The following is a 60948-nucleotide window of genomic DNA, read 5'->3' on the forward strand; positions in this document are numbered from 1 at the left end:
CCCATCATTTACACACTGAAGACAGAGGAGGTATTGGAGCAAATCAGAAGATTTCTAAGACGATTTTCGGTCAAGCCACTAGGTTGAAACTTGTACAATAATTATTCTGTAAAACCTCTTTGGCTGTAATATTACCCTGAACATGGAATTAAATTGAATGAGAAATATGAGTAATAACAGTAATAACAAAAAAGTTTACAAAAAGAGAGAGCATAGGATTATAACATATCAGATAAAATACTTCTTCCATTTGTTAACCTGGTGTTTTATAATTGTTTCTCTTTATACAATTTCCCCCCCTCCGGCCTTACGCCCTGTGTTGCCGGGTAGGCTCCGGTTCCCTGCGACCCCGTATGGGACAAGCGGTTCAGAAAGTGTGTGTGTGTGTGTGTGTATACAATTTCCTAAATTGTTTTGGAAAATATTTCCTATATTAATGGATCTGTATTATTTATAAAAAGCTAAAATTGTGTAGGACATTGAAATAAGCCTGTTGTGTACACCTTATTTTGGTGGCTATAACTTTCATGTTAATTCTGGGGATATACATCATGTTATGGAATTATATCACAATCGATGTTAATACCCAAATCCTGAATACATATATGTCAGCAGCATCTCAGAAGAACTTAAAACTTCTATGTTAAAACTTCTGTGGTGAAACATAGACAGGGATATTTTATAAAATCTTATAGGACTTGATGCTCAACCAGAATTGTCCTAATGATAAAAAAGAGATGTAAGACAGGTTCTAGGAAATATTGGTTAAATTTTACCAAAGAATGAAATCCTGTGATCAGCAATTTTACTGAGCTTTTGTATTTTGATTAGGCAAAGAGGTACTGTTTCACAATTGAACAAAGATCACTACTATAAATAGTTTTTTTATTACTTATACAAATGAGACTTCATGAAAAAAAGATTGCGTAAGTGAAATTATTACATTACATTTACATTTATTCATTTAGCAGATGCTCTTCTTCAAAGCAACGTACATCTCTTATTAACTTAAAAACTGCTATAAATAATATAGCTACATAAATATAATTACCAGCAATTTAGAGCTTAGCAGTAGATTTTGTAGACTTATGAAATATTACCTTTGAATTATCTCGAATTATGGTTGCATCAGTACAAATCCAACTGTAAAATAATTTTCAGCTCTGTATTCTGCTCTAAGTAATAAATTAAAAATTAATGTTTGTAATGTCAAATATAACTAATTTATTCATATTCTATCTATTTAGATGATAAACATATATTGACACATTTGTAGGAGGACATAGCTTTAATTTTATTCATATTTGTAGCATTTTCTGAATATGACCTATTTAGCCCTAAGGATGGTGCATGTCCATGCATTTTAATTAGACAATAGAAATTCCTAAATTAAATTTTGAAATCGGATAAAACTGAACATCTTTTAAGAATGTGATTATTACTACAAATTATATTTAAATACACTTATGTACATTTGCTGATAATCCTTCAAAAATAATCATTTTATGACAACTCCAATCTGCCCAACATAAGCAGCTGATGAAAATGGAAAAAAATCACTGTTCTTTGTTCCATGGCATAAATCATTTCCATCTACCATTTCAAGCAGTGGATATCATACTGTTAAGGACATTGGCTTATAACCGGGAAAGTTTAGTTCAAGCCCACTGCTTCTATAGTGTTTTTAACCTAAATACTTACCTTTAACTCCTCCAGTACACATCAGGACGTATAAATATATTGTTTTTGATTATAGCGTCAGCTAAGCAACAAATGAATTCAGTCACACCTTAAGATATGCTCATTCCAGTTATGAGAAACTGATTTTGAACGAATTTTCATGTAATATCCCTGTTTTGTCTTATGAGGCATTTCTTTATATCTGCGAAGAGCAAATTTGGATTTCATACACCTCGTTGTTAATTCACCTATAACCTTGGTCCTGTGAACAGCTTTTCAGAATTAGTTCATGTCTTACGTTTGATTTATATTATCTCACTGAGACAAAATTACCAATAAAGTCAAGAACTTAGAGCAGAAAATTTTTATTAGTAAAGAATGTGATCTCATTATCAAATGTTCTCCTTGAGTAAATCTTAACAGCTCTTCCACTAAATACACAGCTGGGTAAAAGCCTTTGTGCAGGTTCAGTTGCATTGGTTTAATGTATATTCCTTCCTATATGTAGAACTGTGGCCGATGCAGAGGCAGCCATATGGGTAGGGCCAAGGCACGTAACAACAGGTTTTTTTTTTTTTTTTTTTGTTTTGGATTGGATTTACTCAAGCCCTGAGGGCATTCCATTTGCAGGTCCAACAAGCACATGCCATAGGAACAACTGAATCCTGCCTTTGAAAATAAATTTATTGTAAACCAGCCCTTCCAAGCAAATTCAATAACAAAAATCAAGCAGAACTCAAACATCTCCTTCTCCACGCCACCCTCCCAACCAGTTCTTCACCAACACTACCTCTGAAGTTTTCAGGCTAGTTGTTGTTATAGGCCTTCCATATGACCCTTAAGTGTGTGCAGCTGGCCTTCATCATTCACTTAGGACAGGAGTTCCTTGGGAGTTGTTTATCTTCTAGCTCCTACCTCCTGCCCTGGGCTGAATAGCCCACTAGTTCACAAACCATATAGATTTTATTTTTATCGATCTTTGTGGCATGTTTTTATATATATTGAAAATAATAAATCTGATGTTATGGATTTGTTCTCTCTCTGTATGTGTTTCAAATAAAAAAATATTTAATAATTTTAAGGAATGTATGCACAATTCTGCATCAATGTCAATTTTGTTTTTTCACACAGAATGCTGCTTCTTTTTGCCTTTGTTTTCCAAAAACTTCACGACATTGAAATTGCACAAACTGATACTAAAGACTCCCTGTTGCTAACCACTTGTCCAATTCAGGATCACTGTAGTCTAGAACCTATTTTGTAAAGCAGTCAAACATAGTAAAGGTATATCCTGGTTTATGGACTCCTGATTCAAAGATCTACAGTAAAATGGCCCTAGAAGAGTTCTTCCCATGTTTGGTATATGGACTGACTGCTCCTGGTATTAGATACTTTCTTCATGGTATTTGAAGCAGACTTTTCTCCATGATGAAGTTATGAGGCATTCGGGCACAGACTTTCCAAAATGTACAATAACCTCTTCTTAATTCTACGTTATTTTATTATTACAAGTTGTTTTATTACAATTTTGAGAAATGATTTCCTTTATTGGTAGGGGGTGCGGTGGCGCAGTGGGTTGGACCACAGTCCTGCTCTCTGGTGGGTCTAGGGTTCGAGTCCTGCTTGGGGTGCCTTGCAACGGACTGGCGTCCTGTCCTGGGTGTGTCCCCTCCCCCTCCGGCCTTACGCCCTGTGTTACCGGGTTGGCTCCGGTTCCCCGCGACCCCGTATGGGACAAGCAGTTCTGACAATGTGTGTGTGTGTGTGTGTGTGTGTGTGTGTGTGTGTGTGTGTGTGTGTGTGTGTGTGTGTGTGTGTGATTTCCTTTTTTTTGTCTTTTTTTTCACGTACCTCTCTACATTTAAAAGCAGTCTCAAGACTCGTATCTTTCTGACTCATGTCTCAGCTGATCTCCTAAGTGCTCATTAAATGTGTACATGTTTGTTATGTTTCATATTTTTTAACAATTTGTTTAATAATGGAAAAGCCTATATACAGCTACTCATGTAAATTTGTACTGGTTCATATAGTGGAATGCAACAAATTGACTATACTCAGGAATCATGCCTCTGCATCCAAATCTCTCTGTCTAGATTTTAATGCACATTTTGTAATGTTCTCTGAGATGTACATTGCTTTGGAGAAAAAATATCTGCTAAACCAACATATATAGATGTACTGTATGTGTCTTTCTTATATTTACGTGTACTTATTGCATAGCAGTTTAGTAAAAAAATTAAATTTCTGCTCTAATTTAGTCTTTGTTAATTTCCTTTTTGATTATATTTAATGTCATCACCCTAATGTTTTGATTTCCTGAGACAGTTTTTAAATATTTGGACTGTATTTGTGGAAATATTTGGGCATGTCTGTAAAGTCCGGGGAAAGGACCTCCCAATTTAGAAATGAATTGTCCCTATAATGGGGCATACCTTTACTCAAGTAAATGTACAGTCACTTCCAAAAAATAATTACTTGAGAAAAAGAACTTATCCAAAAATGTGAGTGAAATTGAAAAAGTACCAAGGAAAGAAACTACTCACGTTACAAAAGTTTTTTAATTTTATTAGTCCGTAATGTGCAAAGCATTATTATTAACTATAATTTAGCTGACCTTTTTGTCCAAAGTGGCTTGTCCAACATGTTGCAGGCATCAATTTCAGTATAAATGTATATCTTCAAAAATAAATGCAGTTGATGAGATCCATCCACCATCAACAACCGCTTGTCCCGAGCAGGGTCACGGTGAGCCAGAGCCTACGCTGCAACACAGGACGCAAGGCCAAAGAGAGAAGGGACACACTCTGGACAGGATACCAGTCCCTTGCAAGGCACCCCAAGCAGGGCTCAAACCCCAGACCCTCCACACAGCAGGCACTGGCCAAACCCACCATGCTATGCCATGCCACCACATCCCCCCTAGTGGATTAGGCAAAACATGAAATACCTTGTGTTTATACTGTCTTTGTTTGAACACAAGTCAAAGTAAATTTACAAATCACTCCTTTTTGTCTTTATTGACATTTGCGACCCCGTATGGGACAAGCGGTTCAGATGGTGTGTGTGTGTGTGTGTGTGTGTGTGTGTGTGTGTGTGTGAGAGACGTTTGCCCCAGTTGTAATTTTATTAACCATACTGTCCCAGCTTTTTTGGAATATGGGTTGTACAATGATTCACCCATTAATAAAACAGGGTAAATTTAATTAAACAATTCAGGGTAATTACCTCGATTCCGTGTACAGCAGAAACAAGAATTCAAACTCATCTCTTTTACAAGGTGATACTAGAGAAGTTCAGGATAAATGCCTCTTTCCAAAGCAATACAGCAGTGAGACAATTGTTATTTGAACAGATAGCCTTTAGGTTGTTAAACATTATCCCTAACTGTTACACTACTGACTGACCAATGATAAGAACACCCAGACAGAAAGAAACACTGTCCAAATTACACACACGGGCTGAAACTGCTTGTCCCAAGTAGGGTCACAGCTAACCGGAGCCTAACCCAGCAACACGTGGCATGAGGCTAAAAGGGGAGAGGGCACACCAAGGACAGGATGCCAGTCCATTGCAAGGCACCCCAAGCAGGACTTGAACCGTAGTCCCACCAGAGAGCAGGACCCGGCCAAACCTGCTGCACCACCGCACCCCTGTCTGTCCAAATTACAAACAAATGAAAAAGACCAGTATGTGCATGTGTGGCTACCCTGCAATGGGCTAGTGAACCCCTCCTAGCCTTGTGCCCAGTGATTCTGGGATAGGCTACATACTGCTACAAACCTAACCTGGGTAAGTAGGTAACAATGAGTGAGTGAGTCAACTGCTAGTCTGTTAACATTTACTTCTATTCATTTAGCTGACATTTTTTGCAAACGGCAATTTACAATGTTAATCTACTCACAATTATTTACCCATTTACATGGCTGGGTATTTCTTTACTGTTTATGGTAAGTATCTTGCTCAGCGTGAGGTAGGATTCTAAGATGGTTTTTTGAATGGAAAAGGAGCAACTGTAACTACTGCACTACCTTCTACATTGGAACGGTAATAATCTCACCTGAGATCACAGAATGTTTAAAATCATACTTATCATGATAGTTGCATTATCATTTATTTTACTTTGCTATAGAAAAAGCTGGGGGCGTGGTGGTGCAGTGGGTTGGACCAGGTCTTTCTCTCTGGTGGGTCTGGGGTTCGAGTCCTGCTTGGGGTGCCTTGCAACAGATTGGTGTCCTGTCCTGTCCTGGGTGTGTCCCCTCCAGCCTTATGCCCTGTGTTGCTGGGTTAGGCTCCAGCTCCCTGCGACCCTGTATGGGACAAGCGGTTCAGAAAGTGTGTGTGTAAAAAGCTGGGCAGCATGGTGGTGCAGCAGGTAGCATTGCTGCCTCATAGCACTGGAGCTGTTTATAAGTTTTCTCCTGCAGTCCAAAGACAGGCATTTCAAGTGAACTGCTGGCTTTAAAGAAAATTGCTTGTAGTGTGATGTATGGATGAATGACCCATTGTAAGTAGTGTGTCTAGCAGTGTAAATCACCTTGGTGAATAAGGTGTGTGGGCTGATAACACTACATAGTATCCATTCTAAGTCGCTTTGGAGAAAAGCGTTTGCTAAGCGAATAAATGTAAATGTAAATGTGTGTGAACATGTGAGTGGGTAGTGGTGTCCTCTCCAGGGTGTACAATATAAAAACAGATCCCATGTGTGCGAGTACCAGTAGCTGCTGTACACTTGCTTAATGATTGAAGACTGAAGGAGAGAGAACCAGGAGTAAGTCACAGCTACTACAGATATAACCAAGTGAACAGCTGAAGTTCATTTTTGGTGTGTTTGTTTTCCAAGCACAAGGGAAAATTTTATTAAAGGGAATGTTTCTGTGGAGCATAACGCAGTCTGTAGCTTTTCGTAATTTTCTAAAGTTTAAATTTTCTGTTCGTGATACATTAATGCCTGACAAACTTTGTCCTCTTTCATGTAAACTGTGTTTTCCCCATTAGCCAAAAATTCAAAAATATACTTCTAAATATACATCTAATACAGACATTTGCTGCGCTGTCCATATTAAAAACTGCAGTTTTTTGATTATCCTGTAGTCTGAGTGAAATCTGTTTTTTGAAATTTCATTCAACTCCAACCTGCAGAACAGATAATCTGTAGAATGTAATATAACATGTATATAAGTTCTCACAAAATAAATTTTCCAAAATTGTACTTTGCCTAGGGGGTGCGGTGGCGCAGTGGGTTGGACCACAGTCCTGCTCTCCAGTGGGTCTAGGGTTCGAATCCCGCTTGGGGTGCCTTGCGGCGGACTGGCGTCCCGTCCTGGGTGTGTCCCCTCCCCCTCCGGCCTTACGCCCTGTGTTGCCGGGTAGGCTCCGGTTCCCCGTGACCCCGTATGGGACAAGCGGTTCTGAAAATGTGTGTGTACTTTGCCTTTACAAATAAAATTCTCATCAGTTACTTTATTTTCATATGTACACATAGAGCAGCTATGCTTAAGAAATTGTAGAAAATATTATTGCATAGGACATCTGAAATATTGTATGTGGATCATTTGGAGCAAAATTTTATTATTTAGTGCACATCCTCACAAGGAAGCAACAGAATGGTGTTTAGCAGATTTTGTTCTCATTTGAGACTTAAGGGGAAAAAAACTATTCAGTCACATGAGTTTTGCTTAGCCACAAATTGCTTCAACTTTGCATTTCTGAATAAATGCATTATTTTGTTGAAACAATTTGTTTAAAATCCTTCTAATTTCTTTAGTTCTAAAGCAGTAAATCACTGGGTTTACCACTGGGGGCATCAGGCTGTAGAGCATTGTCAGTGCAATGCGAGAATCTATGTTGAGCTTAATGTTGGGTATGTAAGTTGTTAAGTACACAACAAAGCGTGGGATGTAATATATGCTGATGATGCAGATCTGGGTGACGCAAGTAGAGAAGGTCTTCAGGCGTGCCTGTGTGCTGCGGCTGCGGAGCACAGCAATGATGACATTAATATAAGATACTATGATGAGAAAAAACGGCAGCAGCAACACAAACATGGCTAGTGAAAATGACAGTCTCTCATACTGGCTGGTGTCAGTACATGCAAGGCGGTTTACTGAGATTGTGTCACAATAGCAATTGAGGATCAAGTTGGGACCACAGAATGGCAGTTGGGAGGACATTATGGTGGTAATGCCAGGGGAAATCATGGCTGTTGACCAGGCAAACCCAGTAAGTAGCCCCATGACCTTGTTGGTCATCAGCATTGGATATCTCAGTGGGAAGCATATAGCCACATAGCGGTCCAGAGCCATGATCAGCATGATGAGAGAGTTGAGAGTTCCAAAATAATGGATTAATTGCCTTTGAAAGAAACACAGATGAAAAGATATTGCTCCTGCATTAAACCAGTACCTAGATATAATCTTAGGTAAGGCTACAGTACAGAAGCCAATGTCACACAGCGCAAGGTTCACCATGATGAGGTACATGGGTTTCTGAAGGCTCTGCTCTATGACAAACAGTGTGAGGAAGACAGTATTTCCTGTCAAAGTTGCCACGTAGATTAAAAAAAATACAGTCCCAAGTAGGTCATAATATTTTGGCAGAAGCCCAGGAAAGCCCACAATAAAGAATTCTGTCACGGTGGAGGTCTGATTTCCTTGTGACATGCTGAAGAAAAACAGATTGAGAGACATTCAACAAAACGTTTGAGCAAAAGACTATCAAGAGATAATCTTGTGCTTATCAATTCATTCATCATTTTTCTTTCTCAGATTGAATCCTAAAATGTTACACTTCTTTTATAAAAAAATTTAAATGATCATGAACATAACTCTCAGGAACCACAGCTCTGTCTGAACTAAAACAGAAAAATTTTACACAGTGCTTTGGTCAGGATAGACATAAGCCACCCAGGGTGATAAATTGTTCTTGGTCATCATGCTACAAAAGAAGTACTTACAGTTATTAAAAAAAAGAAAAAAATGTAATGAACTGTATTTCTTTTTTCTGATAGCCTTACTTTTATTTGAAGATGATACTGTGTGACCATGAATATTTTGCAGTGAATTACATTGGGAAAAGCTACACTGCTTTTTAAACTGGTTGTAAACTGTATACAGAGACATACATACAGTAAAATCAGACATAATAATAACAACAACAACAATAATAATAATAATGTATATAGACATACATATAATAAAACAAGGCAGCATACAAACTTGTCACTTGGTGACATCTTACCTCACTGACAGTGCTCGGAATCAGATCTGCCTTTCTCTGTGCCACAAGCTTATATATAGACAAGATATGTACATATGTGTCATTTTCAGAGCCAACAGAGACCATGCCTTTACGTCAAATGATGTCCCTTTTTTAAAAAAACATGATGTCTGTTTTAATGTTTTTATGATAGCAGATCAACTCAAGAAAAATTTTATGTGATGCAAAACAGCAGTAGCATTACTTTAAATGCAACTTATACTGTATTTTGTTCTTAGATGTCAATTATTTTACAATTCCTGATGCTGATGAGAAATGTTTTTATTTGTAAATATAACTGTAATCTACTTTAATTGAACTTAAAGTATTTTTTTATTAAAATGCATATTGAAAAATTTCTATGAAGCATTTTGTGTAAATATGAAATGCTACAATAATGTTGTTATTTGAGACAGAGTGACAAAGTATGAAAGAAAAAAAGAGGCTTGGAATGTTCATGTTGTTAATTTTTTTTTTTCATTCTATTGGGAAATTAAAATTTAGACCAGAAAAATTGTCAACTTTAACTTCAAAACATGGCAAATTGCAACAAAAACAAAAGACCTTAATTCACATGACTGAAAATGTTTATGTTCCTTTATTTTAAAATTACTCTAGGTGTGTGTAGTCAACAAAATGCAAAATTACTTTTCCAGGGACAACAGTTTGCATGTATCTAACAACTGAACTAGTTCATTGGGAGAAGAGGATGTTGGCACAAAGATCCTCATTTAACTGTAATTTTATTTCAGATTGGGCGAGGTATCAAGGAGAAGGAAGTCAGAGCTTCAGGCAGAGATCTGAACTCTCAGACTGGGTTCCCTGGTCCTTCTGGTCCCACTCACTCCAAATGCCGCATCTACAGCTCAAATCACTGCATGCAGAAGGGGCTCAAATAGGGGAGTCATAGTAACATACTGTTAAACAATTATAGTCAATGGTGGTGAGACATGTCAGTGTTGCTCGTTAGCTGTTAGCTGCAACGAAGACAGGTTTCCAGGTGCAAGTGGGGTGATTCGCCATATTCATCACGTGGTGCTTTGTGTCAGTTTCAGTGTGTCAGGGTGTCAGGTTTGGCTGTGTGCCACACCCTTCCCCAGCCAGAAACAGGCAACGGATTACCAGGGTGAGCCTGGTCTAATGGGTGCCCCCATCAAGAGAGGAAGTTGAGGAGGTACCCAGCCTATCAATATAGTTATTATAATTATGGTTGTAATTATTGTTACTGCTTGGGCTGCATAGGGGGACACGGTGGTGAAGCGGGCTTGGCCAGGTCCTGCTCTCTGGTGGGTCTGGGGTTCGAGCCCTGCTTGGGGTGCCTTCGATGGACTGGTGTCCTGTCCAGGGTGTGTCCCCTCCCCCTCTAGCCCTATGCTCTGTGTTGCCGGGTTAGGCTCCAGTTTGCCATGGGGTTGCAGGGACAAGTGGCTTCAGACAGTGTGTGTGTGTGTGTGTGTGTGTGTGTGTGTGCACCTGCTCTTGGGCTGCTTCTGTGGGGTCTTCCACAAGTGAAAACAAAAGGTATTGTGACATTAATCAACAGACAAGAACTCCGGCTGCTTCTTGCTGTATTGAACTGTGGTGTTTTGAAATGAGGTGGTGAAGTGGAAGCTGAATCCTTGAGTGTTACTTTCAAAGTACTGGTTAAGCTATATTCCTAACACATTGAAATATTGAAAAATAGGCTTACTTGTAGAGTGAATTAACTCATGTTGAAAGGGTGAGGGGCTGAGCAATAAGGGAGGCCTATAGCCTTTGGAGAACTGGTACCCCTCCCCCAAATTGAGGGGATCCAGTTGATGTGGTTCAAGCATTTTAATGAGGATGTTCCCTGGATGCCTGCTGTATACCTTGCATACACTACCAGAAGGTGGAACGGGGGGGGGGGGGGGGGGGGCATTTGCCACATTAAGGAAGGTCTGGCCTGTACTGCATAGCCTGTTTTACTACAATCTTGACCAACACTTGTACTTTGGAAAATGGATGGAAAATGGATGAAAATTTATTCACTCATTCACTTTCATTAACTGCATGTCCTGTACCTGTCAAACATAACTATCAATTCAAAGGTTATTTGGATATGGGAAACATAACTTGCATTGACTTGAATGACCTTTTGCACATTAACCATTCTTGCCCGTTATATATATTCTCACTCACTGAATTTCCATAACTGCTTGACCAAATCAAGAGCATGGCCAAATCAAGAGCATATTCTGGAATGACTGTGTGCTAGGCTAGGAGGAGAACATAGGATGCACAAACCATTGCAGAATGAAAGTCATTCGTGCACAGATTCAGACATCCCGTCACAAGATATGGGCAATTTAGATTCATCAATTAACCTGAACCACATGTCTTTGGACTGTGGGAGGGAATTAGGACATGTGACAAAAACCCACGCAGGGTGGTGTAAAAACTTAATCCGAAATACAGATATCTGAATATGCTCTGGATCAAAAGGTAGTCAGCATTATGTTATTAGTGACTGCTGCAGGAGCAGTTTCTGGCTGAAACATGGTAGACAGAACTATGCCATGAAACTAATTAGTGGCCAGTCAGCCGACAGGTCTGAATTAATATCAAACAGATGATCATTGACACTGCACCAGCAATGTTTTGATCTATTGATGGATGTCATGACAGTGTGCAGTAGTTAATTTGCCAACATTAACTTTGATCAACAGGCTGCACATTACATAAAATTCCAATTTCTCACAATCATGTCTATTACATTTATTTATTTAGCAGTTGCTTTTCTCCAAAGCAACTTCCAATGAACTTTATATAGTGTTATCAGCCCACACACCTTATTCACCAAGGTGATTTACACTGCTAGATACACTACTTACACTGGGTCACTCATCCACACATCAGTGAACACACTCTCTGTCACTCACAAACTATGGGGGAACCTGAACAGCATGTTGTTGGGAGGAAACCTAAACAGACACAAGGAGAAGATACAAACTCCACACAGACTGAATGGGGCTCGAACCCGCATCCTCTCACACCACCCAGCCGCTGTGCCACCATACCACCCGATATTGACAGTGGTTTACTGATTTTAATATTCAAACAATTAATATGTTAACTACTCTTTTGTACCTTTACAATCCCTACTTCAGTTCTTTCATTAGAAACCTGCCATCCAGTTTTGCTCAGTCTTTCTCTTATTATTTAAATGAAACCATTATGCTACTTACAGTGATCTACTTAAGGTTATCTACTCAATAGAGCATTTTAACAAATCTTCATGCCCCATTCAGACAGATAACTGGATCTGAACCCACATCCAAACCACCACTCCAGTTTAAATGGAAAAGCCTGTAAAATGTAATAATCTTTGGCCCCAAGCCCTGAAAACCCCGGCCAAGAGACAGTACAGAATATTTTTTTCTGATGCTGTACCACAGGTACAGCACTATAGTATTGCACTATAGTATTTGCATTCCTCTCTCAGTGGCAGTGTTTGGTGCCTTGGGCCCCATTGCCTTTGAGCTCAGGTGTCACAGTGTTAATTGACCTGGTAATTAGTGTTGTTGCTGTTCTCGGCTGTTACAGCTAGACAACCCTTGAGAACATCGAGAACAAAACTGACAACACTCAGCTTGTTAGTGAGCTCATAGGTGATGACCAGTAATCCAGCTCTCTGTTAATTGACACGCAAAGCAGGCACACGTTTGCAGATGGCTGATGGCATTGCTATCCTGGGCTCAGATGAGCTAATCACGTTTGTTTTATTAACTAACCCCTATACTTAGGACTGCATCATTATGTTATTCCGGTTCCCCGCAACCCCGTATGGGACAAGCGGTTCTGAAAATGTGTGTGTGTGTGTGTGTGATATCAATACTGCAGAGTAGTACTTATTATTTGTTCGTGATTGTCAAAATGTTTGGTACTGCCATTGGCCACAAGCCTTGAAAACCATGGCCAAGAGACAACACGGAACAGTTTGGCTGATGCTGCACCTCAGCCATGGCACTGTAGTATCTGTGAAAAACACAAAAACAGTTTAAATTATGTGTTTACATGTAGTCACTGTTGTTGTGACCACATGTGCTTCTCTGTAATTTTAATATCTTTGATATCATCCATCCAGTGAACCAAACAGAACATCTAGTGAAACAGGCCTTCATTCAGCCTACATTTTGTGTGTCAAAACAAAATATTTACCTATAAAATTTATCTAATATATTTTCCACATTTTCCAGCATACCAGAGTATAAAAAATGCATTGACATGATTGTATCACAGAGGGAGTAACAGACTTGACTCAGGTTTATTTCAGTGTTTAAATACCCCAGGTTAACATCAGTTAAGTTGACCCTCATTGCAATATGTGCCTCACTAGCACAGGGACTTTTAATTTAATAAAACACCTACTAATACAGTCCTGTTCCCCAGAGTTTGTTATCTATACAGAGAAAATGTCCTCAATTATTAATTAGATGACAATGCAGAGCAGCGATTAGACCTTTGGACCCATGGATATTAGGACAGCTTTCATTTCTACCCCTGAGAGACACCACTCTACGCAAGGGGTATTTAATGGAAAATTCATTCATAAGACAACTTGTTAATTATCATTTTATGTAACATGATTTTTTTTTTTTACTGGAGCATGTCATTGTTTGTATGTTACTCAAGAGCTACACTACAGAAGGAACAAGAATTTGAATATATTATAAGACCACTGCCTAAACCAATACACTACTGATTGCTTTAGAGTCAACATTTAAAAAGATAATTTAGGGAGAATTTAAAGAAATTTAGCTTTGCAAAAGATTGTTTTAGAGTTTTCATGCTCTCTTCGTGTCTTTGTGGGTTTCCTCTAGGTGCTCCAGTTTTCTTCTACAATTCAAAGACATGCTGTTCAGGTAGATTGGTGGCTCTAAAATCACCTGTAGTGTGTGTGTGTATGTGTATGTATGTGTGTGTGTGTGTGTGTGTGTGTGTGTGTGTGTGTGTGTGTGTGTGTGTGTGTGTGTGTCTGAGTGTCAGAGAGAAAGTGTGTTTTACTGGTATAGTATATCTAGCATTACCACCTTGGGTGAATAAGGTGTGGGCTGATAACACTACAGGCAATCCCCGGGTTATGAACGTTCGACTTACATACAACCCATAGTCAGTCGGTCCATGTTGCTGTTACCAGTGGCTCGTGTGTTACTGTATTTGCCTTTAATTTTTTTGTTTTTACCCTCCTAACCATCCTACCAAAGCGTAAATGTGATGCAAGTGATGCATCCAAGAAAAGGAAAACGATCACGATTGAAACTAAAGTGGAAATAATAAAGCTATTGGAAAAAGGTGAGACGCCAACGAACATGATTGGAAACATTAAAGTTTCTTTAATGTTTTACATACACATGCACACTCTCTCTCTCTATTATAAATACTGTAGCTGTTACAGCTTCTCCCCCCACCTCAACCAGCAGCTTCAGTCGGAGCACTCGACTTTAAAAGACACTTCTCAACCTCTTCCCAGTTGAAGAATCTCACTCAACACAACCCCACCTCTGTGTTCTCAGACCTACCTCGCTTTGCTCTTTCAAGCCCTGTCCCTTATTGTTCCCCAGTCCCATTCCACATCTCTTTGGCAATGACCGCCTGCCTTGTCTGTCGACATGGAACGGTATGATATACAATATACTAAGACAAACATTTGACAAGCTGACGTTAGATACCCACCGTGCGACTTATGTCAAAATTCAACTTAAAGACAGACTGAGGACATGGAACTCATTCGTAATCCGGCGACTGCCTGTACTTAATGTTCACATGAAGTTGTTTTGGGGAAAAGTGTCTGATAAATGAATAAATGGAAGTAGAAATGGAAAAAATGAGAGCTAAATTAAATAAAGGCAGCACAGTCACATGAACAAAATGTCAGTTTGTGTCTAGTATATCAGGCCCTGTTTGACCTTCACTATTATTGGAAATGGAATATTACAGTAAGTTGTAATTAATAAAGCCCATGGAATGACAGCATCTGAGACTGTTTTCTCCAGTGACATCACTGATATTTTACAATAACAAGCTGAAGGATGGTAATATCAACATCTGCCTTTTCCTACAGTGCTTCTCCGGCACCCTACAAAATCACTTAGAACCGTCTGAACAAAGACAAAACCTCATCATTATCAACTCAATTAAAACTACAGTCCCCTAGCTTAGGGAGTGTAACTTAGAAAACAAACACCTAGCAAGCTTAGTGAAGAGTTGCAAGACTTGCAGTTGAAAAATGACAAGATATAAAGTATCACTTGCTATTCATTTTTAAAATAAATAAAATCCCCATGACTAGAACATCTATATTTCATGTTAACAGATTATAAAAATAAGTAGATAATGATTACAAGTTTTAGCACTGAAAAGAAACTTCAGAATTTATTTTTTTATGATATGCTTAACATATATTTGTATACATTCCATATGCACAGTTGATCATTTCATTTTTACACAGATAAATATGTTAAGAAAACAAGTTGCTTGAGGGCCCTTTTGTTCACAACTCACTCCACTTTTCCATTACAGTCCATGTTGCTCAACTACAGCTGTTTAAGCACCGGATTACTTGGTGCACAAAATTGTACAGAAATTTGAACAGAAGGCAGTGTAAAGCAACTTTTGGGGAGAGACTTTATTTAATTTACTAATCAAATCTATAGGCAAACATCACAAAAGTCTTTAAACTGTACTGTAATTTCTGCAGTCTGGGTGTTGCAGAAAGTATAGCTTTACTTTCTTTTGGAAAAACATTGGCTTAAAAATGGTGTGATTCAAGAAGTTCAGGTTTCCTTCTGCATTAGAAGAAGCATTCATACAGGGTATTGTTTTCACCATGACTCAGGACACATAAACAAGCATCTAAAAAATAGTCCATTCGTAGACATCATGGTATCAGTCCATCTATTTGCATTAATTGCTTTTTCTGAGCAGGCTCGTTGCAGTCTGGAGCCTATATTGGAAACAGTAGGCACAAGGCTGACAGGGGGTACAGCCTGACAGGACGCCAGTCATGCTTTTTAAAACATTTTAAAAAAGTATGCCGTGAATTGTAATCATGCTTTACATCCGTGTTGGTGCAATACTGATTAATATGACAAATGTGTCTCTTACTGTAGACACAGATGATTTCTGATTTACTCCGAGTTACAGAGAAAATTGCTTTTTTATTTTACACTCATTGTTATTGAACACAGCGGAATGAAAAAAATGCAAACAATGTGTCACTTCATTGCTTTCACACTGTTTCTTCTGAGTATTTGAATTAGCCTGCTTCTAATCTCCTTTGTCCTGAAAAAATAAACGACTGGATTCATAAGCGATGGTAACAGTGTTGACGCTGTTAGTAATGCATTTCTCTCTGTCAGATTCAGAGTGACACCTACCCTTGTCAACAACACCAAAATTAATTTGGGGAAATAGAAGCAGAATACAACAATGGCATGGCTTAGACATGTGCTGAGCATCTGCTTGCGGCCTGCAGTGTTAGTCAGTCTCGCCACAGTGTAGATGATCTTCACATATGTTGCCAGGATGAGTGGGAAGTGTCCACCCAGCAGCCACATGGCCAGAATGGTGGTAAACATAAAATATGGTTCTGGATCAACACAGGCAGCTCTCACCAAAGCAGCATAATCACAGAAGCTATATTTGATGATGGGCTGGCAGTAAGGAAGCCTGTCAGTGATTCCTGCCAGTACACCTGCAGCTGTAAGGGCCACCAGCCAGGACAGGGCAAGTAGGGCAAATGTCCGTGAATTGGTGAGAATGCTGTGGTACCGCAGTGGATTACTGATGGCAATCACGCGGTCAAATGCCATCAAGGTCAGGGCAAAACAAAGACAGATGTCACCCAAGTTGTACACAAACATGCGAGAAATACATGAGTGATATGAAATGTTTCGGACCCCAGCAAGCAGCAGAGCGATCAGAGTTGTGCTAGCACTGGTTGTGAACATGATATCAATAACAGCCAGGTTACAAATGAATATGTACATTGGCCTGTGCAGGAGTCGGTCTGATGTAATGATACATATATTGATACTGCAGCCCAGCAATATAAGGGAATATGTGATGAGGATTAGGAGTCCCAGAATCATTTGGTTTGACAGCTGATCTGAGCCAGTAAGTATAAACTCTGTAACCTGTAGTCCTGTAAAATTTTTGTCTGACATTTCTGAGCATACCTGAAAATAATAACCAAATAAAAACAATATCATTTTAAAATAACTTTTTATAAAGCAAATTATAAACTTTAACAAGCGTTTTGATATTTCATCTTATTCTTTATGTAACTGGTAATAAGAAAGAAATTTATCCTTGAAAAATAACTAACGTGCATTTTACACAGTATAACAGTTACTTACAGTGTGACATAGAAGGAGTTCACTCTGAGACTTCTTAACAATCTAGCAGTAGCTTAGTAAACTGTGTAACTATTGTGTTTTTATAAGTGACTTTCTCACAGGAACCATATCTGATGACACAGGGGAGTGCTGCTGTAACCAAGACGATTGCAGGTGTCATTCTATTGAGGAATGGGGACATGAAAATTTTCCATTTGCCATTTTTTTACTCAGTGCTGCCCTCTTTACGGTAGCCACATTTTACATTCAGTGAGGGAAAGGAACTCACCTGTAATAACTCTCTCTAGACCCTTTCTGTAATGTTTTGACAGAAGTAACAAGCAAGGGGTATGGCAAAAGTAATTCCTTCTCCTCCTGCTCACGCTGTAGCCTTCCTGGCTGGGCAAAGGCAACAGATGTGCCATTAGATCCAATTTAGACAATATAAATTAAAGGATCTTTGGACAGCAGAAGAAACTGCACTACCTCAGAATGGGGCAAAAGGCTGCAGTGGCAAGTGTCAAAACTGATTAAAGCAACTCCCCTTCTGTCCAGATAATTGACAGCCCCTGTGGTTTTGAGACTGTGCCCACCTTTAGGTCTGACCCCTGGTGAATGGAAAGGTAACATAAGGGAGACAAAGAAAGGGAATGGACAGATGCTTGTTCTGCTGACGATTGCCCCTGAAAATATAGGCAGACCAAGAGCAGTGTCTCCTGCATCTCTCATATACAGGGGTATGTCTGACATGTCCTGTGAATCCTATATACCCAGGCAAACATGATATTCTACTGCAGCAAATTATGTATAAACTGTGTTCCTCAGGCTCTGGAGATCATGGTCAAGGTGAACATTGTTGTTGAACTGAGCATTTTTACTTTTTCATCCAAAAAGGAGGAACAGAGTTTATGCAGGAGGTGTATGGTGCTTGCAATGAACTGAAGCTCCATTAGGAGAACTGTGTCTTGCCAAGTGAGTGTCAGAGGAGTCTGTGAGACCTAATGGGGCCTGTATTCTGTGACTACTTTGTTACCACTGCTTATCAATGATAAATCAGCTATTTTTTTCTGTTTCGTAAGGATATTGGTGAATGTATAGAGATATAATAGAATTGATCTTTCAGCTTGTGTAGAGAAACAAAAATTATTACAATTAATTTCTAGGATGAAATCCCTAACCCTGCTATTGACTGGAGTTCTGTGCAAGGTATACACTCGCTTACCCTTGTACAACTGCCAGTCTCCCTGGTTGCTTTCGTCCAAACCAAAAACATTGCTCTTTGACGGCAAATTTTATCATTCTAATTAGTGTGTTGCTGTAATTCTTAATAGACAGCACCATAGCCTCTTTCCTTGTTTACTTGTCATTCCAGGGGCTAAGGATGTGGCCCAGGCTGCTGCCTAAAAGAAATTTTTATCCAGGAGTCTTATGTAAAGACACACCCACACACATTTTCAGAACTGCTTGTCCCATATGGGGTCACAGGGAACTGGAGCCTACCCAGTAACACAGGGCAGAAGGCCAGAGGGGGAGGGGACACACCCAGGACAGGATGCCAGTCTGTCACAAAGCACCCCAAGCGGGACTTGAACCCCAGACCCACCAGAGAGCAAGACTGTGGTCCCACCCACTGCGCCACCACACCCCTTATCTTATGTAAAGACTTTCTTATAATAGTCAAAGAAAAAAATTTCTTCAGATCAAGGGTGTGGATTTTTCAGTTTTTTCTTGTTTCTAGAAATATTATATAGTGTATAATATTTCTTTTGAAAAGCAATAGTATATGTACAATAAAATTGGACTGATTGACCGGAAACTGCATCATGGCACTTGACCTGAATTGTTTGTGGAAACATCAAACTGTTTTGATTGGTTATACATCTTGCTCAAAAATACAACATTTCCTCCTCTGAGAAATAAATCTCCCATCTCTTAGTCACGTTGTTTAAAATACCTGTAACACAACAATTACAGAACTGCTCTTTAAATACACTTAGAAAAAAAACTATATTATCATGAAGAGATTCAAAATTCTTCTTTTAAAATCAATTAAAACATTAAAAAACCCAACTATTTTTGTTTCATTTTTATTAACTACGTTAAAAACACACGGTCAGTGAATTTACCAGAATATCAGTTTTGTTAGATGAGCCAGTTTTATTAATGGACTGTGGAAGTAGGAAAATAAAAAGCACAACATATAACACAAGCAGTAAAACTCTAAAAGAAATTTTCTAAGAGATAATTCTGAAATTTAAAGTACAAAACTACCAATGAAAAATGCTCTATTGAATTATTGTAGAATTTCCATGAATGAATATGAATATATTCCATTGTAAAGGCTTTGGAATTTTTACTATGCTGGTAATAACTGATATCTGTTTTAACAAAGTAATTACTGACCAGAATAACAAGAAAACTCTGGGAATTTTCTGGGAGGTGTTTTTCACTTTTTAGAGTGACAAATGCTCCATTTTTTTTGACATGCATAAAGAAACCTTTTTTTATTTAAAAATGGAAACACAGATGAAATGTTACTTTACAGCAAATACACGATTCCTTTTCAGTATTTGAATCAGCCTGCTCCTGATCTCTTTTGTCCTGAAACAATAAACAGTTGGATTCATAAGTGAGGGTACAAGAGTTGAGATGATCTTTAGTGCATTCCTCTCTGTCAAATCCAGAGTGACACCAACTCTTGTTAACAATCCCGAAACTAATTTAGGAGCATAGTAACAGAACACAGCAACAGCGTGACTCAGACACGTGCTGATCATCTGCTTGCGACCCTCGGTGTCAGCCAGTCTCACCACAGTGTAGATGATCTTCACATATGTTGCCAGGATGAGTGGGAAGTGTCCACCCAGAAACCACATAAGCAGAATGGTGGAGGGCACAAAATATGGTTCTGGGTCAACGCAGGCAGCCCTCACCAGAGCAGCATAATCACAGAAGCTATATTTGAGGAGGGGCTGGCAGTAGGCAAGTCTGTCAACAATTCCTGCCAGCACTCCTATGGCTGCTACACCAATCATCCAGGACAGGGCAATTAGTGCAAACGTTCGCGAATTGGTGAGGATGCTGTGGTACCGCAGTGGATTACTGATGGCAATCATGCGGTCAAATGCCATCAAGGTCAGGGCAAAACAAAGACAGATGTCACCCAAGTTGTACACAAACATGCGAGAAATACATGAGTGATATGAAATGTTTCGGACCCCAGCAAGCAGCAGAGCGATCAGAGTTGTGCTAGCACTGGTTGTGAACATGATGTCAATAACAGCCAGGTTACAAATGAATATGTACATTGGCCTGTGCAGGTGCCTATCTGATGCAATGATACATATGTTAGCACTGCTACCGAGCAGTATAAGGGAATATGTGATCAATATTAGAAGCCCAACAATCTTCTTATTGGGCAGGTGGTCTAAGCCTGTGATGATGAACTCTGTAATGCGCTCTGTTGTGATGTTTGATTCCAGCATTTCTCAGCAAGTCTGCAAAAATTACAGAAGGGTAGAAATTACTTTTACTAAAAAATTTACTTGGAAGATTATTTAAGCAACAACTTGCCATTAAATTTTGTTCTACTGTCAAAAATGTTTACGTTTAAATTCATTCCAGTTACAAAAAGATTTGAAATTCCAGACAGTAGCAGAACTACTTACTTACTAGAGGTTCAGGCTAAAACCTCTTAAAAGCCCAGTAGTCGTCTTCCGAACTGGGAGACTATACAGGCTTTTTATAGCTGACTTCCTCGCAGGGGCTGTACCTGGTGATGCAGGGGAATTCTGCAGTAACCAAGATAATTGCTGGCGTTTTTCTCTTGAGGGATGGTATCCAGACCCTCCAGAATTTATTACTTGTTATGTAAAGCAAATGTACATTTCCTTGGCAAGTTTGTAACAGTAACCAGTCTATTTACCATAACATTACTAAAAAAAGAATTTGGGTTGTGATTTAACAAGAAAACACGCACACACACACTGAAACCACTTGTTGAGCAGGGTCATGGCAAACCAGAGCCTAACCCGGCAACACAGGCCACAAGGCTGGAGGGTACACACAGGACAGGGCACCAGTCCACCACAAGGCACCCTAAGCAGGACTTGAACCCCAGACCCACCAGGGAATGGGACCTGGCCAAGCCTGCCACGCCATTGCGCCTCCCTAACAAGAAAAAACACACACACACACACACACACACACACACACACACACACACACACACACACACACACACACACACACACACACACAAACTGTCAGAACCGCCTATCCCCATACGGGGTCACAGGGAACCGGAGCCTACCCAGTAACACAGGGCGTGAGGCCGGAGGGGGAGGGGACGCACCCAGGACAGGACGCCAGTCCTTCGCAAGGCACCCCAAGCAGGACTCAAACCCCAGACCCACTGGAGAGCAAGACCACAGTCCAACCCACTGCGCCACTGCACCCCCTCACCACAAGAAAACACACAGAGACAAATCAAACTTTTTGTAACAGATTTTCTGAATGGTTGTGTGAACTCTGTTCTTGTGCATTTAAATCTTATGGAATTCCTGGAATAATTGTGAAAAGGCTTGGAGAGGCTTTGCATTTAAAGCACAACTGAGATGCCTCCAGGAGCACAAAGTTTGTGCAAACAGCTAGTACCTGAGGAAGATGAAATGGGCAAAATGACAGCCACCTCAAACCACTTGAAATAGGAATACAATGAGGAAAGTCTCTCCCTGGAGTGGTCCTACTAAATCAACAGAAATTCTGGACCAGGAGTTGACTGGCAATATCCAGGAGTACAGGCTGCCCTTGGTGGCGCATAGAGGAACTGCTTGTATTTATTACAAATCTTTGCAGTCTCCTCCATGTGTTAATCTATTTCTGGTCAACACACATAACTTCTGGCAAGGGCCTTCATGTGGACACTTGTAAGATGGTAGTCCTGAAGCAACTACATGACATCTGCATAAACCAGAACCTTTTCTTGGAGACAGCTAATGACAGCAATTAATGTAGTGTTTGAATGCTCCATATTGCATTTCAGAAGGCCAACCATGTAGCAGCCAGCATGTCACATAGGACAGAACTGGGTCCTTCTGAGTGAAAGGAGTGATTCAGTTAGCATGCACAAGTGCTTCAGGCAGTGACTGTAGAAGTAGACCAATCCAATGGCGAACGAGTTTCAGCAGGAGGCAATGTTGCTGGTAGGCAGCTCATTGCATGCAGAACTGGCAGCTGTTTTCCTCGTCCGTAATAAAGTTCATAATCGTAAGCCGCAAATATCAAATTCCAGTCTTGCATACAGGGTGACAGAATATGTTCCATGGATTTGGCATAATGATCTCCCAGTCATGGGAAAGCATGGTGTCTGCAATGATCAACCGGTACACCCCTGCCAGGCCCCTTCGCTCATCTACTTCTGCTCGCTTGGTGGTCTTGCGCACGAAAGGCAAAGCTTGGAGGTTCTCGGTTCTGGGTCCGTTGTGGTGGAATGACCTTCCCCTGTCACTCAGAACTTGCAGAAACTCTGTCTGTTTTCAAGAAGGGTCTGAAAACCCACCTTTTCCAGATCCAGTTTGCCCAAGATCTCTTCAGATCATCTATGGTGTAACTGTTCACGCATCGTAACTCCAGAAGCATTCCCAGATACAACCTTTATTCAGCCATTACTCTGGTATTGTACTGCTCATTTGTGTATCTTCTAATATTTAATAAAAAAATTAAAAAAAAAAAAATTGGTGTGGGTATCGGGATTTGTCTGTGTCTTATGCACCTACTTGAACGATGAACCTCGGTGTAGCAAGTGGTAAGGAACAAACTAGGCTCGCTTGAGACTTTCATGTCGGCAGCTATTTCTCCTTCTCTCAATGTAATGCATAAATTGTACTTTCGCTGAGATGTACATCGCTTTGGACAAAAGCGTCTGCTAAATGAATAAATGTAAATGTAAATGTAAATGCAATGAGGACCATTTGAAGGCACCCATCACTGAGGCTTGTGCAAGAATCTAACTAGAAGTATTTTAGTGTGTTCAAACTGCCTAGGAGCAACATCTTCTGCTGTGTCTTGCTCAAAATGGGCAGCATGTTAAATTCAGTTCATGCGTGTATTACTCTTAGCATGGTTGCTCAGCCGGATGAGTGAATAAACACAAAAACTGGACTGGAGATGATTAAAAAAACACTGAATGTGTCATGCTGGAATAATGGAAGCTGGGCTGAAGGTGAGTAGGACCCAGTTCCGGGTTCTGTTTATTAATGAACGGAGCCAAGGAGCAAGACGAAGAGCAGTAGTTGGGGACAGGCGTGGGTCAGGCGATGAGCATTCAGGGTTTCTTGGGGCAGACAAGGGATGTAAAAGATGAGACAAAGTGAAGGCTGGTAGCCAGGAGATCAGGAATTTCGAAAAGACAGGAATCATTGGATACACAGGGTAGCGGTTGCTCGAGTGAGGTTCCGCAAACAGGCGTGGAATCCTGGTCCCTTTTATCCCGTGCCACCTTGGTGAGAGGCAGCTGTGGGCGAGGTATGCGTGACAGAATATCTTTCATACATAATTCACAGATTCAACCACTGCTGTAATGCAAAATGGTATTGGCTACATCAATCCAACATTAAGCATCTTAAATGTATTTGGGTGGTTCTAGACATTTAATTCACCTGTATATTAATAATTATGTTATGCTGGGTTGTATAATTTCCTCAGGACTGAAGACCAGAGACCATTCAAGCACTTGACCTGACATCAGTGTCGTGGTTATGTATCTTCATGATTGACTTGGGCACAAAAGCCATCAGAGTGACCCAAACCCTTATTGTGTGACAGCTAACTGTCAAGGGGCCCTAACAGGTAATGTTTAATGTCTTCAGTTCCCCAGAAGCTATGGGCAATTTTGCATTGCTATTTCATCTGGGGGGGGGGGACGATGGCGCAGTGGTGCAGTGGGTTGGACCGGCTCCTGGGGCTCGAGTCCCGCTTGGGGTTCCTTGCGACAGACTGGCATCCTGTCCTGGGTGTGTCCCCTCCCCCTCCAGCCTTATGCCCTGAGTTGCCAGGTTAGGCTCTGGCTCCCCGCGACCCCGAATGGGACAAGCGGTTCAGAAAATGTGTGTGTGTGTGTGTATTTCATCTGAACTGCATGTCTTTGGACTGTGGGAGGAAACTGAAGTAGAAGGAGGAAACCTGAGCAAACGTGCAAGCCCCATATGGACAGAGCAGGAGTGTGCCTATATTTCAGGCCCTGTGAGGCAGCTGTTCTACTTGCTGTACTGCTTGTTAAAAAATACAATTACTTATTATAACATCTGGGGGACGCGCAGGCGCAACGGGCTTGACCGGGACCTGCTCTCTGGCGAGTCTGGGGTTCGAGTCCTGCGTGGGGTGCCTTCTGACAGACTGGCGTCCTGTCTTGGGTGTGTCCCCTCCCCCTCCAGCTTTGTGCCCTGTGTTGCCGGGTTAAGCTCTACCTTGCTGTAACCCCTACCTGGGACAAGCGGTTTCAGACAGTGTGTGTATTATAACAATGACTACATTCTATTAAAAGAATATACATTTTCTTTAATCATACAATAATACAGTTGTATACACATTTGAGCACACAGAGCACAATGGAGCACACTGGCTGGTGTCAGGATGGCAGATGGTGGGCCTGTTGCCAGTTGTCACTGACTGAGCTCACAGCTTTGCGTGTTGTTCAGCTGCAGCTTTGTGATCCTTAAGTGGCGTCATGTCCGTCTTGTGCAGGTTTTTGTATGCTGTCATTATGACTAAACTCTTTAACAGTGAATTTGTTTCTAACCTGAATAAATGTTCTGATGAAAGCAAAACAAAGTGAGGTGGATGAAACTGCACTTCCTCACTGAACTGAGGAACAAGCCACTGTCATTTTCAGTTAAATGGTTCTAGAGCTTAAGGAACATAATGTTAAAAGACACTATCACACAAAGCATTCATCTGCATTTCACAAACTCCAAGGCCAATTTGATAAAGTCAAGGTCTCCAGACTAAAATGTAAACTTTTGTCACAGCAATAGCTTTTTAGTGCATATGCTCCCAGCTGACATCACTTTTCAAAGTGACCCGTGCAACATCTGAAATTATTGCTATGGAAGAAAAACCCTTTTCCGGACACCAGATTTGTGTGAAAGCATGTTTTGAACCGTGTTCATAATGTCACTGTTTTGGCAGCACATATTAATGTAACAAATGTTCATCAGGATGAAGTATGGAAAGAGGTGATGAGACCGCAGAACATGGACAGTCGTTTTGTTCTGTGTTACAACATGGTCCATCATGTGTGACACTGAAAGTCTTGCTCATGAGATGCAGCTCAACATCTCAGACTGACGTGTTGTTATCTGGAATGCAAAGTTTCTATAATCATATAAAGTACACACACACACACACACACACACACACACACACACACATTTTCGGAACCACTAGTCCCATATGGGGTTGCGGGGAACCGGAGCCTACCCGGTAACACAGGGTGTAAGACCGGGGCGGGGGAGGGGACACACCCAGGACAGGACGCCAGTCCATCGCACGGCACCCCAAGCGGGACTCGAACCCCAGACCTACTGGAGAGCAGGACCCGGTTCAACCCACTGCGCCCCCCCCCCCAAATAAAGTACTTCCTTTTTAAATTAATCATCTTATTATATTTTATTCAAGCAGTCAATGCAATTAATACTTTTGCATTATACAACAAAATAATTTCTCAATTTAGGGGGTTAAGACTCAGCATGTGGACCTACTACAATTTTTACAAGGGCAGCCATGAGCAGTACATGATAAATATTCTGGTCTTTGGCTGAAAAAGGCTGGGCAGCCCTGATTCTAGGTGTGACTTTTAATAATAGTACGTCTCTTGTTTCATTAATTGTATGTTAGCATTTTCGCTACTTTGTAAATCGGAAGAACCTGGAGAATTCAATATGGGACACAATAGTTAATTTGTTGACTCACGCAGAGAAATTAACTCAAACAAAATTAATTCTTTGGATGAAGTTCCCAAATATAGCAGAGCAGGGTTATCTTATTTACTTTCAATCCTGCATTTTTAAGCACTGCAGCACACAGCGGAAAGTAATCAGGATTTGTCTGTTCTGAGTGTTATGCACATATTCGTGTGAGGAACATCAGTGCATATAGTGGATAGAAACAAACTATATTTATTTAAGAATCACGTGTCTGCAATTATGTCTCTTTTTCCCCTAATGTAATGCACAAACTGTATTCTCTGAGATGTACGTCGCTTTGGAGAAAAGCATCTGTAAAATGATATAGATATTGTGGGAATCCAAGCTGCAGACCATCTTGCTACTCCTTTGAGGCCCTCACACACTGCTGCCAGTAGACCTACACTCTTTTCATTAAAAACTGAAGACCTTCTTCCTTTTACCAGTAATTGAACTAAACTTAACAAAAATCTAATGTAAAAAAACATAAACAAGTACTTGATCATTTCACCTCAATGGGGAAAAAAATACATTTTTGGATCTAATGAAAATATAAATCAGAATATATAAATGAAAACACAGTTCTAAACTCTCTGGTCCCTTTTCTTGTATGTAAAAATCTCACTGTAGATTAAAATTTTGCAATTCTGTTTCGTATGTTGTATAATTCTTAAAGGGTGGACCTCAACCTCTTGTTAACTTGTTATTTAAAGAGCTCAGGGTGGGGCCTACATTACTGCCAACAAATTTTTATCCAGACCTCTTACACAACCTTCTTAGAGGAGTCTAAGAATACATTTCCTCCACACTGGTAATGTGGATTTTGATGTTTTTCCTTCATTCTGGAAAATGTCCTATATATTGACTGAAAGCTTAAAGCACAGCTCTCCATCTGAATTGTTTTTGTGTGAACGTCATACTGTTTCAGTGGGTTAAGTAGCTTGCTCAACAATACACTGAAGACATAAACTTCCTACCTGTTAGTACATATTGTTTAAATTACTTGCTGCACAACAAGTAAAAGAAGTGTTCGGGTAAATACACTTAAAAACTGCATTGTCATCCAGAGATTTAAATCTCGACATTTTGTGGACATTAAAAAATAAGAAATCCTGCTTTAGTCAGTTAGGCAAACTGAAGCATACATGTATGAATTTTTTAGAAGACCAGTTTTATTAAAATAATCTTAACTGATGGCTTCCTGATACAAGACAACAAAAGTACTATTCATGAAACAAAGTCTATAATATTTCTTTCTCTTCCTCTTATGCATTACTTTTGAGACATAAAATGCAAAACAAATGACAACTGGTCTACACTGAATTATTGTACAAATTAAAAAAATATGAATATATCCCAGTGTAAAGGCTTTGAAGTTTTCTTGCACTAATCATGTCATATTTATTCTATCAAAGGGCTATTTCTGCTGTTGTTCAAAAATGCAAAAAACGGAAAGCTAAGATACTACTTTATAGCTAATGCACGGTTCCTTTTCAGTATTTGAATCAGCCTGCTCCTGATCTCTTTTGTTCTGAAGCAATAAACAGTTGGATTCATTAGTGAGGGTACAAGAGTTAAGATTATCATTAGTGCATTCCTCTCTGTCAAATCCAGAGTGACACCAACTCTTGTTAACAATCCCGAAACTAATTTAGGAGCGTAGTAACAGAACACAGCAACAGCATGACTCAGACATGTGCTGATCATCTGCTTTCGACCCTCGGTGTCAGCCAGTCTCACCACAGTGTAGATGATCTTCACATATGTTGCCAGGATGAGTGGGAAGTGTCCACCCAGAAACCACATAAGCAGAATGGTGGAGGGCACAAAATATGGTTCTGGGTCAACGCAGGCAGCCCTCACCAGTGCTGAATAACTACAGAAGGTGTATCTGATGATGGGCTGGCAGTAGGGAAGTCTGTCAACAATTCCTGTCAGCACTCCTATGGCTGCTATACCAATCATCCAGGACAGGGCAATTAGTGCAAACGTTCGCGAATTGGTGAGGATGCTGTGGTACCGCAGTGGATTACTGATGGCAATCATGCGGTCAAATGCCATCAAGGTCAGGGCAAAACAAAGACAGATGTCACCCAAGTTGTACACAAACATGCGAGAAATACATGAGTGATATGAAATGTTTCGGACCCCAGCAAGCAGCAGAGCGATCAGAGTTGTGCTAGCACTGGTTGTGAACATGATGTCAATAACAGCCAGGTTACAAATGAATATGTACATTGGCCTGTGCAAACGTTGGTCTGATACGATGATACATATGTTAGCACTGCTACCGAGCAGTATAAGGGAATATGTGAGCAATATTAGAACCCCAAGAATGTTCTGATTGGGCAGGTGGTCTAAGCCTGTGATGACAAACTCTGTAATGCGCTGTATTGTGACATTTGATTCCAGCATTTCCCAACATGTCTGCAAAAAATACAGAAGAAGATTTTAACTTTCACTGAAAATCTTTTTGGGACATCAACAAGCTGGAGTGGTTTCTTGCTTCTCTACAGAAATCTAAAAATTTACATGCAGCAGAGAAAGTTTTTTATTCTTAGTTTTACATATTATATAATACTCCATATTATTACATTATAAGCTGTTTTGGAAAAGAGTGTCAGCTAAATGAATAAAAGTAATTGTAAATGTCGACATGTTAGAACATCTACTTACATATAGGTTGGAGATGAGAATTCTTTAAAGTCCATCAATCTTCTTTATTACTGGATGACTAAACTGAGTTTTTATAAGCGCCTTCCTCACAAGGATTGTATCTAGTGACACAGGGGACTTCTGCAGTAACCAAGACAATTACAGGTGTCATTACACTGAGGATTGAGGGTCCTTAAAAATGTACCAGTTTCTAACTCAGTGCTGCTCTCTTTATGCTAACTATATTCAGTGGGAAAAGGATCTCACCTGCAATAACATTGTCTCGACCATTTCTGTAATCTTTTGATAGAAGTGGGCATTGTGGTAAGCAAATGGCATGACAAAAGTTATTCCTTGTCCTCCTGCTCATGTTGTAGCAACTTTATCATGTTGTGGCTGGGGAGGGCAGCAGATGTGCCCTTAAATCCAATTTAGACACTACATGAAAGAAATGCTGTCCTGACAACCCATCCAGTCAAGGCACAAACAGCCTCTTTAGGATGGTCGAAGACAACACTCTCTTTGGACAGCAAAAGAAAGAGCATCCCGTCAGAATAGGGCAAAGGCTACAATGACACCCATCAGGACTGATGAAGGCAGCTCCCCATCTGTCCAGGGAATTGATAGCTGCTGTGACTTTGAAAATGTGCCCACCTTCACATTGTTAGTAAACACCTGTTACTTGGTGAATGGACAGGGAACAAGGACGGGAGAGAAGGAAAAGAAATGGACAGAATCTTTTTCTTTTGACAGTTAGCCTCAAGAAATAAAGTGTCTGGGAGCAGTGTCTCTAGCATCTTACATATGCAGTGTTTGACTTGATATGTTGTTCTATGAATTCTAAATTCTGAGACAAAGGCTATAACCACTTGTCTCAAGCAGGGTCGCAGCAAACCGGGCCCTAGCCCAGCAACACAGGGTACAAGGCTGGGCCCACCCAGGATGAGACGCCAGTTTGTTGCAAGGCACCCCAAGCAGGACTCGAACCCTAAACCCAACGGAGAGCAGGACACGGCCAAGCCACTCCACTGCGCCCCCCTAAATTCTGACATCTCTTCGTAAATGTAATTATTTTACTATAGCAATTTATGTCTGCACAGAAACATGTCAAGGTGACATTGAAGTGAAATGTTAGTGGAAAGTGCTTTGACCTTAACATGGAAAAAAAAATGACATGAAGAGGGAGGACACCTCTCTATAATTTTATGCAGAACTGAGTATCATTAATTAAGAATATTTGCTTCATTGTCAGATGAGAACTACCTAATGTCACGTTCTCCGCATCAGGCACCTCTGCAACACCTGCCGCTCCCTGATGGGAACGACTATAAAGAGGGAAGCCGAGGAAGCCCAGACGCGGAACCTTGTTTTGCCTCCTTGTTTCCCTGCGAACCGTATTCCTGAGAGACCCATTACGACTTCGACCCTTTGCCTGTTTCTTCCTGACCACGTTCTTTGCCTAGCCCTTTCTACGACGTTTGCTGATCGCTTGACCCTCGCCTGCCCCTCGACTACGATTATGGATTCTGATTCGGCTTCCGTGCACGACGATTCGAACACTCTGCACTTGAGTCCGTCCGCGCTACGCGCAACCGTGACAGAAGGTTCCGCCTGCTACCAGGACTCAGTAGAGTATGCGCAACTGCGTACTGCGCTCACCCTGCAAAGCGACTTTTTGGGAACGCATTCCCAATCGTTGCAGCGCATACAAAAAAAGGTCGACGGATTAATCCAGGTCCTCCAAACCGGAGGTATTCTCAACCCCGCCTTCCAGGGTGCACCCGCGACTCCTGCTGAGCCGGTCCCGCCCACACCCCTCGAGGCTTTGGGGACGGTCACAAGGATCGTGACCCCAGAGAGGTATGACGGTTCGCCCGATCAATGTCAGGACTTTCCGATGCAGTGCAAGTTGGTTTTTGAGTGTGAAAGCCCTGGATGGTCAACCCCTGGGTGATGGGGTGGTTGATTCCCGGACGGCACCTCTCGTGCTCGAAACAAGCGCGTGTCATCACGAGAAACTCACCTTCTTTCTGATCCGAGCTCCAGACACCCCTGTCATTTTAGGTTACCCCTGGTTGGCACGACATGACCCCGTCTTTAGGTGGAGTACCAAGGAGCTGGTTTCTTGGGAAAGATCCTGTCACGCATCCTGCCTCACTCTTCCTTGCCGGGCCACGTCGGTGGAAGGGGTAGAGGGCCTTCCCCCGCCGGTCATACCCCCGGACTATGAGGATCTATGAGAGGTCTTCAGCAAGGTCCGCGCCGCCGAACTGCCTCCTCACCGGTCCTGGGACTGTGCTATCGACCTCTTGCCAGGTACCACACCACCTCGGGGCCGGGTGTACCCCCTGTCGTTACCAGAACAACGGGCCATGCAGGAGTACATCAGGGAGGCCCTCGAAGCTGGTCTGATCCGGTCGTCAACGTCACCAGCAGCGGCGGGGTTCTTCTTTATCGGTAAGAAGGACGGGGGACTGAGGCCGTGCATAGATTACTGAGGGTTGAACGCCATAACGGTCAAGTACCCGCACCCCTTACTGTTGATTACCTCGGCTCTGGAGGGAATCCATGGATCGACCTGGTTCTCGAAATTAGACCTCCGCAGTGCATATAATCTCATCCGGATCCGTGAGGGGGATGAATGGAAGACGGCCTTCTCCACGTCACTAGGTCACTATGAGTACAGGGTCATGCCCTTTGGTCTAGCTAATGCCCCCTCAGTTTTCCAAGCCTTTCTCAACCATGTGTTGTGCGATTTCCTTCATCACTGCGTCATCGTTTACCTGGATGATATACTGATCTACTCGAAGACCCGAGAGCAGCATATCCAACAGGTCCGGGAGGTCCTCAGGCGGCTCCTACAACATCGATTGTATGTGAAGGCAGAGAAGTGTGCATTCCACCAACGCCAAATCTCCTTCCTGGGCTACATCCTGAGCCAGGAGGGAGTTTCCATGGACCCCAGGAAGGTGGGTGCAGTAACCTCCTGGCCTCGACCTACCACGGTAAGGGCGCTCCAGCGCTTCCTTGGGTTCGCCAATTTCTATCGTCGATTCATACGTAATTTCAGCACAGTAGCCGCACCCCTTACCGCGTTAACAGCAAGCAAGGACCGAAGACTCCCGTGGGGGGCGGAGGCGGAGAAGGCTTTCCAGGAGTTAAAAACACGGTTCACCTCCGCCCCCGTGCTGAAACAGCCGGACCCTTCCTTGCCGTTCGTGGTGGAGGTCGACGCCTCCTCGGTAGGGGTGGGTGCAATCCTGTCACAGCGGCAAGGGGACCCTCCCAAGTTGTACCCCTGTGCCTTCTTCTCCAGGAAGATGACCCCTGCCGAGCGGAATTACGACACTGGGAACAGGGAACTCCTTGCTATCAAGCTCGCGCTTGAGGAGTGGCGTCACTGGCTGGAGGGTGCGGTCCATCCCTTTGTGGTACTCACGGACCACCGCAATCTAGAGTACCTAGAGACCGCAAAACGGTTGAACTCCCGCCAGGCCCGATGGGCCCTGTTCTTCACCCGTTTCCACTTTACTGTTTCTTATCGGCCAGGTTCCAAGAATGGGAAAGCTGATGCTTTATCGCGGGTTCATGACCCCGAACCACTGCCCCCCAACCCAGAGGAGATCCTACCCCAGGGATGCGTGGTGGGTCCGGTCCACTGGCAACTCCTCCAGGACATCCAAGAAGCCCAGGACAGCGAACCAGAACCGCCCGGGAGGCCAACCAACTGTGTGTATGTCCCCAGTTCCTTCCGCGCAGCGGTGCTGAAATGGGCCCATGAGGCTCCGGAGGCCGGGCATCCCGGGATCCGCCGTACCCTATCCCTGGTCCAAAGACGGTTCTGGTGGCCCTCGCTGTCCGACGATGTCAGGGACTTCGTCCAGGCCTGTGCCACCTGCGCTCAGACCAGGACCCTGCCCGAAAAGGCAGCGGGTCTCCTACAACCCTTGCCTACGCCGACCCGACCCTGGACCCACGTGGCACTGGATTTCCTAGTGGACCTCCCGGTCTCAGAGGGTAAGACCGTGATCCTTTCTGTCATAGATCGTTTCTCTAAGGCTTACAGACTGGTGCCCCTTCCGAAGCTGCCCACCGCTCTCGAGGTGTCGGAGGTCCTATTCGAGCAAGTCTTTAAACTCTACGGACTCCCCGAAGACATTGTTTCCGATCGAGGTCCCCAGTTCACCTCTCGGGTATGGAAGGCCTTTTGGAGCCGGCTCGGAGTGACGGTCAGCCTTACATCAGGATATCACCCGCAAGCCAACGGTCACGTGGAACGCTTGCAACAGGATGTTGCAAGGTTTCTCCGAGCCTACTGCTCCCAAAGACCCCACCACTGGGCTCGCCACCTGGCCTGGGCAGAGTATGCCCACAATTCCGCGCCTCACACATCCACAGGTATGTCGCCCTTTCAGTGTGTGTTAGGCTACCAACCTGTCCTGTTCCCCAGTGAGACCTCTCCAAGTCCTGTTCTGGCTGTGGAGACATGGCATAAGGAGAGCACCCGCGTCTGGAGGATGGTCCGGGCCCACCTGCTCCGCAGTGCGGAATGCCACAAACGTCAGGCTGACCGGCACCGGCGCACCCTTTCGTTCTTGCCTGGACGAAGAGTTTGGCTCTCCACCCGAGACCTTCACCTGAAGACCCCCTCCAAGAAACTCGGGTCCCGCTACATCGGCCCTTTCAAGGTAGTACGTCGTGTCACGCCGGTTACCTACCGTCTTCAGTTACCTCCTGACCTCCGAGTGCATCCAACATTCCATGTTTCCCTCCTGAAACCGGTTGGGGTGTCCTTGCATCAGCCACCAGTAGAAACAACCTCACCACCGTCGACACTATCCCTCGCAGGGGACGATGTCTACACGGTCCGAGCCCTGCTAAACTCCCACCGACGGAGAGGTCGACTACAATATCTGGTGGATTGGGAGGGGTATGGTCCGGAGGAGCGGTCCTGGGTAGCTGCTTCGGACATCCTGGACCCCGACCTGGTGGCCGCTTTCCATAGGGACCATCCCGAGTGCCCGGCTCCGCGCCCCCGGGGGCGTCCTCCTTCCCGGCCCAGGGCGTCCGGAGCTGCCCGTGGAGGGGGGGGTACTGTCACGTTCTCCGCATCAGGCACCTCTGCGACACCTGCCGTTCCCTGATGGGAACGACTATGAAGAGGGAAGCCGAGGAAGCCCAGACGCGGAACCTTGTTTTGCCTCCTTGTTTCCCTGCGAACCGTATTCCTGAGAGACCCATTACGACTTCGACCCTTTGCCTGTTTCTTCCTGACCACGTTCTTTGCCTAGCCCTTTCTACGACGTTTGCTGATCGCTTGACCCTCGCCTGCCCCTCGACTACGATTATGGATTCTGATTCGGCTTCCGTGCACGACGATCCGAACACTCTGCACTTGAGTCCGTCTGCGCTACGCGCAACCGTGACACCTAATCTTGCCTCCATGTGTTTGTTCTTTTTCCCTTTCATGACCATGCATGTCACTTAAGAACTTCAGGTGTATCTAATCAAGCGCAGTGATAAGTTACTCAGTCACGAGCAACTAAGTAGGCATTTTCCACATTTTAGAGTTAGGTGTTGTATGTCATGGGTCTAGCGGGGTGCAGTGGGTTTGGGAAGGTTTTGCTCTCTGGTGGGTGTGCAGTTCGAAGACCCGCTTAGGGTGCCTTGCCATGGACTGGTGTCCTGTCCTGGGTGTGTCCCCTCCCCCTTCAGCCTTCCACCCTGTGTTCCCAGGTTAGGCTCCGGTTCATCTCAGGACAAGCAGTTGCACACAAGCGTGTGTGTATTTGTTAGATCAGTTTATTGCTGTTATACCACAGTACTGGCTGAAAAGGGAGTTATGCAGTGGCTCAGCGAGCTTGACTGGGTCCTACTCTATGGTGGGTCTGGGGTTTGAGTCCCGCTTGGGGTGCCTTGCAATGGACTGGCGTCCCATCCTAGGTGTGTCCCGTTGTGGACAGTGTTGCCAGGTTAAGCTCTGGCTTGCTGTAACCCCCGCCTGGGACAAGCAGTTTCAGACAGTGTGTGTATTATAACAATGACTACATTCTATTAAAAGAATATACATTTTCTTTAATCATACAATAATACAGTTGTATACACATTTGAGCACACAGAGCACAATGGAGCACACTGGCTGGTGTCAGGACGGCAGATGGCGGGCCAGTTGCCAGTTGTCGCTGACTGAGCTCACAGCTTTTCGTGTTGTTCAGCTACAGCTTTGTGATCCTTAAGTGGCGTCATGTCCGTCTTGTGCAGGTTTTTGTATGCTGTCATTATGACTAAACTCTTTAACAGTGAATTTGTTTCTAACCTGAATAAATGTTCTGATGAAAGCAAAACAAAGTGAGGTGGATGAAACTGCACTTCCTCACTGAACTGAGGAACAAGCCATTGTCATTTTCAGTTAAGTGGTTCTAGAGCTTAAGGAACATAATGTAAAAAGACACTATCACACAAAGCATTCATCTGCATTTCACAAATTCCAAGGCCAATTTGATAAAGTCAAGGTCTCCAGACTAAAATGTAAACTTTTGTCACAGCAGTAGCTTTTTAGTGCATATGCTCCCAGCTGACATCACTTTTCAAAGTGACCCGTGCAACTTCTGAAATTATTGCTATGGAATAAAACCCTTTTCCGGACACCAGATTTCTGTGAAAGCATGTTTTGAACCGTGTTCATAATGTCGCTTTTTTGGCAGCACATATTAATGTAAACAAATGTTCATCAGGATGAAGTATGGAAAGAGCTTGATGAGACCGCAGAACATGGACAGTCGTTTTGATCTGTGTTACAACATGGTCCATCATGTGTGACACTGAAAGTCTTGCTCATGAAATGCAGCTCAACGTCTCAGATTGATGTTTTGAAGGACTTTCTTTTTATATTAATTATCTTATTATATTTTATTCAAGCAGTCAATGCAATTAATACTTCTGCATTATACAACAAAATAATTTCTCAATTTAAGGGGTTAAGATTCAGCATGTGGACTTACTACAATATTTACAAGGGCAACCATGAGCAGTACATAATAAATATTCTGGTCTTTGGCTAATGAAGGCTGGGCAACCCTGTTTTTAGGTATGACTTTTAATAATAGTACGTCTCCTGTTTCATTAATTGTACGTCACCATCTTCGCTACTTTGTAAATCTGAAGATACTGGAGAATTCAGCATGGGACAGAATAGTTAATTTGTTGACTCACGCAGAGAAATTAACTGAAACAAAATTAATTCTTTGGATGAAGTTCCCAAATATAGCAGAGCAGGGTTATCTTATTTACTTTCAATCCTGCATTTTTAAGCACTGCAGCACACAGCGGAAAGTAATCAGGATTTGTCTGTTCTGAGTTTTATGCACATATTCGTGTGAGGAACATCAGTGCATATAGTGGATAGAAACAAACTATATTTATTGAAGAATCACGCGTCTGCAATTATGTCTCTCTTTCCCCTAATGTAATGCACAAACTGTATTCTCTGAGATGTACGTCGCTTTGGAGAAAAGCATCTGTAAAATGATATAGATATTGTGGGAATCCAAGCTGCAGACCATCTTGCTACTCCTTTGAGGCCCTCACACACTGCTGCCAGTAGACTTCTGTTTCGTACCTTGCTATAATTCTTAAAGGGTGGACCTCAACCTCATAAAGCAATCTTAATTGATGAGTTCCCAATACAGGACAACAAAAGCTCTATTCATAAAACAAAGCCTATAATATTTCTTTCTCTTCCTCTTATGCATTAGTTTTGAGACATAAAATGAAAAACAAATGACAACTGGTCTACACTGAATTATTGTACAAATTAAAAAAATATGAATATATCCCAGTGTAAAGGCTTTGAAGTTTTCTTGCACTAATCATGTCATATTTATTCTATCAAAGGGCTATTTCTGCTGTTGTTCAAAAATGCAAAAAATGGAAAGCTAAGATACTACTTTATAGCTAATGCACGGTTCCTTTTCAGTATTTGAATCAGCCTGCTTCTGATCTCTTTTGTTCTGAAGCAATAAACAGTTGGATTCATTAGTGAGGGTACAAGAGTTGAGATTATCATTAGTGCATTCCTCTCTGTCAAATTCAGAGTGACACCAACTCTTGTTAACAATCCCGAAACTAATTTAGGAGCGTAGTAACAGAACACAACAACAGTGTGACTCAGACATGTGCTGATCATCTGCTTTCGACCCTCGGTGTCAGCCAGTCTCACCACAGTGTAGATGATCTTCACATATGTTGCCAGTATGAGTGGGAAGTGTCCACCCAGCAACCACATAAGCAGAATGGTGGAGGGCACAAAATATGGTTCTGGGTCAACGCAAGCAGCCCTCACCAGAACAGGATAATCACAGAAGCTGTATTTGAGGAGGGGCTGGCAGTAGGGAAGTCTGTCAACAATTCCTGTCAGCACTCCTATGGCTGCTATACCAATCATCCAGGACAGGGCAATTAGTGCAAACGTTCGCGAATTGGTGAGGATGCTGTGGTACCGCAGTGGATTACTGATGGCAATCATGCGGTCAAATGCCATCAAGGTCAGGGCAAAACAAAGACAGATATCACCCAGGTGGTACACAAACATGCGAGAAATACATGAGTGATATGAAATGTTTCGGACCCCAGCAAGCAGCAGAGCGATCAGAGTTGTGCTAGCACTGGTTGTGAACATGATGTCAATAACAGCCAGGTTACAAATGAATATGTACATTGGCCTGTGCAGGTGCCTATCTGATGCAATGATACATATGTTAGCACTGCTACCGAGCAGTATAAGGGAATATGTGACCAATATTAGAAGTCCAAGAATCTTCTTATTGGGCAGGTGGTCTAACCCAGTGATGACAAACTCTGTAATGCGCTGTGCTGTGACATTTGATTCCAGCATTTCCCAGCATGTCTGCAAAAAATACAGAAGAACATTATAACTTTCACTGAAAATCTTTTTGGGAGATCGACAAGCTGGAGTGGTTTCTTGCTTCTGTAAAGATATATAAAAAATGACATGCAGCTCACATAAGAGGAAGTTTTTATTCTTAATTTTATACATTATATAATAGTCCATATTAATACATTGCAATTTGTTTCGGAGAAAAGTGTCAGCTAAATGAATAAATGTAATTGTAAATGTCAACATATTAGAATAGCTACTTACGTATAGGTTGAAGATGAGACTTCTTAAAAGTCCATCAGTGTTCTTTATTACTGGATGCCTAAACTGAGTTTTTATAAGGGACTTCCTCACAAGGATTGTATCTAGTGACACAGGGGACTTCTGCAGTAACCAAGACAATTACAGGTGTCATTACACTGAGGACTGGGGGTCCTTAAAAATGTACCAGTTACTAACTCAGTGGTGCTCTCTTTATGCTGACTATATTCAGTGGGAAATGGATCTCACCTGCAATAACATTGTCTCGACCATTTCTGTAATCTTTTGATAGAAGTGGGCATTGTGGTAAGCAAATGGCATGGCAAAAGTTATTCCTTGTCCTCCTGCACATGTTGTAGCAACTTGATTATGTTGTGGCTGGGGAGGGCAGCAGATGTGCCCTTAAATCCAATTTAGACACTACATGAAAGAAATGCTGTCCTCACAACCCATCCAGTCAAGGCACGAACAACCTGTTTAGGATGGTCGAAGACAACACTCTCTTTGTACAGCAAAAGAAAGAGCATCCGGTCAGAATAGGACAAAGGCCACAATGACACCCATCAGGACTGATGAAGGCAGCTCCCCATCTGTCCAGGGAGTTGAAATTTAAGACCCTGGTTATGGCCTACAAATGCATCAATAGAACTGCTCTCAGCTATCTACAAGACTTGATCATTTGCTACACACCAACCAGACTGGTACACTCTTCCACATCTGCCTGCTTGGTGGTCCCACGCACGAAAGGTAAAACATGGAGGTTCTTGGTTCTGGCTCAACAAAGGTTGGTAGCCAGGAGATCAGGAATTTCGAAAAGACAGGAATCATTGGATACACAGGGTAGCGGTTGCTCGAATGAGGTTCCGCAAACAGGCGTGGAATCCTGGTCCCTTTTATCCCGTGCCACCTTGATGAAAGGCAGCTGCGGGAGAGGTACGCGTGACAGAATATCTTTCACACATAATTCACAGATTCAACCACTGCTGTAATGCAAAATGGTATTGGCTACATCAATGCAACATTAAGCATCTTAAATGTATTTGGGTGGTTCTAGACATTTAATTCACCTGTATATTAATAATTATGTTATGCTGGGTTGTATAATTTCCTCAGGACTGAAGACCAGAGACCATTCAAGCACTTGACCTGACATCAGTGTCGTGGTTATGTATCTTCATGATTGACTTGGGCACAAAAGCCATCAGAGTGACCCAAACCCTTATTGTGTGACAGCTAACTGTCAAGGGGCCCTAACAGGTACTGTTTAATGTCATCAGTTCCCCAGAAGCTATGGGCAATTTAGCATTGCTATTTCATCTGAAGGGGGGGGACGATGGCGCAGTGGTGCAGTGGTGCAGTGGGTTGGACCGGCTCCCGGGGTTCGAGTCCCGCTTGGAGTTCCTTGCGACAGACTGGCATCCTGTCCTGGGTGTGTCCCCTCCCCCTCCAGCCTTATGCCCTGAGTTGCCAGGTTAGGCTCTGGCTCCCCGCGACCCCGAATGGGACAAGCGGTTCAGAAAATGTGTGTGTGTGTGTATTTCATCTGAACTGCATGTCTTTGGACTGTGGGAGGAAACTGAAGTAGAAGGAGGAAACCTGAGCAAACGTGCAAGCCCCATATGGACCGAGCAGGAGTGTGCCTATATTTCAGGCCCTGTGAGGCAGCTGTTCTACTTGCTGTACCGCTGTACTGCTTGTTAAAAATTATAATTACTTATTATAACATTTGGGGGATGCGCAGGCGCAACGGGCTTGACCGGAACCTGCTCTCTGGCGAGTCTGGGGTTCGAGTCCTGCGTGGGGTGCCTTCTGACAGACTGGCGTCCCGTCCTGGGTGTGTCCCCTCCCCCTCCAGCTTTGTGCCCTGTGTTGCCGGGTTAAGCTCTACCTTGCTGTAACCCCCGCCTGGGACAAGTGGTTTCAGACAGTGTGTGTATTATAACAATGACTACATTCTATTAAAAGAATATACATTTTCTTTAATCATACAATAATACAGTTGTATACACATTTGAGCACACAGAGCACAATGGAGCACACTGGCTGGTGTCAGGACAGCAGATGGAGGGCCAGTTGCCAGTTGTCGCTGACTGAGCTCACAGCTTTTCGTGTTGTTCAGCTGCAGCTTTGTGATCCTTAAGTGGCGTCATGTCCGTCTTGTGCAGGTTTTTGTATGCTGTCATTATGACTAAACTCTTTAACAGTGAATTTGTTTCTAACCTGAATAAACGTTCTGATGAAAGCAAAACAAAGTGAGGTGGATGAAACTGCACTTCCTCACTGAACTGAGGAACAAGCCACTGTCATTTTCAGTTAAGTGGTTCTAGAGCTTAAGGAACATAATGTAAAAAGACACTATCACACAAAGCATTCATCTGCATTTCACAAACTCCAAGGCCAATTTGATAAAGTCAAGGTCTCCAGACTAAAATGTAAACTTTTGTCACAGCAATAGCTTTTTAGTGCATATGCTCCCAGCTGACATCACTTTTCAAAGTGACCCGTGCAACATCTGAAATTATTGCTATGGAAGAAAAACCCTTTTCCGGACACCAGATTTGTGTGAAAGCATGTTTTGAACCGTGTTCATAATGTCACTGTTTTGGCAGCACATATTAATGTAACAAATGTTCATCAGGATGAAGTATGGAAAGAGGTGATGAGACCGCAGAACATGGACAGTCGTTTTGATCTGTGTTACAACATGGTCCATCATGTGTGACACTGAAAGTCTTGCTCATGAGATGCAGCTCAACATCTCAGACTGACATGTTGTTATCTGGAATGCAAAGTTTCTATAATCATATAAAGTACACACACACACACACACACACACACACACACACACACACACACACACACACACATTTTCGGAACCACTAGTCCCATATGGGGTTGCAGGGAACCGGAGCCTACCCGGTAACACAGGGTGTAAGGCCGGGGGTGGGGAGGGGACACACCCAGGACAGGACGCCAGTCCGCCGCAAGGCACCCCAAGCAGGACTCGAACCCCAGACCTACTGGAGAGCAGGACCCGGTCCAACCCACTGCGCCACCGCACCCCCGAAATATAAGTCAGAATATATAAATGGAAACACAGTTCTAAACTCTCTGGTCCCTTTTCTTGTATGTAAAAATCTCACTGTAGATTAAAATTTTGCAATTCTGTTTCGTATGTTGTATAATTCTTAAAGGGTGGACCTCAACCTCTTGTTAACTTGTTATTTAAAGAGCTCAGGGTGGGGCCTACATTACTGCCAACAAATTTTTATCCAGACCTCTTACACAACCTTCTTAGAGGAGTCTAAGAATACATTTCCTCCACACTGGTAATGTGGATTTTGATGTTTTTCCTTCATTCTGGAAAATGTCCTATATATTGACTGAAAACTTAAAGCACAGCTCTCCATCTGAATTGTTTTTGTGTGAACGTCATACTGTTTCAGTGGGTTAAGTAGCTTGCTCAACAATACACTGAAGACATAAACTTCCTACCTGTTAGTACATATTGTTTAAATTACTTGCTGCACAACAAGTAAAAGAAGTGTTCGGGTAAATACACTTAAAAACTGCATTGTCATCCAGAGATTTAAATCTCGACATTTTGTGGACATTAAAAAATAAGAAATCCTGCTTTAGTCAGTTAGGCAAACTGAAGCATACATGTATGAATTTTTTAGAAGACCAGTTTTATTAAAATAATCTTAACTGATGGCTTCCTGATACAAGACAACAAAAGTACTATTCATGAAACAAAGTCTATAATATTTCTTTCTCTTCCTCTTATGCATTACTTTTGAGACATAAAATGCAAAACAAATGACAACTGGTCTACACTGAATTATTGTACAAATTAAAAAAATATGAATATATCCCAGTGTAAAGGCTTTGAAGTTTTCTTGCACTCATCATGTCATATTTATTCTATCAAAGGGCTATTTCTGCTGTTGTTCAAAAATGCAAAAAACGGAAAGCTAAGATACTACTTTATAGCTAATGCACGGTTCCTTTTCAGTATTTGAATCAGCCTGCTCCTGATCTCTTTTGTCCTGAAACAATAAACAGTTGGATTCATAAGTGAGGGTACAAGAGTTGAGATGATCTTTAGTGCATTCCTCTCTGTCAAATCCAGAGTGACACCAACTCTTGTTAACAATCCCAAAACTAATTTAGGAGCATAGTAACAGAACACAACAACAGTGTGACTCAGACATGTGCTGATCATCTGCTTGCGACCCTCAATGTCAGCCAGTCTCACCACAGTGTAGATGATCTTCACATATGTTGCCAGGATGAGTGGGAAGTGTCCACCCAGAAACCACATGACCAGAATGGTGGAGGGCACAAAATATGGTTCTGGGTCAACGCAGGCAGCCCTCACCAGAGCAGCATAATCACAGAAGCTATATTTGAGGAGGGGCTGGCAGTAGGGAAGTCTGTCAACAATTCCTGTCAGCACTCCTATGGCTGCTATACCAATCATCCAGGACAGGGCAATTAGTGCAAACGTTCGCGAATTGGTGAGGATGCTGTGGTACCGCAGTGGATTACTGATGGCAATCATGCGGTCAAATGCCATCAAGGTCAGGGCAAAACAAAGACAGATATCACCCAGGTTGTACACAAACATGCGAGAAATACATGAGTGATATGAAATGTTTCGGACCCCAGCAAGCAGCAGAGCGATCAGAGTTGTGCTAGCACTGGTTGTGAACATGATGTCAATAACAGCCAGGTTACAAATGAATATGTACATTGGCCTGTGCAGAAGTTGGTCTGATACGATGATACATATGTTAGCACTGCTACCGAGCAGTATAAGGGAATATGTGAGCAATATTAGAACCCCAAGAATGTTCTGATTGGGCAGGTGGTCTAAGCCTGTGATGACAAACTCTGTAATGCGCTGTGTTGTGACATTTGATTCCAGCATTTCCCAACATGTCTGCAAAAAATACAGAAGAAGATTATAACTTTCACTGAAAATCTGTTTGGGAGATCATTTTAAGCAACAAGTTGATGTGGTTTCTTGCTTCTCTACAGAAATAGAAACATTTACATGCAGCTCACATAAGAGGAAGTTTTAATTCTTAATTTTATACATTATATAATAGTCCATATTAATACATTGCAATTTGTTTTGGAGAAAAGTGTCAGCTAAATGAATAAATGTAATTGTAAATGTCAACATATTAGAATAGCTACTTACATATAGGTTGGAGATGAGACTTCTTAAAAGTCCATCAGTGTTCTTTATTACTGGATGACTAAACTGAGTTTTTATAAGCGCCTTCCTCACAAGGATTGTATCTATTGACACAGGGGACTTCTGCAGTAACCAAGACAATTACAGGTGTCATTACACTGAGGATTGAGGGTCCTTAAAAATGTACCAGTTTCTAACTCAGTGCTGCTCTCTTTATGCTAACTATATTCAGTGGGAAAAGGATCTCACCTGCAATAACATTGTCTCGACCATTTCTGTAATCTTTTGATAGAAGTGGGCATTGTGACAAGCAAATGGCATGGCAAAAGTTATTCCTTGTCCTCCTGCTCATGTTGTAGCAACTTTATCCTGTTGTGGCTGGGGAGGGCAGCAGAGGTGCCCTTAAATCCCATTTAGACACTCTACATGAAAGAAATGCTGTCCTGACAACCCATCCAGTCAAGGCACAAACAGCCTCTTTAGGATGGTCGAAGACAACACTCTCTTTGGACAGCAAAAGAAAGAGCATCCCGTCAGAATAGGGCAAAGGCCACAATGACACCCATCAGGACTGATGAAGGCAGCTCCCCATCTGTCCAGGGAATTGATAGCTGCTGTGACTTTGAAAATGTACCCACCTTCACATTGTTAGTAAACACCTGTTACCTGGTGAATGGACAGGGAACAAGGACGGGAGAGAAGGAAAAGAAATGGACAGAATCTTTTTCTTTTGACAGTTAGCCTCAAGAAATAAAGTGTCTGGGAGCAGTGTCTCTAGCATCTTACATATGCAGTGTTTGACTTGATATGTTGTTCTATGAATTCTAAATTCTGAGACAAAGGCTGTAACCACTTGTCTCAAGCAGGGTCGCAGCAAACCGGGCCCTAGCCCAGCAACACAGGGTACAAGGCTGGGCCCACCCAGGATGAGACGCCAGTTTGTTGCAAGGCACCCCAAGCAGAACTCGAACCCTAAACCCAACGGAGAGCAGGACACGGCCAAGCCACTCCACTGCGCCCCCCTAAATTCTGACATCTCTTCGTAAATGTAATTATTTTACTATAGCAATTTATGTCTGCACAGAAACATGTCAAGGTGACATTGAAGTGAAATGTTAGTGGAAAGTGCTTTGACCTTAACATGGAAAAAAAAATGACATGAAGAGGGAGGACACCTCTCTATAATTTTATGCAGAACTGAGTATCATTAATTAAGAATATTTGCTTCATTGTCAGATGAGAACTACCTAATCTTGCCTCCATGTGTTTGTTCTTTTTCCCTTTCATGACCGTGCATGTCACTTAAGAACTTCAAGTGTATCTAATCAAGCACAGTGATAAGTTACCGAGTCACAAGCAACTAAGTAGGCATTTTCCACATTTTAGAGTTAGGTGTTGTATGTCATGGGTCTAGCGGGGTGCAGTGGGTTTGGGAGGGTTTTGCTCTCTGGTGGGTGTGCAGTTCGAAGACCCGCTTAGGGTGCCTTGCCATGGACTGGTGTCCTGTCCTGGGTGTGTCCCCTCCCCCTTCAGCCTTCCACCCTGTGTTCCCAGGTTAGGCTCCGGTTCATCTCAGGACAAGCGGTTGCACACAAGCGTGTGTGTATTTGTTAGATCAGTTTATTGCTGTTATACCACAGTATTGGGTGAAAAGGGAGTTATGCAGTGGCTCAGTGAGCTTGACTGGGTCCTACTCTGTGGTGGGTCTGGGGTTTGAGTCCTGCTTGGGGTGCCTTGCAATGGACTGGCGTCCCATCCTAGGTGTGTCCCGTTGTGGACAGTGTTGCCAGGTTAAGCTCTGGCTTGCTGTAACCCCCGCCTGGGACAAGCGGTTTCAGACAGTGTGTGTATTATAACAATGACTACATTCTATTAAAAGAATATACATTTTCTTTAATCATACAATAATACAATTGTATACACATTTGAGCACACAGAGCACGATGGAGCACACTGGCTGGTGTCAGGACGGCAGATGGCGGGCCAGTTGCCAGTTGTCACTGACTGAGCTCACAGCTTTTCGTGTTGTTCAGCTGCAGCTTTGTGATCCTTAAGTGGCGTCATGTCCGTCTTGTGCAGGTTTTTGTATGCTGTCATTATGACTAAACTCTTTAACAGTGAATTTGTTTCTAACCTGAATAAACGTTCTGATGAAAGCAAAACAAAGTGAGGTGGATGAAACTGCACTTCCTCACTGAACTGAGGAACAAGCCACTGTCATTCTCAGTTAAGTGGTTCTAGAGCTTAAGGAACATAATGTTAAAAGACACTATCACACAAAGCATTCATCTGCATTTCACAAACTCCCAGGCCAATTTGATAAAGTCAAGGTCTCCAGACTAAAATGTAAACTTTTGTCACAGCAATAGCTTTTTAGAGCATATGCTCTCAGCTGAAATCACTTTTCAAAGTGACCTGTGCAATAGCTGAAATTATTTCTATGGAAGAAAAACCTTTTTCCGGACACCAGATTTGTGTGAAAGCATGTTTTGAACCGTGTTCATAATGTCACTTTTTTGGCAGCACATATTAATGTAAACAAATGTTCATCAGGATGAAGTATGGAAAGAGCTTGATGAGACCGCAGAACATGGACAGTCGTTTTGTTCTGTGTTACAACATGGTCCATCATGTGTGACACTGAAAGTCTTGCTCATGAGATGCAGCTCAACGTCTCAGATTGATGTTTTGAAGGACTTTCTTTTTATATTAATCATGTTATTATATTTTATTCAAGCAGTCAATGCAATTAATACTTTTGCATTATACAAGAAAATAATTTCTCAATTTAAGGGGTTAAGATTCAGCATGTGGACTTACTACAATATTTACAAGGGAGCCATGAGCAGTACATAATAAATATTCTGGTCTTTGGCTAATGAAGGCTGGGCAGCCCTGTTTTTAGGTATGAGTTTTAATAATAGTACGTCTCCTGTTTCATTAATTGTACGTCACCATCTTCGCTACTTTGTAAATCTGAAGATACTGGAGAATTCAGCATGGGACAGAATAGTTAATTTGTTGACTCACGCAGAGAAATTAACTGAAACAAAATTAATTCTTTGGATGAAGTTCCCAAATATAGCAGAGCAGGGTTATCTTATTTACTTTCAATCCTGCATTTTTAAGCACTGCAGCACACCGCGGAAAGTAATCAGGATTTGTCTGTTCTGAGTGTTATGCACATATTCGTGTCAGGAACATCAGTGCATATAGTGGAAAGAAACAAACTATATTTATTTAAGAATCATGCGTCTGCAATTATGTCTCTCTTTCCCCTAATGTAATGCACAAACTGTATTCTCTGAGATGTACGTCGCTTTGGAGAAAAGCATCTGTAAAATGATATAGATATTGTGGGAATCCAAGCTGCAGACCATCTTGCTACTCCTTTGAGGCCCTCACACACTGCTGCCAGTAGACCTACACTCTTTTCAGAAAAAAACTGAAGACCCTCTTCCTTTTACCAGTAATTGAACTAAACTTAACAAAAATCTAATGTAAAAAAACATAAACAAGTACTTGATCATTTCACCTCAACGGGGAAAAAAATACATTTTTGGATCTAATGAAAATATAAATCAGAATATATAAATGGAAACACAGTTCTAAACTCTCTGGTGCCTTTTCTTGTATGTAAAAATCTCACTGTAGATTAAAATTTTGCAATTCTGTTTCGTATGTTGTATAATTCTTAAAGGGTGGACCTCAACCTCTTGTTAACTTGTTATTTAAAGAGCTCAGGGTGGGGCCTACATTACTGCCAACAAATTTTTATCCAGACCTCTTACACAACCTTCTTAGAGGAGTCTAAGAATACATTTCCTCCACACTGGTAATGTGGATTTTGATGTTTTTCCTTCATTCTGGAAAATGTCCTATATATTGACTGAAAACTTAAAGCACAGCTCTCTATCTGAATTGTTCTTGTGTGAACGTCATAGTGTTTAAGTGGGTTAAGTAGCTTGCTCAACAATACACTAAAGACATAAACTTCCTACCTGTTAGTACATATTGTTTAAATTACTTGCTGCACAACAAGTAAAAGAAGTGTTCGGGTAAATACACTTGAAAACTGCATTGTCATCCAGAGATTTAAATTTCGACATTTTGTGGACATTAAAAAATAAGAAATCCTGCTTTAGTCAGTTAGGCAAACTGAAGCATACATGTATGAATTTTTTAGAAGACCAGTTTTATTAAAATAATCTTAACTGATGGCTTCCTGATACAAGACAACAAAAGTACTATTCATGAAACAAAGTCTATAATATTTCTTTCTCTTCCTCTTATGCATTACTTTTGAGACATAAAATGCAAAACAAATGACAACTGGTCTACACTGAATTATTGTACAAATTAAAAAAATATGAATATATCCCAGTGTAAAGGCTTTGAAGTTTTCTTGCACTCATCATGTCATATTTATTCTATCAAAGGGCTATTTCTGCTGTTGTTCAAAAATGCAAAAAAAGGAAAGTTAAGGTATTACTTTATAGGTAATGCACGGTTCCTTTTCAGTATTTGAATCAGCCTGCTCCTGATCTCTTTTGTTCTGAAGCAATAAACAGTTGGATTCATAAGTGAGGGTACAAGAGTTAAGATTATCATTAGTGCATTCCTCTCTGTCAAATCCAGAGTGACACCAACTCTTGTTAACAATCCCGAAACTAATTTAGGAGCGTAGTAACAGAACACAGCAACAGCATGACTCAGACATGTGCTGATCATCTGCTTTCGACCCTCGGTGTCAGCCAGTCTCACCACAGTGTAGATGATCTTCACATATGTTGCCAGGATGAGTGGGAAGTGTCCACCCAGAAACCACATAAGCAGAATGGTGGAGGGCACAAAATATGGTTCTGGGTCAACGCAGGCAGCCCTCACCAGTGCTGCATAACTACAGAAGGTGTATCTGATGATGGGCTGGCAGTAGGGAAGTCTGTCAACAATTCCTGTCAGCACTCCTATGGCTGCTATACCAATCATCCAGGACAGGGCAATTAGTGCAAACGTTCGTGAATTGGTGAGGATGCTGTGGTACCGCAGTGGATTACTGATGGCAATCATGCGGTCAAATGCCATCAAGGTCAGGGCAAAACAAAGACAGATATCACCCAGGTGGTACACAAACATGTGAGAAATACATGAGTGATATGAAATGTTTCGGACCCCAGCAAGCAGCAGAGCGATCAGTGTTGTGCTAGCACTGGTTGTGAACATGATGTCAATAACAGCCAGGTTACAAATGAATATGTACATTGGCCTGTGCAGGTGCCAATCTGATGCAATGATACATATGTTAGCACTGCTACCGAGCAGTATAAGGGAATATGTGAGCAATATTAGAACCCCAAGAATGTTCTGATTGGGCAGGTGGTCTAAGCCTGTGATGACAAACTCTGTAATGCGCTGTATTGTGACATTTGATTCCAGCATTTCCCAACATGTCTGCAAAAAATACAGAAGAAGATTTTAACTTTCACTGAAAATCTTTTTGGGACATCAACAAGCTGGAGTGGTTTCTTGCTTCTGTACAGAAATCTAAAAATTTACATGCAGCAGAGAAAGTTTTTTATTCTTAGTTTTACATATTATATAATACTCCATATTATTACATTATAAGCTGTTTTGGAAAAGAGTGTCAGCTAAATGAATAAAAGTAATTGTAAATGTCGACATGTACTTACATCTACATCTACTAACATCTAACATCTAACATCTACTTACATATAGGTTGGAGATGAGACTTCTTAAAAGTCCATCAGTGTTCTTTATTACTGGATGACTAAACTGAGTTTTTATAAGGGACTTCCTCACAAGGATTGTATCTAGTGACACAGGGGACTTCTGCAGTAACCAAGACAATTACAGGTGTCATTACACTGAGGATTGAGGGTCCTTAAAAATGTACCAGTTTCTAACTCAGTGCTGCTCTCCTTATGGTGGCTACATTCAGTGGGAAATGGAACTCACCTGCAATAACATTGTCTCGACCATTTCTGTAATCTTTTGATAGAAGTGGGCATTGTGACAAGCAAATGGCATGGCAAAAGTTATTCCTTGTCCTCCTGCTCATGTTGTAGCAACTTTATCCTGTTGTGGCTGGGGAGGGCAGCAGAGGTGCCCTTAAATCCCATTTAGACACTCTACATGAAAGAAATGCTGTCCTGACAACCCATCCAGTCAAGGCACAAACAGCCTCTTTAGGATGGTCGAAGACAACACTCTCTTTGGACAGCAAAAGAAAGAGCATCCCGTCAGAATAGGGCAAAGGCTACAGTGACACCCATCAGGACTGATGAAGGCAGCTCCCCATCTGTCCAGGGAATTGATAGCTGCTGTGACTTTGAAAATGTACCCACCTTCACATTGTTAGTAAACACCTGTTACTTGGTGAATGGACAGGGAACAAGGACGGGAGAGAAGGAAAAGAAATGGACAGAATCTTTTTCTTTTGACAGTCAGCCTCAAGAAATAAAGTGTCTGGGAGCAGTGTCTCTAGCATCTTACATATGCAGTGTTTGACTTGATATGTTGTTCTCTGAATTCTAAATTCTGAGACAAAGGCTGTAACCACTTGTCTCAAGCAGGGTCGCAGCAAACCGGGCCCTAGCCCAGCAACACAGGGTACAAGGCTGGGCCCACCCAGGATGAGACGCCAGTTTGTTGCAAGGCACCCCAAGCAGAACTCGAACCCTAAACCCAACGGAGAGCAGGACACGGCCAAGCCACTCCACTGCGCCCCCCTAAATTCTGACATCTCTTCGTCAATGTAATTATTTTACTATAGCAATTTATGTCTGCACAGAAACATGTCAAGGTGACATTGAAGTGAAATGTTAGTGGAAAGTGCTTTGACCTTAACATGGAAAAAAAAATGACATGAAGAGGGAGGACACCTCTCTATAATTTTATGCAGAACTGAGTATCATTAATTAAGAATATTTGCTTCATTGTCAGATGAGAACTACCTAATCTTGCCTCCATGTGTTTGTTCTTTTTCCCTTTCATGACCGTGCATGTCACTTAAGAACTTCAAGTGTATCTAATCAAGCACAGTGATAAGTTACCGAGTCACAAGCAACTAAGTAGGCATTTTCCACATTTTAGAGTTAGGTGTTGTATGTCATGGGTCTAGCGGGGTGCAGTGGGTTTGGGAGGGTTTTGCTCTCTGGTGGGTGTGCAGTTCGAAGACCCGCTTAGGGTGCCTTGCCATGGACTGGTGTCCTGTCCTGGGTGTGTCCCCTCCCCCTTCAGCCTTCCACCCTGTGTTCCCAGGTTAGGCTCCGGTTCATCTCAGGACAAGCGGTTGCACACAAGCGTGTGTGTATTTGTTAGATCAGTTTATTGCTGTTATACCACAGTATTGGGTGAAAAGGGAGTTATGCAGTGGCTCAGTGAGCTTGACTGGGTCCTACTCTGTGGTGGGTCTGGGGTTTGAGTCCTGCTTGGGGTGCCTTGCAATGGACTGGCGTCCCATCCTAGGTGTGTCCCGTTGTGGACTGTGTTGCCAGGTTAAGCTCTGGCTTGCTGTAACCCCCACCTGGGACAAGCGGTTTCAGACAGTGTGTGTATTATAACAATGACTACATTCTATTAAAAGAATATACATTTTCTTTAATCATACAATAATACAGTTGTATACACATTTGAGCACACAGAGCACGATGGAGCACACTGGCTGGTATCAGGACGGCAGATGGCGGGCCAGTTGCCAGTTGTCACTGACTGAGCTCACAGCTTTTCGTGTTGTTCAGCTGCAGCTTTGTGATCCTTAAGTGGCGTCATGTCTGTCTTGTGCAGGTTTTTGTATGCTGTCATTATGACTAAACTCTTTAACAGTGAATTTGTTTCTAACCTGAATAAACGTTCTGATGAAAGCAAAACAAAGTGAGGTGGATGAAACTGCACTTCCTCACTGAACTGAGGAACAAGCCACTGTCATTCTCAGTTAAGTGGTTCTAGAGCTTAAGGAACATAATGTTAAAAGACACTATCACACAAAGCATTCATCTGCATTTCACAAACTCCAAGGCCAATTTGATAAAGTCAAGGTCTCCAGACTAAAATGTAAACTTTTGTCACAGCAATAGCTTTTTAGAGCATATGCTCTCAGCTGAAATCACTTTTCAAAGTGACCTGTGCAATAGCTGAAATTATTGCTATGGAAGAAAAACCTTTTTCCGGACACCAGATTTGTGTGAAAGCATGTTTTGAACCGTGTTCATAATGTCACTGTTTTGGCAGCACATATTAATGTAAACAAATGTTCATCAGGATGAAGTATGGAAAGAGCTTGATGAGACCGCAGAACATGGACAGTCGTTTTGTTCTGTGTTACAACATGGTCCATCATGTGTGACACTGAAAGTCTTGCTCATGAGATGCAGCTCAACGTCTCAGATTGATGTTTTGAAGGACTTTCTTTTTATATTAATCATGTTATTATATTTTATTCAAGCAGTCAATGCAATTAATACTTTTGCATTATACAAGAAAATAATTTCTCAATTTAAGGGGTTAAGATTCAGCATGTGGACTTACTACAATATTTACAAGGGAGCCATGAGCAGTACATAATAAATATTCTGGTCTTTGGCTAATGAAGGCTGGGCAGCCCTGTTTTTAGGTATGAGTTTTAATAATAGTACGTCTCCTGTTTCATTAATTGTACGTCACCATCTTCGCTACTTTGTAAATCTGAAGATACTGGAGAATTCAGCATGGGACAGAATAGTTAATTTGTTGACTCACGCAGAGAAATTAACTGAAACAAAATTAATTCTTTGGATGAAGTTCCCAAATATAGCAGAGCAGGGTTATCTTATTTACTTTCAATCCTGCATTTTTAAGCACTGCAGCACACCGCGGAAAGTAATCAGGATTTGTCTGTTCTGAGTGTTATGCACATATTCGTGTCAGGAACATCAGTGCATATAGTGGAAAGAAACAAACTATATTTATTTAAGAATCATGCGTCTGCAATTATGTCTCTCTTTCCCCTAATGTAATGCACAAACTGTATTCTCTGAGATGTACGTCGCTTTGGAGAAAAGCATCTGTAAAATGATATAGATATTGTGGGAATCCAAGCTGCAGACCATCTTGCTACTCCTTTGAGGCCCTCACACACTGCTGCCAGTAGACCTACACTCTTTTCAGAAAAAAACTGAAGACCCTCTTCCTTTTACCAGTAATTGAACTAAACTTAACAAAAATCTAATGTAAAAAAACATAAACAAGTACTTGATCATTTCACCTCAACGGGGAAAAAAATACATTTTTGGATCTAATGAAAATATAAATCAGAATATATAAATGGAAACACAGTTCTAAACTCTCTGGTGCCTTTTCTTGTATGTAAAAATCTCACTGTAGATTAAAATTTTGCAATTCTGTTTCGTATGTTGTATAATTCTTAAAGGGTGGACCTCAACCTCTTGTTAACTTGTTATTTAAAGAGCTCAGGGTGGGGCCTACATTACTGCCAACAAATTTTTATCCAGACCTCTTACACAACCTTCTTAGAGGAGTCTAAGAATACATTTCCTCCACACTGGTAATGTGGATTTTGATGTTTTTCCTTCATTCTGGAAAATGTCCTATATATTGACTGAAAACTTAAAGCACAGCTCTCTATCTGAATTGTTCTTGTGTGAACGTCATAGTGTTTAAGTGGGTTAAGTAGCTTGCTCAACAATACACTAAAGACATAAACTTCCTACCTGTTAGTACATATTGTTTAAATTACTTGCTGCACAACAAGTAAAAGAAGTGTTCGGGTAAATACACTTGAAAACTGCATTGTCATCCAGAGATTTAAATTTCGACATTTTGTGGACATTAAAAAATAAGAAATCCTGCTTTAGTCAGTTAGGCAAACTGAAGCATACATGTATGAATTTTTTAGAAGACCAGTTTTATTAAAATAATCTTAACTGATGGCTTCCTGATACAAGACAACAAAAGTACTATTCATGAAACAAAGTCTATAATATTTCTTTCTCTTCCTCTTATGCATTACTTTTGAGACATAAAATGCAAAACAAATGACAACTGGTCTACACTGAATTATTGTACAAATTAAAAAAATATGAATATATCCCAGTGTAAAGGCTTTGAAGTTTTCTTGCACTCATCATGTCATATTTATTCTATCAAAGGGCTATTTCTGCTGTTGTTCAAAAATGCAAAAAAAGGAAAGTTAAGGTATTACTTTATAGGTAATGCACGGTTCCTTTTCAGTATTTGAATCAGCCTGCTCCTGATCTCTTTTGTTCTGAAGCAATAAACAGTTGGATTCATAAGTGAGGGTACAAGAGTTAAGATTATCATTAGTGCATTCCTCTCTGTCAAATCCAGAGTGACACCAACTCTTGTTAACAATCCCGAAACTAATTTAGGAGCGTAGTAACAGAACACAGCAACAGCATGACTCAGACATGTGCTGATCATCTGCTTTCGACCCTCGGTGTCAGCCAGTCTCACCACAGTGTAGATGATCTTCACATATGTTGCCAGGATGAGTGGGAAGTGTCCACCCAGAAACCACATAAGCAGAATGGTGGAGGGCACAAAATATGGTTCTGGGTCAACGCAGGCAGCCCTCACCAGTGCTGCATAACTACAGAAGGTGTATCTGATGATGGGCTGGCAGTAGGGAAGTCTGTCAACAATTCCTGTCAGCACTCCTATGGCTGCTATACCAATCATCCAGGACAGGGCAATTAGTGCAAACGTTCGTGAATTGGTGAGGATGCTGTGGTACCGCAGTGGATTACTGATGGCAATCATGCGGTCAAATGCCATCAAGGTCAGGGCAAAACAAAGACAGATATCACCCAGGTGGTACACAAACATGTGAGAAATACATGAGTGATATGAAATGTTTCGGACCCCAGCAAGCAGCAGAGCGATCAGTGTTGTGCTAGCACTGGTTGTGAACATGATGTCAATAACAGCCAGGTTACAAATGAATATGTACATTGGCCTGTGCAGGTGCCAATCTGATGCAATGATACATATGTTAGCACTGCTACCGAGCAGTATAAGGGAATATGTGAGCAATATTAGAACCCCAAGAATGTTCTGATTGGGCAGGTGGTCTAAGCCTGTGATGACAAACTCTGTAATGCGCTGTATTGTGACATTTGATTCCAGCATTTCCCAACATGTCTGCAAAAAATACAGAAGAAGATTTTAACTTTCACTGAAAATCTTTTTGGGACATCAACAAGCTGGAGTGGTTTCTTGCTTCTGTACAGAAATCTAAAAATTTACATGCAGCAGAGAAAGTTTTTTATTCTTAGTTTTACATATTATATAATACTCCATATTATTACATTATAAGCTGTTTTGGAAAAGAGTGTCAGCTAAATGAATAAAAGTAATTGTAAATGTCGACATGTACTTACATCTACATCTACTAACATCTAACATCTAACATCTACTTACATATAGGTTGGAGATGAGACTTCTTAAAAGTCCATCAGTGTTCTTTATTACTGGATGACTAAACTGAGTTTTTATAAGGGACTTCCTCACAAGGATTGTATCTAGTGACACAGGGGACTTCTGCAGTAACCAAGACAATTACAGGTGTCATTACACTGAGGATTGAGGGTCCTTAAAAATGTACCAGTTTCTAACTCAGTGCTGCTCTCCTTATGGTGGCTACATTCAGTGGGAAATGGAACTCACCTGCAATAACATTGTCTCGACCATTTCTGTAATCTTTTGATAGAAGTGGGCATTGTGACAAGCAAATGGCATGGCAAAAGTTATTCCTTGTCCTCCTGCTCATGTTGTAGCAACTTTATCCTGTTGTGGCTGGGGAGGGCAGCAGAGGTGCCCTTAAATCCCATTTAGACACTCTACATGAAAGAAATGCTGTCCTGACAACCCATCCAGTCAAGGCACAAACAGCCTCTTTAGGATGGTCGAAGACAACACTCTCTTTGGACAGCAAAAGAAAGAGCATCCCGTCAGAATAGGGCAAAGGCTACAGTGACACCCATCAGGACTGATGAAGGCAGCTCCCCATCTGTCCAGGGAATTGATAGCTGCTGTGACTTTGAAAATGTACCCACCTTCACATTGTTAGTAAACACCTGTTACTTGGTGAATGGACAGGGAACAAGGACGGGAGAGAAGGAAAAGAAATGGACAGAATCTTTTTCTTTTGACAGTCAGCCTCAAGAAATAAAGTGTCTGGGAGCAGTGTCTCTAGCATCTTACATATGCAGTGTTTGACTTGATATGTTGTTCTCTGAATTCTAAATTCTGAGACAAAGGCTGTAACCACTTGTCTCAAGCAGGGTCGCAGCAAACCGGGCCCTAGCCCAGCAACACAGGGTACAAGGCTGGGCCCACCCAGGATGAGACGCCAGTTTGTTGCAAGGCACCCCAAGCAGAACTCGAACCCTAAACCCAACGGAGAGCAGGACACGGCCAAGCCACTCCACTGCGCCCCCCTAAATTCTGACATCTCTTCGTCAATGTAATTATTTTACTATAGCAATTTATGTCTGCACAGAAACATGTCAAGGTGACATTGAAGTGAAATGTTAGTGGAAAGTGCTTTGACCTTAACATGGAAAAAAAAATGACATGAAGAGGGAGGACACCTCTCTATAATTTTATGCAGAACTGAGTATCATTAATTAAGAATATTTGCTTCATTGTCAGATGAGAACTACCTAATCTTGCCTCCATGTGTTTGTTCTTTTTCCCTTTCATGACCGTGCATGTCACTTAAGAACTTCAAGTGTATCTAATCAAGCACAGTGATAAGTTACCGAGTCACAAGCAACTAAGTAGGCATTTTCCACATTTTAGAGTTAGGTGTTGTATGTCATGGGTCTAGCGGGGTGCAGTGGGTTTGGGAGGGTTTTGCTCTCTGGTGGGTGTGCAGTTCGAAGACCCGCTTAGGGTGCCTTGCCATGGACTGGTGTCCTGTCCTGGGTGTGTCCCCTCCCCCTTCAGCCTTCCACCCTGTGTTCCCAGGTTAGGCTCCGGTTCATCTCAGGACAAGCGGTTGCACACAAGCGTGTGTGTATTTGTTAGATCAGTTTATTGCTGTTATACCACAGTATTGGGTGAAAAGGGAGTTATGCAGTGGCTCAGTGAGCTTGACTGGGTCCTACTCTGTGGTGGGTCTGGGGTTTGAGTCCTGCTTGGGGTGCCTTGCAATGGACTGGCGTCCCATCCTAGGTGTGTCCCGTTGTGGACTGTGTTGCCAGGTTAAGCTCTGGCTTGCTGTAACCCCCACCTGGGACAAGCGGTTTCAGACAGTGTGTGTATTATAACAATGACTACATTCTATTAAAAGAATATACATTTTCTTTAATCATACAATAATACAGTTGTATACACATTTGAGCACACAGAGCACGATGGAGCACACTGGCTGGTATCAGGACGGCAGATGGCGGGCCAGTTGCCAGTTGTCACTGACTGAGCTCACAGCTTTTCGTGTTGTTCAGCTGCAGCTTTGTGATCCTTAAGTGGCGTCATGTCTGTCTTGTGCAGGTTTTTGTATGCTGTCATTATGACTAAACTCTTTAACAGTGAATTTGTTTCTAACCTGAATAAACGTTCTGATGAAAGCAAAACAAAGTGAGGTGGATGAAACTGCACTTCCTCACTGAACTGAGGAACAAGCCACTGTCATTCTCAGTTAAGTGGTTCTAGAGCTTAAGGAACATAATGTTAAAAGACACTATCACACAAAGCATTCATCTGCATTTCACAAACTCCAAGGCCAATTTGATAAAGTCAAGGTCTCCAGACTAAAATGTAAACTTTTGTCACAGCAATAGCTTTTTAGAGCATATGCTCTCAGCTGAAATCACTTTTCAAAGTGACCTGTGCAATAGCTGAAATTATTGCTATGGAAGAAAAACCTTTTTCCGGACACCAGATTTGTGTGAAAGCATGTTTTGAACCGTGTTCATAATGTCACTGTTTTGGCAGCACATATTAATGTAAACAAATGTTCATCAGGATGAAGTATGGAAAGAGCTTGATGAGACCGCAGAACATGGACAGTCGTTTTGTTCTGTGTTACAACATGGTCCATCATGCGTGACACTGAAAGTCTTGCTCATGAGATGCAGCTCAACGTCTCAGATTGATGTTTTGAAGGACTTTCTTTTTATATTAATTATCTTATTATATTTTATTCAAGCAGTCAATGCAATTAATACTTCTACATTATACAAGAAAATAATTTCTCAATTTAAGGGGTTAAGATTCAGCATGTGGACTTACTACAATATTTACAATGGCAACCATGAGCAGTACATAAAAAATATTCTGGTCTTTGGCTAATGAAGGCTGGGCAGCCCTGTTTTTAGATATGACTTTTAATAATAGTACGTCTCCTGTTTCATTAATTGTACGTCACCATCTTCGCTACTTTGTAAATCTGAAGATACTGGAGAATTCAGCATGGGACAGAATAGTTAATTTGTTGACTCACGCAGAGAAATTAACTGAAACAAAATTAATTCTTTGGATGAAGTTCCCAAATATAGCAGAGCAGGGTTATCTTATTTACTTTCAATCCTGCATTTTTAAGCACTGCAGCACAGAGCGGAAAGTAATCAGGATTTGTCTGTTCTGAGTTTTATGCACATATTCGTGTGAGGAACATCAGTGCATATAGTGGATAGAAACAAACTATATTTATTTCAGAATCACGCATCTGCAATTATGTCTCTCTTTCCCCTAATGTAATGCACAAACTGTATTCTCTGAGATGTACGTCGCTTTGGAGAAAAGCATCTGTTAAATGATATAGATATTGTGGGAATCCAAGCTGCAGACCATCTTGCTACTCCTTTGAGGCCCTCACACACTGCTGCCAGTAGACCTACACTCTTTTCATTAAAAACTGAAGACCCTCTTCCTTTTACCAGTAATTGAACTAAACTTAACAAAAATCTAATGTAAAAAAACATAAACAAGTACTTGATCATTTCACCTCAATGGGGAAAAAAATACATTTTTGGATCTAATGAAAATATAAATCAGAATATATAAATGAAAACACAGTTCTAAACTCTCTGGTCCCTTTTCTTGTATGTAAAAATCTCACTGTAGATTAAAATTTTGCAATTCTGTTTTGTATGTTGTATAATTCTTAAAGGGTGGACCTCAACCTCTTGTTAACTTGTTATTTAAAGAGCTCAGGGTGGGGCCTACATTACTGCCAACAAATTTTTATCCAGACCTCTTACACAACCTTCTTAGAGGAGTCTAAGAATACATTTCCTCCACACTGGTAATGTGGATTTTGATGTTTTTCCTTCATTCTGGAAAATGTCCTATATATTGACTGAAAACTTAAAGCACAGCTCTCTATCTGAATTGTTCTTGTGTGAACGTCATAGTGTTTAAGTGGGTTAAGTAGCTTGCTCAACAATACACTAAAGACATAAACTTCCTACCTGTTAGTACATATTGTTTAAATTACTTGCTGCACAACAAGTAAAAGAAGTGTTCGGGTAAATACACTTGAAAACTGCATTGTCATCCAGAGATTTAAATTTCGACATTTTGTGGACATTAAAAAATAAGAAATCCTGCTTTAGTCAGTTAGGCAAACTGAAGCATACATGTATGAATTTTTTAGAAGACCAGTTTTATTAAAATAATCTTAACTGATGGCTTCCTGATACAAGACAACAAAAGTACTATTCATGAAACAAAGTCTATAATATTTCTTTCTCTTCCTCTTATGCATTACTTTTGAGACATAAAATGAAAAACAAATGACAACTGGTCTACACTGAATTATTGTACAAATTAAAAAAATATGAATATATCCCAGTGTAAAGGCTTTGAAGTTTTCTTGCACTAATCATGTCATATTTATTCTATCAAAGGGGTATTTCTGCTGTTGTTCAAAAATGCAGAAAAACGGAAAGCTAAGATACTACTTTATAGCTAATGCACGGTTCCTTTTCAGTATTTGAATCAGCCTGCTCCTGATCTCTTTTGTTCTGAAGCAATAAACAGTTGGATTCATAAGTGAGGGTACAAGAGTTAAGATTATCATTAGTGCATTCCTCTCTGTCAAATTCAGAGTGACACCAACTCTTGTTAACAATCCCGAAACTAATTTAGGAGCGTAGTAACAGAACACAGCAACAGCATGACTCAGACATGTGCTGATCATCTGCTTTCGACCCTCGGTGTCAGCCAGTCTCACCACAGTGTAGATGATCTTCACATATGTTGCCAGGATGAGTGGGAAGTGTCCACCCAGAAACCACATAAGCAGAATGGTGGAGGGCACAAAATATGGTTCTGGGTCAACGCAGGCAGCCCTCACCAGTGCTGCATAACTACAGAAGGTGTATCTGATGATGGGCTGGCAGTAGGGAAGTCTGTCAACAATTCCTGCCAGCACTCCTATGACTGCTATACCAATCATCCAGGACAGGGCAATTAGTGCAAACGTTCGCGAATTGGTGAGGATGCTGTGGTACCGCAGTGGATTACTGATGGCAATCATGCGGTCAAATGCCATCAAGGTCAGGGCAAAACAAAGACAGATGTCACCCAGGTGGTACACAAACATGTGAGAAATACATGAGTGATATGAAATGTTTCGGACCCCAGCAAGCAGCAGAGCAATCATAGTTGTGCTAGCACTGGTTGTGAACATGATGTCAATAACAGCCAGGTTACAAATGAATATGTACATTGGCCTGTGCAGGTGCCAATCTGATGCAATGATACATATGTTAGCACTGCTACCGAGCAGTATAAGGGAATATGTGAGCAATATTAGAACCCCAAGAATGTTCTGATTGGGCAGGTGGTCTAAGCCTGTGATAACAAACTCTGTAATGCGCTGTATTGTGACATTTGATTCCAGCATTTCCCAACATGTCTGCAAAAAATACAGAAGAAGATTTTAACTTTCACTGAAAATCTTTTTGGGACATCAACAAGCTGGAGTGGTTTCTTGCTTCTCTACAGAAATCTAAACATTTACATGCAGCAGAGAAAGTTTTTTATTCTTAGTTTTACATATTATATAATACTCCATATTATTACATTATAAGCTGTTTTGGAAAAGAGTGTCAGCTAAATGAATAAAAGTAATTGTAAATGTCGACATGTTAGAACATCTACTTACATATAGGTTGGAGATGAGAATTCTTTAAAGTCCATCAATCTTCTTTATTACTGGATGTCTAAACTGAGTTTTTATAAGCGCCTTCCTCACAAGGATTGTATCTATTGACACAGGGGACTTCTGCAGTAACCAAGACAATTACAGGTGTCATTACACTGAGGATTGAGGGTCCTAAAAAATGTACCAGTTACTAACTCAGTGCTGCTCTCTTTATGCTAACTATATTCAGTGGGAAAAGGATCTCACCTGCAATAACATTGTCTCGACCATTTCTGTAATCTTTTGATAGAAGTGGGCATTGTGGTAAGCAAATGGCATGGCAAAAGTTATTCCTTCTCCTCCTGCACATGCTGTAGCCATCCTGGCTGGGGAAGGACAGCAGAGGTGCCCTTAAATCCCATTTAGACACTCTACATGAAAGAAATGCTGTCCTCACAACCCATCCAGTCAAGGCACGAACAGCCTCTTTAGGATGGTCGAAGACAACACTCTCTTTGGACAGCAAAAGAAAGAGCATCCCG

General features: G+C 41.7%; 9 protein-coding genes across 9 annotated transcripts in view; all 9 read right to left on the reverse strand.

Annotated features, from left to right (window-relative positions):
- Nucleotides 1–8339, reverse strand: part of LOC108936049 (olfactory receptor 52E8-like) — an 8449-nt gene extending 110 nt beyond the window's left edge. Inside the window, exon 1 of the mRNA XM_018755105.2 lies at nucleotides 7423–8339. Within this exon, the coding sequence (XP_018610621.2) occupies nucleotides 7423–8339 (917 nt within the window). The remainder of the gene's footprint in view (nucleotides 1–7422) is intronic.
- Nucleotides 8340–16169: 7830 nt separating this feature from the next.
- LOC108936048 (olfactory receptor 10G4-like) lies at nucleotides 16170–17120 on the reverse strand. Its single transcript, XM_018755104.2, has one exon. The coding sequence runs from the start codon at nucleotides 17118–17120 to the stop codon at nucleotides 16170–16172; it is 951 nt and encodes a 316-aa protein (XP_018610620.2).
- A 2705-nt stretch (nucleotides 17121–19825) lies between these two features.
- Nucleotides 19826–20776, reverse strand: LOC108936047 (olfactory receptor 10G4-like). Its single transcript, XM_018755103.2, has one exon. The coding sequence runs from the start codon at nucleotides 20774–20776 to the stop codon at nucleotides 19826–19828; it is 951 nt and encodes a 316-aa protein (XP_018610619.2).
- Nucleotides 20777–27718: 6942 nt separating this feature from the next.
- On the reverse strand, nucleotides 27719–28669 carry LOC114910383 (olfactory receptor 10G4-like). Its single transcript, XM_029250864.1, has one exon. It carries the CDS (start codon nucleotides 28667–28669, stop codon nucleotides 27719–27721), a length of 951 nt encoding a protein of 316 aa, XP_029106697.1.
- Nucleotides 28670–36851: 8182 nt separating this feature from the next.
- On the reverse strand, nucleotides 36852–38327 carry LOC114910384 (olfactory receptor 10G4-like). Its single transcript, XM_029250866.1, has 2 exons — nucleotides 38316–38327; nucleotides 36852–37814 (listed from the first exon to the last, which is right to left on the reverse strand). Exons 1-2 carry the CDS (start codon nucleotides 38325–38327, stop codon nucleotides 36852–36854), a joined length of 975 nt encoding a protein of 324 aa, XP_029106699.1.
- Nucleotides 38328–42048: 3721 nt separating this feature from the next.
- On the reverse strand, nucleotides 42049–42999 carry LOC114910385 (olfactory receptor 10G4-like). The gene has a single exon (XM_029250867.1). It carries the CDS (start codon nucleotides 42997–42999, stop codon nucleotides 42049–42051), a length of 951 nt encoding a protein of 316 aa, XP_029106700.1.
- Nucleotides 43000–47760: 4761 nt separating this feature from the next.
- Nucleotides 47761–49260, reverse strand: LOC114910386 (olfactory receptor 10G4-like). The gene is made up of 2 exons (XM_029250868.1): nucleotides 49249–49260; nucleotides 47761–48723 (listed from the first exon to the last, which is right to left on the reverse strand). Exons 1-2 carry the CDS (start codon nucleotides 49258–49260, stop codon nucleotides 47761–47763), a joined length of 975 nt encoding a protein of 324 aa, XP_029106701.1.
- A 4227-nt stretch (nucleotides 49261–53487) lies between these two features.
- LOC114910387 (olfactory receptor 10G4-like) lies at nucleotides 53488–54987 on the reverse strand. Its single transcript, XM_029250869.1, has 2 exons — nucleotides 54976–54987; nucleotides 53488–54450 (listed from the first exon to the last, which is right to left on the reverse strand). Exons 1-2 carry the CDS (start codon nucleotides 54985–54987, stop codon nucleotides 53488–53490), a joined length of 975 nt encoding a protein of 324 aa, XP_029106702.1.
- A 4228-nt stretch (nucleotides 54988–59215) lies between these two features.
- Nucleotides 59216–60166, reverse strand: LOC114910388 (olfactory receptor 10G4-like). The gene has a single exon (XM_029250870.1). The coding sequence runs from the start codon at nucleotides 60164–60166 to the stop codon at nucleotides 59216–59218; it is 951 nt and encodes a 316-aa protein (XP_029106703.1).
- Between the last annotated feature and the right edge of the window lie 782 nt (nucleotides 60167–60948).

The sequence above is a fragment of the Scleropages formosus genome, chromosome 4, assembly GCF_900964775.1.
Source record: "Scleropages formosus chromosome 4, fSclFor1.1, whole genome shotgun sequence".
Lineage (NCBI taxonomy): Eukaryota > Metazoa > Chordata > Actinopteri > Osteoglossiformes > Osteoglossidae > Scleropages > Scleropages formosus.

Bases quoted from the DNA above. Each gene is read 5' to 3' on its own strand.
- LOC108936048 (XM_018755104.2), bottom strand. From the start codon at position 17,120: ATGTCAGACAAAAATTTTACAGGACTACAGGTTACAGAGTTTATACTT.
- LOC114910388 (XM_029250870.1), bottom strand. From the start codon at position 60,166: ATGCTGGAATCAAATGTCACAATACAGCGCATTACAGAGTTTGTTATC.
- LOC114910383 (XM_029250864.1), bottom strand. From the start codon at position 28,669: ATGCTGGAATCAAATGTCACAATACAGCGCATTACAGAGTTTGTCATC.
- LOC108936047 (XM_018755103.2), bottom strand. From the start codon at position 20,776: ATGCTGGAATCAAACATCACAACAGAGCGCATTACAGAGTTCATCATC.
- LOC114910385 (XM_029250867.1), bottom strand. From the start codon at position 42,999: ATGCTGGAATCAAATGTCACAACACAGCGCATTACAGAGTTTGTCATC.